This window comes from Diceros bicornis, chromosome 25 (assembly GCF_020826845.1).
Source record: "Diceros bicornis minor isolate mBicDic1 chromosome 25, mDicBic1.mat.cur, whole genome shotgun sequence".
NCBI classification, from domain to species: Eukaryota; Metazoa; Chordata; class Mammalia; order Perissodactyla; family Rhinocerotidae; genus Diceros; species Diceros bicornis.
The window spans coordinates 43,349,520-43,421,608 of record NC_080764.1 but is presented as its reverse complement, the minus strand read 5'-3'; the positions used below and the strand labels follow the sequence as shown (position 1 = coordinate 43,421,608).

At 38.8% G+C, this 72,089-nt stretch overlaps 2 protein-coding genes across 5 annotated transcripts; both read right to left on the bottom strand.

Annotated features, from left to right (window-relative positions):
• Positions 1 to 1,650: 1,650 nt before the first annotated feature.
• On the bottom strand, positions 1,651 to 4,120 carry PHLDA1 (pleckstrin homology like domain family A member 1). The gene is made up of 2 exons (XM_058568758.1): positions 2,607 to 4,120; positions 1,651 to 2,180 (listed from the first exon to the last, which is right to left on the bottom strand). Exon 1 carries the CDS (start codon positions 3,716 to 3,718, stop codon positions 2,633 to 2,635), a length of 1,086 nt encoding a protein of 361 aa, XP_058424741.1. The 5' UTR covers positions 3,719 to 4,120; the 3' UTR covers positions 1,651 to 2,180; positions 2,607 to 2,632.
• A 14,076-nt stretch (positions 4,121 to 18,196) lies between these two features.
• Positions 18,197 to 50,836, bottom strand: NAP1L1 (nucleosome assembly protein 1 like 1). 4 transcript variants are annotated; one of them, XM_058568754.1, is made up of 16 exons: positions 50,731 to 50,835; positions 40,888 to 40,924; positions 36,213 to 36,298; positions 34,612 to 34,714; positions 28,547 to 28,688; positions 28,213 to 28,293; positions 27,351 to 27,479; positions 26,288 to 26,359; positions 25,342 to 25,481; positions 24,702 to 24,847; positions 24,595 to 24,614; positions 22,593 to 22,715; positions 22,134 to 22,163; positions 21,579 to 21,629; positions 20,485 to 20,556; positions 18,197 to 19,797 (listed from the first exon to the last, which is right to left on the bottom strand). In XM_058568754.1, exons 2-15 carry the CDS (start codon positions 40,902 to 40,904, stop codon positions 20,521 to 20,523), a joined length of 1,176 nt encoding a protein of 391 aa, XP_058424737.1. In that variant the 5' UTR covers positions 40,905 to 40,924; positions 50,731 to 50,835; the 3' UTR covers positions 18,197 to 19,797; positions 20,485 to 20,520. The 4 variants fall into 4 exon arrangements, with proteins under 4 accessions (XP_058424737.1, XP_058424738.1, XP_058424740.1 ...); XM_058568755.1 differs by having other exon boundaries at positions 20,513 to 20,556; XM_058568757.1 differs by lacking the exons at positions 34,612 to 34,714; positions 36,213 to 36,298 and having other exon boundaries at positions 50,731 to 50,836.
• Positions 50,837 to 72,089: the final 21,253 nt, after the last annotated feature.

Sequence of the window (72,089 nt, the reverse complement as noted above, 5' to 3'; positions counted from 1 at the left end):
TATCACAGCAGACCGAGGACTACGGGCTGTGGAAAGAGAAGACACGGAAGCGTGATTCTGGTGGCCCCATTAAGAACCATAGCCATTGTGGGGAAAACCCAGCAGCCAGGAGGGAGCCTGAGCATAATGTTTTCAACCGCAATGCCTACCATATATGTAAGCTAACAACATACATATACCTTTTAAAAACCTACATGAATCTTAACTTTAAAAGTAATTGGTATGGATTTTACTTTTTTTATAGCACAAAAATGTGAAAGAAAGATCCTTCCATCTGGAAGAAAGCTGTGGTTGAATTGGGGTTATATGATCTGCATGTATTAAATCAACACAGTGAGGCATTATCTCAAAAGTACAGCAGTAGTTCCAAGGAAGCCGAACCAAACTTAACTGAAGAACTCTTTAGATCTGCTCTCAGAGCTGCCCATCATATATATACATATATATGGGTTTTTAAATTTTTGCAGCATATTTTCACAACTGCAACTTAGCCACTGGAAGTAGGAGTCCACTTAAGTTTTGCTTGCATTTGCTTGAGGTTTAGTTTTTCCCCACAACTTTTTGGATTAGAGTTATGATCTCAAAATTTCATCATTTAAATATTGCACCAAAAAGTAATTTGAGCTTGAAGACTTCTTTCTAGATGGAGGGAGAAAAAAGAAATTCTATTTTCATTTCTTGACTATATAACTTAGCAGTGGCCTAATAATGACCATTTCAATTTGATGCTGGAAAAATACTGATCAAGACTTTGTGGAAAAGAAAATAGAAAACAGAGACCCGTTAGTCAAACCATACAGATAGGAAGTGATTTTCAGCCCCAAGAGGCTTTGGTATCATCTATGGCTCTTCTTAAACTTCAGTAGCATCTGCCCATCCTTTTGATTTAACACAGAAGAGGGTTTGTTCCACCTTTAAAAGCACATCCTCTTCCCCTGCACCCCTGCTCCCCAGACTCTTGAACAAGTGGTTGCTAAAACAAGACTGGGGTTGTTTTCTTACTGAAAATCCAGTGTTTATCCAATCAGTTTAGCTAACCTAACAACAAAACACATAACCCTCAAATTTCTCACAGAGCAGTAAAAAGCAAAACAGTTGGTTTCTCTGACCAACATTATTTTCAGTATGAAAACAAACAGTTATGACTTCTAGTCCTTTGAAATATTTAGAAACTGTATTTTGAACTATGAGATTCTACAGTATACTTCTAGAACAAAGAAAAGGGGTCAGAAAATGTGGTTCCAGTGAAGTGTGCAAAGCTGTTGGAGAAGGATAACCTCTAGTGTGGATAAGAGCATACATGTTCTGTCAGTCAAGTTGAATGATTCTCTTTTCCCCTACTATGTTTTTTGAATTGAAACACCTAATGAATTCATACTCAGAAATCACAGAAATCTCATTAAACCCTTCACACAGATAATACAAGCAAGGTTTTTCCTACAGTAGACCCAGTCCAACCATACATTCAAAGACATGATCATCCTGCCATCAGCTGAGTTATGTTTTAAATATTTTGAATTAGATATCACTACTACTGATTTCCTTTTAGAAAAGCAATTAGATTTTCATAATTACACAATTCTGAACATTTAGCTTCTTTAAAGTTCTATTCTACACAAAAATATATGTCTAAGGAAAGAAATAAAAAAAAAAAGTAATATCAGAGTTTAATTTCAACCACCGGGCATAACAATGAATGTGTCAGACTTTCTGAAAATGCCCCAGGAATAATGAATGAATTCTTAATGTTTTCCCCTCCACTGCCCTTTTACTTTTTGCTTTTCCAAGATTAGAACTTACTAGGGAATGGTTTTTTGAAAATAAAGTTTCTTTTTGGAAAATGGCCTACATTCAGAAATGTCTTAGAACAAGCATTAAAAAAAAACTAATAAATAACCTTAAGTCAAAATACATTAAAATAAAATTACAGTACATCATTGCTCCTACAAGGTCCACCATACTGGAAGATCCTTTCAAAGGTTCATAAATAAAGCCTTCTGGACTAGAGATGGTTTCCTGCATTGCCATGAAGAGTATGCAGAAAACTAAGGAATCGAAAGTTATCAGTCTGGTGATGTCCAAACGGCTTGATCTGGTGAGGGGCGGGGAGACTGTCTTGTTTTGGATCCAAGTGAAGACACTAGAAAGGTGCTAGTCCCACTTCCTCGAGTCCTCAAAACCTGGAAAGAAATGACAAGGAATCAAGTGCGTGGCTCAGAATCTTCCAAAACCCAGTTCTGTTTGGGTCTGTCGGCGGACACAGCGTGCTCAGAGAGACACCGGGGTCGCTCCCTCCAGCGCCCAGACACAGGTAAGCGGCGCCTGTGACACGGAGAGAGCCAGCGGCGTCGCTGGGGCGCGCACCACTGACCACGCGCGGTCAGGGTGGGCAGGGAGGCGACCCGCGTCCCCCATCCTCCCTTCCCTGCCCGGCCTCTCCTGGCCCCAGCTTGCTTCCCTTTTTTACACCTCCCCAGAAACTTGGAATAATTTCTCATTTTTCCACCCAAGAGCCAAACCTGTGAACAGCTTCCTATACTTCTCCTAACACACCCGAAACCCACTCTTCGGAATGGCCCTCGGAGCCCGGGTTGCCGGGCCCTTACCTTATCTGGCCCGGGTGCTGCCCCCTTCAGGCAGAGTTGGAGGTGCTGCGGAGAAGCCGGTGGCCGTGCGGGTGCGAGAGCGGCTGTTGGTGCTGGTGCGGTAGTGGGTGCGGGTGCGGGTGCGGATATGGGTGGAGCTGCTGGGGCTGGGGCTGGGGCTTGGCTTGGGGCTGCGGCTGGGACTGGGACTGGAGCTGAGGCTGGGGCTGGGGCTGCGGCTGCGGGGTTTGCTGCTGAACCAGGTGCTGCTGCTTCTGCCGTGTGGACTTAACCGCCAGGATGGCCTGACGGTTCTTGTACTGCACCATCTGCAGCGTGATCTCGGCGTTCCAGCCTTGGTCCTGCGGGCACCGAAAGTCGATCTCCTTGCCCTCGGCCATCACCACAGTGAAGTACATATACTTGCCCTTGCGCTCCACACAGTCCACGGTCTTCATGTTGGAAAAGTGCAATTCCTTGAGCTTGACCGGCGGCTCGAGGCTGGCCACAGCGGGGCCTCCGGGTTGGGAGGGCTCAGCCGGCCCCTGCCCGGGCTGCTGCTGCTGCTGGTGTTGCAGCTGCTTGGGTGGGATAAGCAGCAGCCCCTCCTCAGTGAGGATGCAGCACTTTTTCTTCCAGAGCTGCAGCAGCCCGTCGCTGCGCTTCTCCAGCACACCCTCCTTCAGCGCCTTGCATCCGCTGCTCTCCAACATCCTCCCAGCATAGGGGGGCCCGCCGCTCGGCTCGGCCTCTCCACTTCCCGCCGCCCGGGCCGGGGGCAACAGCAGCAGCCGCGCGCCGTCCTCGCCCCAGCGGCTCCCGCGGCCGCCCGGCCGGAGCGCACAGAGGAGGCTGACGCGCAGGAGGCAGAGCGGCGGCCGTTCGGGGTCCGGGCAGGGGGGCAGCCGCGTCCTGATGCGCCACAAGGTCCCGCAGCGGCGAGCCGCCGGGCCGCTGCCGTCCTCTTGCGAGCGCTCACTGAAGGGCACTGGCCGGGCCCCCTCGCGGCGCTTTTGAATGGGCCATCCCCCCCACCCCCGAGTGACACCCAGCGGAAAAGGCGGCTCCCGGCGCCCGCACCGCGCGGAGAAGCCCAGCACCGAAAGGCGCTCCGCCGCCGACGCACGCCTCATTAACTTGGGGCCTTTCCAAAGCCGGCCGCGTCCACGCCCCCCGCGTCCCTGGCTCCGCCTCTCGCCGCCCACTCGCTTCCGCGCTCCTTCCCCGGGACGGCTGCAGGGACCCGAGCCCCGGAAACTCCTCTCCTCCACCCGGGGCCACAGCCGAGGGCGCCCCAGCCGCCCGGCGACGAATGCCTACGCCCAGAGGACGCTGAGAGGCCATCGCCACCGTCCCACCTCTCCCCGGCCGGTGGGGCTCTCTGCTAACAGCCTCAGAAAGGGCTGCGGAGGTGGCACAGCTTCCAGACAGTGCCTGGAACGCCAGGCTGGCTCTCTGCCCTTGGGAACCAGCCCTGGGATTCGCGCTGAGCTCCGAGATCCCGCAGAGCCGGTGTCCCGGCCTGGGCGAGCGAGGAGGCTCCGAGTCACCGAGTCCCGCGGAAGTGTGCCTCCTCCAGAGCCTACGTCAACACCTCAGTGCACAAAGGCCGAGAAGACACGGTGTCTTGACACTCACATTTGCTCACGGTCATTAACTAGCTCTTCTTGGAGCAGACAGGGCGATTGTTAAAGCAATAGCGCTACCCTCCGTCCCGTTTGGAAGGGGTAGAGAAAGGTGACCCCCTTCAGATTGTATCTCGCCTTGCCATTTTACACCCGGGACACAAGGACTCGAGCTTCCTCCTTGACCCATCCGTACAGCCTGCAACATCTCACAACAGTAACTTGAAGTACGAATCGGAGGATGTCCGGTGCTTAGAGATCCCTCACTTCAAGGCGCAGCTTAGCTCTCCAAACTGCAAGTTGGCCTCAGCAGGTCCTCCTCTTTGCAAACGCCTAACGGGCCAGATCTCTATTTTGTAATCTCACTTATCTGGACCTGGGGAACGTAATGCTGTACTCGCTCCTAGCTCCCTCCTACTCCCACATGTAAACAATTTCTATAGAAATTCTGGGAAACAAGGCAGAATAAAAAGCACAAACCGAAACTAAACCTCTTGGTGGAGAAGTTCATTCGTCAAGTAAACAGAGAACCCTCACTATACAGTGACCCTGAGAATAGAAGAATCACACGAAAAAGAAAGAAACTAGGGGTGGACAAGGCAGAGTTGGCCAAGGTCAAAGGAAAGGCTGCTGCTTCTGCCCAAGAAGGACGAAGGGCTAGCTTAGCTCATCTGCTGGTTTCCTATGGCTGGAACAAAGAATTCAACAGGGGAAGAAGTGCGAGATGAGCCTGGAGAGCCGAGGAGTCGTCAAATCCTTTGTGTGTCATGCAAGAAATTCGAACTTAATCCCAAAGTAATCGAGAACAAAGGATAAACTTTAAACACGGGCGGGTCCTGAATCTTAATCTAAGGAACAATGTTTTTAGCAAATGGGACAATTCCAGCACAATCCCGAGGCCCACTGAATTTCACAGTTCTCAGGGCCTTCACATTGTTAATGGATTAGCAGTCTTTCAAAGACAAAGGCAATTATTAAAATTTTGTAAAAATTTCTAGTAAGATTATGTTAAAAAAAAATGAACAAGTCTGTATACCAATGACAGACACTACACCTAACATCTCAGTCCTTTCCCTGCCTTTGCAGGACAAGTGACATTCCAGAGAATTTCTGCATGACCAGCTGTTCATCTTTTTAACAGAATGCCATTCTTCAGCTCATTTGGAAAGGATACTTCAAGTGTGTAATTCAGAGTCTCTGAGGGCAGGTATACTTGGGAAAGACATTTCATATGGAAAAATGATACAATATAAACTTGATTGGGTAAAAAATAAGATGTTTGGTGTTATCTAACCTTCAGCAGTTTATCAGAATGCAACAAAAGCATTCTATATAAATTACTTCAAAATGTCTGAACGACAGGCACGATTTTCAAAAGCACTTATAACTAGAGACTTTAAAACTCAGAATTTCCATTTGAGTATTTCACAACGACTTAGTGACTTTGAGAGCAGCTCAGAAGTCAGTCTACAATATACCCTTTCTGACCACAGTGCACTGATTATTGTAAATCTCAGTAATATACGAATCTTGTAAATTGGTGACAACTTTGCTCATAATTTATTTCAACAGTCACCACCAACTCACAAAAATGGCCATATCATGGCCATTATTTTTTTAAGACAATGACATAAATTCACAGAAAGTGTATTATAGGAAATAACTGTTCCTCCCCAAAAGCACCACTTCAGCTGTAGATATAAGGAAAACCTACCAGTCACTTAAAATTTACTCAAGTGTAGAAAGCTAGCTACAAAGTCATTCCTTTGGTACACAAATTTGAAATAGCTAACTCACAGTGCATATGACAGCTAGCTATGTCAAGTTATCAGCAGCATCTGACACAGCTGATCATTTCCTCCTCTTGGATTCAGTTCTTCACTTGGCTTTAAGGACATCACTCTTGGTTTCCCTTCTACCTCCCTGGATACTGTCTCCTCTATAGGGTCCTCCTCTCCACCCCAATCTTTTAATACTGGGGTGCCCCAGAGCTCAGTCCTTGGTCCTCTTCATCTACACTCACTCCCTTGTTGATCTCATCCAGTCTCATCATTTTCAATAACTCCCAAATTTATATCCCCAATTTATATCCAACTGTTTGTTGCCAAAGAATAAAACGACTACCAAAGTTTAAAAATAATAGTACTAACATGCCAGGCAAGGGAACACATACTGGTGAAGACATTCCTGAGTAGTTCACTAGAAGGAAAAGTCTGAGGGGATTTTAGGTGGTAGAAAGAAAGGTTCATAGAGCTTTTGCTAATAAAAAATTGAAAAATAGCACTCTGGATAGGATGGAGTCCATAGGTTCATACCTAATTGGTTAAAACAAATTCCTGGATGGAACTGGTTCACTAAGGGTCTGGAGTCACCTAAAGTTCATGTTTCTTTGCAGGCTAGAATGGCTGTAATGAAAAACAGCCTTCAGTTTTGATATATTCCACGCCAGCGTTACTGCAAATGGAAAACTTTCTTTTTACCCTCCTCTACAGTACTATTTGGATGTCTATAGAGAACTCAAATATATGTGCTCCCAAACTTAATCTTCTCTCCCTGATTGACTCTATATGGCAATTCCATCTGTACGGTTGCTCAGGCCAAAAACCTCAGAGCAGTATTACCCTTAAAACAAGCCGAGAGGCCCTTATCCGGAGCTCTGAACTTTAGAAGAGTCAAAATGACACGTCTATCTGGAGCTCATACTCACTCTAGACCACACTCCAGGTACTCAGAATTCCAAATACCCTTCCTAAAAGGCCTCGGCAGTTCCAAGGAATGCACTATCACCAGTGTGTGCACTGGTGTGTAAGAGGATGGACAGATTTTGAACACGCAAACCAGGATGTCCACACAAACACGCAGGAGGCCCCTTGCCACACAATTCAGAGGCAGGGATGGGAAAACAGGAAAGGTGGTACATGGGCTGAGGATCAGCTCTGCTTGCAACTAATGTTCTGGAACTGGACTTTAAGAATCTGAAATGCAAACCTGGCCTTCCAGGTACTTAACAAGGTCTATTTGTCAAGATAGGAGCATTGAACATATTTTATTTAACAAAACTTTTAAATATTTAACCACTGATGTCTCCACTATACTTTTGCCCCAGAACTGCAAATGTTTAAAAGCATGCCTACCTTGCAGTAATCCTTTACAGATTTCTCTCAATACCCAATCCACAAATTCAGTCAAGAAATCCCATCAGTTATGCCTTTAAACATCTACATTCTGTCCATTTCCTTCCTTACTACCCTGATCCAAATCACCATGTTTTTTGTTTTTTGCAGGGGACAATTTGCCCTAAGCTAATCTGTTGCCAATCTTCCTCCTTTTCTTTCTCCCCCAAAACCCCAGTACATAGTTGTGTAGTTTTCAGTCCTTCTGGTTCTTCTATGTGAGCTGCCACCACAGCATGGCTACTCACAGACAAGTGATGTGGTTCCACGCCTGGGAACCAAACCCGGGCTGCCAAAGCAGAGCGCGCCAAACTAGAACCGCTAGGCCATCAGGGCTGGCTCCATCATCTCTCTCTGGAATTACTGCAGTGGCCTCCTAATTTGTCTCCCTCATTCTACCCTTGCCTTATAATCTATTTTCCACACAGCTCAGGGTCATCCCAATCACTTTCCTGAAGTTTTTGCTCAAATGCCATCTCAATGAGGCCTATCAATCACTCTAAAATTGCAACCACCCAATTCCCCTTCATTTTTCCCATAGCATGTGTTACCTCCTAATATACCACTGAATAATTTATTACGCCTCTAGCTTATTTCTGTTCCCCTTCCTATAGAAATGTAAGCTCTCCAAGAAGGCAAGGATCATTGTTTTGACATGTCTCAATCACCTCGTACAATCCTTGCCACAAAGTAGGGGCCCAACATACGTAAAACTTTTAAATTGTATCAGAAGCCCAGATCAGTCATTAAAAAAAAAATGCTTCAAATGCTTTTGACACTTTTCATAATGCATCCTTCTTTAAATAATTTTCAAACCGTAACTTTATTAAAAAACTTCCAAAACTTGCCATATTATTTGATGTAATTTTTTAAAAATATATTAACTACTATACGTGCTAGGCCTCTGAATCTTAAATGCTATTACATTCTATAGATACTACCTAAAATAAATCCTACAAACCTTTCTTTTTCTGAGCAATATGCAATTTAATATTGAGAGGTATTAATATAAATTATAATCCTATTGGTTTCTAGTAAAAGTAATTAAAAGTATGAGAAACACAGTAATAGAACTGAATTGGTAGCAGTTTCTTTTACTTGGCAGTCAAATCGCCAAATACTTGTTTAAAAGTCCATTAATCAAAAACTGGCTTAAAGACATTTAACAGAACTTGGAAAGTTATTAAGTGTTTACTTTCACTTACAACTTGATTACAAAATTATAAAATCTTTAATCTATAAACTTCCTAATTTGCAATATACAGTACAAACTCATGACAATGATTATCATGAAAGACTTGGATAGAGCAAAGTTCAAATGTCTTTCAACAGTTAAAAGCTAAATAATCTACGAAAATATGTCAGGTCACTCTCATCAGTACCTAAAGGCGCACATTCAGACTGCCATTTAGACATCTTAGCTATTAGTTTCGTCATTTAAATACTGTTCAGTGGAAATACTTTATACAAATTCTAATCTCCAAAATGCCAAGTCAAAAAGGTTCAATTTTAACTCTTCAGTTGAATACACAACTATCCAGACTTCTTAGGTGCACCAGCCTTAGCTGCCTTCCTTTTCGCCTTACTAGTTCAACTGATGCCTCCTAGTGATCAATTCGTATAACACAGCTTAGAGCGAGTCGGAATAGTAAAGGGTGTTTGGTGCGCTATTCAGGTGTCCCTGAAACTGTTACTACAATCCTGTTTGTAGGTCAGTCAATCAGCTGTCTCTATCCTTCCTATTACACCAATAGCCTAATTAAGGTTCTCATTTCTCTCACCTATACTCTTGTAATAGCCCAACCACTTTAATCCATACCATCCTATATTGTTAACAGTTCTATTCCTAAAACATATAGAACACTATCAGTTGCCTCCCGCAAGTCCTAGTTGCCTTTACAAGACTCTCCTTCCACTCATCCCTAAATGAGCTCCACTTATCGACTTGTGCTGTCTTTGCTTTGCCTTCCCAAATCCTCTGTGACCTTTTGTTCTTCAAAACCCAATTCAAATCCCACCTCAAGTTTCTTCGGCTGAGTTAATTCCTTCCCAATCATATTCCACTACTTCCAATCTGACCAGTAGTTAACATTTTGGATAAGTGTTTTCATCACCATACCTAGCAGCACAGTGGATCATGATGGAGACTGATTAAATGCTGACTGACAGCACTTAAGCTGAAGAAAGACTAAATGTTAGTTCTGGCTGGAAATATATTGGTATTATTCAAAACAGGACAGCCAGGCTGAAGGCATTTTATTGAAGATGTTCAACAAGTAACTGAGTTCAGGATACTGGTGAGGCATTAGATTCATATTAGGGTAATATTAGCTTTGAAGTGACAAATGAAAATGAGTGGAAGAAATGGAGCAGGGGTTTAGTTCTCCTCTTTGCCCTAAATTCAGAACATAGGAAATACTACACTTGAGGAGAGGATAGCCCAGGAAGAAGGCTGAAAAGAACCACTACTACTACAGTGTCACAAAACTACTACTACTCAAATGTACTGATGCTTTGACTTCTGGGTCTTCAGGGGTGGCAGCAGAGGAGCATCAGGTATTCCAGTGACTGACAGTGGAAGCATTGGGGAACTTAGGTTTACTTTGAACATTGCCCTGGCTGAATGGCATCCAAGCCTCTGCCCTCCATTAAGAGGCCATGAGCATCTAATACGCTTTCCTAAGCCCACTTCTACTTAAACTAAGGTAAATGCTCCTGTTGTTTGCAACTCAAATATCTGATTGATAGCCACTTGGGCAAATCTCTCCATTTGAGGTACTAGATTCCAAGGATGACTCCCTCTTTTGCAGTCTTCTTCACAGCATAGCACACAGTCTGAGAGAACACAAACTATTCAATTTTATCATTGATATCTGTAAAAAAAAAAAAAATCAGTAAAAGCGCAAAGGCCTTTTTTAGGCATTACAAGAGGAAAAGTAGAAGCAGTGAGTATAGATAATTCTTTCCAAACTTTTGAGGATGAAGAAAAACAGATGGTATGACAAACTTGTCTGGGTGCTGTAAAGAGCAAGGTTACTTTAGAACTCAGGCTTGTAGGCCAATGATTGGACGGTGGAGGTTGTGTCACACATGACAGTATAACGGACAGAGGACTGAAGTGAAAGGGAAGAAATAAAAGAACCGTGGGGTAGCCAGGCCCAGAAAAGTGGGAAGACACCTTTACCAAAGACACAATCCAAAAAATCTTTATGGCAAGCTTCCACATTGCCACTAAATCTATCACAAAAAGCAAACCCCCATGTTAGAGGCAACAATGAAATTGCCACGATTCATAACTACAAACTACCTGATTTAAGTGAATCATTGAGTAATAATTACCATCCCTTAACAAGTCAGAAACTAGAACAGTTGGTAGTTTTTGATGCGATTCCCTTTACACTTTTGCTTAAGTCATCGTCTCAACGTGTATGCATGGCTGTGTATGCATGGTTTTAGGAAAGGTATCACGCAAGATAAAGTGAAAAGCCTTGGATGAAGGATAGGACTCCAGTCAGAACTAATCCTTTAAGATGTATTTCTAAATTACCTTTCTGGGGCCCATTTACTTATTTCTGAAATGTAGTTATTTGCCCCACATGTTCCAGGATAGCCTTCAAACAATCCTCGTCTAAACCTGAAGCTCTTCAGTATATGTGGCCCACGTGGCTATCCTCCCAACCTCAGTTCTCCCAGTTCCTAGCAAACTCAGCTTCGGCTCTAGATATCCAGGTTTACCATCTTTACCAGCCTCCGGTTGGTGCTGTAAGCAAATCATAGGCTCTTCTTTAAGGATGGTGAGATGCTAGGTGAGATGCTAGGAGTCTTTTGCCTCTCTCAGTCCTACCTGCTGCCTATAACCTAGACGTGATGGGTAAGAGCTGCAGGAGCCATTCCAGACAATAAAACAACTTGAAAGATGGAAGCGATATGCCAAGGACAACAAAGTAGAGGATGGAAGCCTGAGAACTATGAAGCTCCCATACGAGCCCCAGAACCTACGTTTACGCCTAAGAGTAAACTCTAAGCCACAGTGTATTTGGTTTGTTATTCAGCCAAGATATGTATGCAAACTCAGGGGGTGGGGGTGGAGTGAAAAGAATATCGGAAAACTGTTTATAAAACAAAATCCAGATAAACTCTGGTCTCTAAAATACGATATTGTAAAATCTCTAGCTTAAAAAAAGTGCCTAATTAACCACTAATTGCGTGCAAAAGAGTATCTGGAAGTCAGTGCAACTGTCTTCTCAGCTGGTACGAGCACAAGCAAAGGCCAAACAAGCTGACATCAAATATCGGCTCCAACACAGATCAACTGTGGGGCCTTGTTAAAGATACTTCTATCCTTACCTATAAAGAGGGAATAATTACCATCCTCAAACAAGTATGAAAATTAAAGCATTATTTAATTATTATTTGAAACTGTTAGTACACATTTGGGTCTTTCAAAAAAGCTGATTAAGATTTATAATGCTATAAAAGCAAAGTTTAAACACTAGTTTAAAAGACAAGCAGTATAGCAATGAAGTTTTCCTCACTGTATATCACACCCAACCTTTGAAAAAAAAATCTGTACTTAATGATCTTATACTTACCATTTAAGGTTTCTTTACTAATCAAGCTTGACATTTTTATGATTCAGAACGAGCTAATTATGTGTACATCTGGGAATCTCACTTGTCCGTATAAATTCAAATGATAAAAGATTCCAGTATGATAAAGTAAAACATTTTTTCTCCATAAACAGGTATAATTTAACCTTTCTTGATGTTTCTGATCATCTTGGAAAACTACTGTAGCTTTTGCTATATCAACAGTATTGCAGACAACTGTATTTTCCAAGAAACACAATTTGTGACCACTACGACATTCCAGTTCCTCTCACTTTCCCAAAATCTTATCACTCCTCTAGCAAGATGCAGAGTCCCCTCCCATTAAACGTAGGTGTGTTTGCAGCTGACTCTATATAATCAAGAGTACAGAAGTGATGAGTTCCCAGAATGGGTCGTAAAAAGGATGCAAGTTTTGCCTAACTCTTGGAACCCAGCCACGGTGCTGTAAGCAAATGTCTAGGTAGAGTTCTGGCCACATTCCAGCTGAGATCTTATCCAGCATCAATCACCCATGCATGAAGAGCCTTCAGGTGATTCCAGTCCCTCTTCTTCAACAGCTGCCCCTGCTGATGCTCAGTAAAGCAGAAATAAACTACCCAAGCACAGTCAGCAAAATCAATCTTGTCCATGTTGACAGTGGTTTTGCTATGCAGTACTAGGTAACTGCAACAACTACTGATACTTTCCCCACATTCTCATAGTCCCACTGAGTTTACAGAACAATATACATAGTCCAGCTTTGTTGTTTTATTGATTTTCTCAATATAGGTGACTCAGTATGTAGGAATCTGACAACTACAAAAGACCGTGGAGTATCTCGGTTGACTTGCGAGACTGAACTGATGAGAATCATTTACCTTGCTACATGGCCACGTACAGTATTACGTCAGGTACACTGGAAGGAGTCTCAATAAATCCCAATTGATCTACATATACAAAACTCTGCTGTACGCCATCTTCCAGGCCCAGTCCTAGAAGTTAGGAAATCCAATAGTGAGCAAGCATCCTTACAGTAAATCTTGAACTGGTAGAACCAGCTCAGAACTGAAAAACCAGAGAGCAGATGTTAATTTGATGAAAAGGAGACTCTATGTTCAACTAATAAGATATATGCATGAAAGGCCAGTGGCAGGAAGGAAATTAAAAAACAAGGCAGCCAAGCACAGCTGAAACAGAATGCAAATGAAGCTTAGATAGGCTGGGTTTTTGAAGTCCAAGTTGCTCTCTAGCTTCTAGGTCCACTCACCAACCCAGCTAACAGAAAAACAGATCCTGGGCCGGCCCCGTGGCTTAGCGGTTAAGCGTGCGCGCTCCACTGCTAGCGGCTCGGGTTCGGATCCCGGGCACATACCGCTTCTCCGGCCATGCTGAGGCCGCGTCCCACATACAGCAACTAGAAGGATGTGCAGCTATGACATACAACTATCTACTGGGGCTTTGGGGGGAAAATAAATACATAAATAAAATCTTTAAAAAAGGAAAAACAGATCCAGCCTCCACTTTTGAAACAAATCGACTGGCCTAATCCAAGTCTAAATTCACATCTGATCTCCAGACAGACACCCGTCTCACTGTCCACCCCTAGACTGTCCATCCCCTATGTCTAAGGCTACAGGTAAATGTTAGGGATGGAGACATGGACAACATGGGTGTTTTGGAGCATCAGATATCTAAATACAATCAGACTTCATTTAGTTTTACCCTAGATCACTCCTGGATTCAGCCAAAGACAAAAGAAAACAAATAAGTATAGGAAAACATGTTTTTGTTTTTTTTTAAAGTAATGAGATTTTTTAAAAACTAGCTGACTTTACTAAGGGCAGCAACTTACTCTTTTCTTCTATTTTTCTTACTTTACAACAAGCATCAAAGACCTTCAATATGGGGGCATAGATTTACATTTATTATCCAGTCTCGGTCTCTGCGTTTTTGTACACCAAGTAGCACACCTCTTAGCCAGGAGCCATTTTGCCTTTAGAGCCAACAAAAAAAACAGAACAAAAAATCTCCAACTAACTGGCAAAATCAATTTAAAAGATGATTCCTGGGGGGCTAGCCCGGTGCTGCAGCAGTTAAGTTCGCGCACTCTGCTTCGGCGGCCCAGGGTTCGCAGGTTCGGATCCTGGGCATGGACCAACACAGTGCTTGTCAAGCCATGCCGTGGTGGCGTCCCATATGAAGTAGAGGAAGATGGGCACAGATGTCAGCCTAGGGCTCTTTCTGCCCCGAAAAAGAGGACTGGCAATGGATGTTAACTTAGGGCTAATCTTCCTCTCACACACACACACACAAAATGATTCCCAACCACAAATTCTAGGTTTTCTTATATTTAGGAAACACGTTTACTAAATGCTCATTATGTATATATCAGGGTTTTGTTTTATAATTTTATTTTTCTTCCCCCAAAGCCCCAATAGATAGTTCTATGTCATAGCTGCACATCCTTCTAGTTGCTGTATGTGGGACGCAGCCTCAGCATGGCCAGAGAAGCGGTGCGTCGGTGGGTGCCCAGGATCCAAACCCAGGCCGCCAGCAGCGGAGCGCGCACACTTAACTGCTAGGCCACGGGTCTGGCCCGATGTCAGGTTCTAAATACTCTCCAAGTACTTGCTCCAAGCACCGCAATCTTCCACAAGACAAATCAAAACACTGAGACTGAATGAACAAATGGAAGATGGATTTCAAAAGCTATGTTTAACCATTCTACTACCCAACATATTAACTATTTTATTCCCATATTCATTAAAAACGGTTTAGAGTCATTTGTTTAGGGGCTTCAAGATTTTAGTCTAAAATTAGATCTTTTCCACTTACATTCATGAGTTCTTATTCCTATAGAGCAACCTCATCTACAATTCCCAGTTCTATCAGCTACTATCTTTACCTATTTAAAGGTAGTTACAAATACGGACTGGGGTAAGGCTAGGGAAAACTCTATTGTGCTGGATTAACTTTGAAGTATTCACTTTGAAGTATTCAGTTTGGAATATACTTCCTAAGTACATCACCTGAAAAGACCTAGAAACAAGGACATCCCAGAACAAGCACACCCTGCAGCTAGACATGGTTCCTAAGTACCAAATATATTCTCCATTAAAAGGGATCCCCGGAAAAATAGCCAATTTCAGGGCTGGGACAGAAAAAGTCGACAAGGAGCCCAGAAAATCTTTTTGAGCTATGAAGTAGAGAAGCGCTCAAATGATGCAGGACACGCTAAAAGCTCACAGGAACCAGCTTTAAAAGGATACCACTGATCAAATCTTGGGCAATTTAAGCATCAAAATGAATTGTGTTAGTTGCATAGTTAAGATTTCCTGATTTTGATTAACTGTACTGCAATTCTATGTCTTTGTATTGAGAAAATGCAGTATTTGGGGGGTAAAAGGGCATGTCTGCTCTTCGTCAACTATGTCAAATGGTTTAGAAAAAAGTGTGTATGTATGCATAAGAACATAGAGCTATGTAGCAAAATCAATAAATGGGGATTTGAGTAAATAAAGAGGAATTCTTTCAACTATTGTAATTTTCAGACAGACAAAAGTTGCAATATCGATCAAGCCTCCCCCACAAAAACCAATGGAACTTGACTTTAAGAAGATTCATTGCCCATAACTTTGAACCCATTATTTAAAAAAAACTGCACCCCTTACTTGGACAGGCTAGCCTACTTTAGACCTAGCCTCTAACTCAAATGTTCTTACCTTCAAATGGCTGACTCTTAATCTATCACGTCTTCGTGAAAAGGCCATCCTCACTTTAAACACTCTAAAAAGGTGGTTTTCAGTATTTTAAATCCTTTAAAAGGACTTCTATGGCTAAGCCTTCCATGGCTTGACCCTTGTATTTCCACCCATTCTTCAACGCCTTGAATGTGCCCTGGATTGTCAAGTAGGACATCCTCCAGTACCTTCCCCTGAACTTCTCTCTGCTTAGAGGCTCCATCCCTCACTACACAAATTCATACTCATCCTTGAAATTCCAGCTAAAAGCTCTAAGTTTTGAGTATTCTGGCAGAAACTAGTTTACCACTCCATGAAGTTTATCAGAGTCACAATTGCCCAACTTCATTATGAATGATCAAACTGCAAATATTAATACACCATTACCTCTTGATCAGAGATCTGTCAACTTCTGGCACTTGAATTTTTGATCACTTATCCCCAGTTCCTTTTTCTTGTTTTTAAGAAGTTTAAAATACATGAACTAAAAAATACTGCTTTCGGGCAGGCCCGGGGGCTTAGCGGTTAAGTGCGCGCGCTCCGCTGCTGGCGGCCCGGGTTCGGAACCCGGGCGCGCACCGACGCACCGCTTCTCCGGCCATGCTGAGGCCGCGTCCCACATACACAACTAGAAGGATGTGCAGCTGTGACATACAACTATCTACTGGAGCTTTGGGGGGAAAATAAATAAATAAATAAATAAAATCTTAAAAAAAAAAAAAAAAAAAGTACTGCTTTTATTTTAAGCAACATTTTATCCTGAGTTTCAAAATAATAAAACTCAAAACAAGAGATCTACCAAAGCTACAAACTCAATTTCCAATATGAAAATTAAGTACCTAGACTGACTTATTTCCTGCTGGCAATTTATTATTTCTAAATTGTTATGCTCCATTTCTCATTTATTTTATACTTAAGAAAATCAGGTAATACTTTAATTTTTTTAACTGAAAAACCTAAAAGTACAGTATAACATCAAATGGAATAAACACAAGATACAAAGTATACTGTAATATAATTAACTGAATACATCAATTAAAATTTCTCATGGATAAACACTTATCCTTAAGTAAAATAACTTCACACTCCAATAAAGATGTTTCCATTTCTCTGAAATCATGTAAGTGATCTTTAATTAGTCCAAGGACTTGGCTTTTAATCTAAGTTATATCTTAATACCTGGATTTTTAAACTAGTATACAAAATCACTATTATATATCTATGTTGATCTTAGTTAATTTCACTGTTATCATTTACATTTACTTTTCAGTTATTAGAGACTTAGTGCTTTAAGCAGCAAGTTATCTAAATTATGAACACATTCTCAAACAAAATCCAGTTCACAATTACCAAGTATATATACAATGCAGAAGATTGAAGAAAAAATGAATTAGCATATCATTTCTCTTTCCTAAGGTTCCTATGAAGAACGTGCTTCTTCTAAACTATCCATTCGTTCTGTACATTTAAAATACCATTTGGCTTGATTTAAATAGTCAAAAATATAAAGGGTAAAATTTTTATAAGACTAACCCATAAAAATGGACTCAAATTCTAAACCAAGCCCTGAAACCAAGCATTCAAAGGATATATTAATACTAAATAGTTTAATATTTTTGCATGGTACAATAAGGTTTTCACAAATAATTCAAAATTGTATTTTTAATAATGGGAATGTCCTACAACTCAAATAAACCCACAAATTCATACTGTCTTACAAACAGCAGTAATATAGACAGTTAATTCAGTTATCTTAGGGGCCTTATACCAATCAATATTCACAGAATCAACCTATTCACAGAATAATGAAAATATTTCTATCAAAGCTAATGTCTCCTTTTTGATTTGTTATTGAGCTAAAAAAGAAAGAGGTAGAATCCCATTTTTCTTAATTACTATTCCATAAACCAATTCCACACAATGAACATATTTTTATGTCACAGAAATACTAATACTGCTTCAGCAAACTAGATAAAAGAATTCTGAGAAATTACATAAACTTAACTTTCCGACATCCATGTTAAACTAAAAATGAGTCAATTTATGGAACTGTTGTTCTCTGCTTACTTACCATATTTGAATGACCATAAAATGACAGTCAGGAAAAAATTTTTTCAAAGTATTACTTTATAGGTGATCATATGGGATTTTACCATTTCTAGGGAGAAAAATTTAGAGAACTTCCTGGCAGGCAGCGCCTGGGCTAGAGAAACTATAAGCTGAAAATGTAAAGACAAAATTCTAAGTGTCTCAAAAATGTCTGTAGTTAACTCCAGAGTAAAATCTATAGAACTGTGGAATTCCTTTCTAGTCTTCCAATAACAAACTTCATTTAGTAGGGCTTGGGAGGGTGCTCGTAAAATTACACAAATTTACAGGCCATTGTGGCCTAAGCACAGAACAGCCTACTCTAAAACATCTCTACTCTCTGCTCTTCCAAAAAAGGTATATATATTTTTTAAAAACCACCCAAAATATCACCAGTACGTTTTACAAAATTAAATGCAAATTTTATTAAGGAATTCAAATTACATTATTTCAAATTTCTAGAATGGGATAGAACCATTTTGGACCTGGAGAGATGGCATAGATGAACACCGGTATCCCTTGAAACTCCAGCTTTATTAAGAAACCAATTCCTCTGCAAACCACATCCCCCTTATATAACAAGACAAAATAGTATCTACCCCTTTACTTTGGCAATAGCTATTTCCTAAAGAAATGAAAAAAAAAAAGTGGGCTTGCTACTTAAGTTCATTAAAAATGGGATTCTATCTTTAGATTAAAAATATTTTAATTCAGAAAAAGCTTGTGTTCAGATGAAATATGGGTAACAAAAAGAAAATCAGCACAGAATGTCTAATCAAAGCAACTTCATTTTGAAAATAAAGAGGAAAAACATAAGGTGTTTTCATGGCATTTTTTCCCTACAAACTATTGCAATTGGTTAAGGATTTCCAGTAGTAAATTAAAATCTCAGGAGAGGAATGCATAGTACTATACAAATAACAAAATGTGTTCACATTCCAAAACCTTAACACTAAATTTTCAGAAGGGAAGCTCTATCACCTCTAAAAACGAACCCAATGTAATCTTATTAAGAGCAAGAACTCTGGGCTATCTACTAATTACAATCCAATTAGTCCACCTTCACTGTCAAAGCTTTTAAGCTCATCACAAAAAATTAACAGTAATTAGCCTGAGGTATTTTAAATGTGGCTCTACAGTCTCAAATTTAATGGCAATTTTCCCCCTAAAAATGGTCTTATTTCTACTTTAGTCTCATGATCTCTGTAGTATTTACTACAATATGGTCATAACTAAAACACCCAAAAACAATCCTTGGACCTTTTGGAATAGCTGCTCATCCATCCACTTCTATTAAAACAGGAGCCACACCAAGATCTGCGAGAGTATTGCCTGACCAGATCCAGAACAGAGGTACTTACTTTGTTTTCCAGTTTAATTATCAAACCCTGGTACGAATAAAATGCTGAATATCATACTTGCAATACAAATAGGTCCAAATTTTTGAGCTTTTAATGAGACTGAGAAACATTTCATAAAATTTAACCAATATGCATTAACACATCTGTGAGGTAGTTAAGTAAACAGTTCTACCCATTTTAATACATAGTCAACAGAAGCATGGGTAAATGACACGCTCATACTTGCAGCAATAAGAACTGGAATTAAGCAGAGGCTTGGGGTCTTCTCTCTAGTTCTAACCAAAAGAAATGAAATTTAACTTTTTAATCTTTCTTTTTAAAAACATCACATCATTTAAGATTTACTTTCTTATACTTTCTTATTAGTAGATGTAGTACCTCTTCCAAAGTTGGCACCCTTTTTATCAATAATATGGTGAACTGGGTACAATGCTTAATTCAAGCTAGGCCTCTGCTTCTACCTAAATTAGTAGAAAATTAAGACATTATCTTGTGAGAACTAAAATTATATTTGACATTTTTATTTTAGGCTGCAAAAACAAAAACAAGCAAACAAACAAACAAACAACAAAAAACTTCAAATAGGCTTGTCAAATGATGTAAATTCATCCTTTCCAGGGAAGCAGAAGGTAGACCCTACCACAAAGAAAAGATGCTTTGTTAATGGAGGTTAAATTTAAAAGTACAGTTAAAATAATGAGGCTTAATTTCTGAAAATACTAGGTTTTATTCACCTCCCCGTGGTAACCAATAACCACACTATGAGTTAGGTTTCATTATAGTTAACTATGTCACCTAAAATACAAAAATCCAATAACAATCTAAGTTATTGGGTGTGGTCGTACTGGAAATTCTTAACCATACACTTGCCTTGACAAGTTTTGTTTTTTAAATGAAGAATTGTCTTAGTATAAGTCACTGCATTTCTATAACAAAGTAATGAAAGGCACAGCTAGTGCAAGCAAAAAAAAAAAACGCCTTCAACTACTAGCTGAAAAAATACTCTGGTGCTTCAGGGAAAAAAACAGCAAAACAAAAAATCTCTTTCATTTAACAGGTCTGCTCCTTTTCCTAACTGTAATCGAAGAGTTACATGATAAAAATACTCCAGAAGAACCAAACTATGTAGCAACGAATGAACATGCATGAGAGAACTGGGGCATTCAACATATCTGACAGAAAAACTACAGTTAAAATGCTAGGTAGAACAAATTGGGTCTTTAAAATATCAGTTCCTTTCCTTTAAAAAAAATTACTGAGTCTATCAAGAAAATACAAAAACATAAGGCTGTAAGTAAATAATAGTTGTGTTTAGGCTATTACAGTGCAGGTTATCCTCAAGGCCACATACATCCTGCTTCACTGCTGCTTGCACTCTGCTGGGTTTTGATCCTTCTGTTAAAGGAAAACAACAAGTCAATCTATCTTTTTCTACCTCTATCAGTTAATTTTTCAAGAGTAATTAATTATCTTAATTATATTATTTTACTGTTCTGTCAAAATTTTTGCCAAATTAAAGAAATGGTATAGCAATGACAGCAAATTCTTTATTCCAATATTGGCTAGTCACAATAATACTAAAATAAAGCCCAAATTTTACATTGTAGAATGAACTCCATAAAATGAAACACACTAAGCCATCATCTTAAAAAATGAAATAACCAGGCAACTTATGTTAGTCATATTACCAATTATTTTTGCCTTTTTATAGATCAGTTATTCAAAAATACTAATTCCACTCATATTTAGCTGTTAAGAGTAATTCATACCTGTTAGAAAATTTAATTTGATTTTTAACTACCCTCTTTTACCTGCTCACTATTCTTCTGGATATTTTACAGCATTTAACAAAATGAGTATGCATTAAAGAGAAACCAGAAGTTTCAAACGAATCCTGATAATGTACTATGTCTTCTGTGAGAGACAAAGGCCTTTACTACCCTGATACGACCAATTCCCAGGAATAACAGACTGGGACTCTCAGAGATGGGGAATAGAGGTGGTTGGGACAATCTAATAAACACTATTGCTCCCCTATTCCTGAGCACTCCTGCATTCAGATCATTTAAAAACTAATCTTTGTTTATAAGCTTTTCTTTGGAAGGAAAACCAGCTAACAACACAAGCAATACGTAATTTAAAATGCTTCTAAAAAGCTGTGTAAAAAAAAAAAAGCCCAAGATAACATGCCAATAAAATAGAATCCTAGGGTATACTAAGCCTGAAACTATGAAAAATACAAAGTCAAAACCAAAAATAAAAGTTTCTTAGGAAAGCTGCATTGAAATTACATGTACTGTTGAAATACCAGGGGGATTAAAATATATATTTAATGGACAAAAATAAACTTTACATTTAGAAACACCAATTCTTAATCTGACTTAAATTTAATAGAAAGTAGCACTAATTTTGCTCACCTTTGAGTCATAGTCTGGATCATTTTCCTCATCTCCTTCTTCTTCCCCTTCCTATATTAAAGTTCAAAATGCATCCATGAAGTAGGTACACAGTAGGAGGAAACGGCTCATAATGTAGGGAGAACTTAATACAAGTTACTCTATAGGTCAACAGATTTTCATTACAGAGTTTGGTGACCATGCAATTTAATTTGAAAGCTTCTAATAAGAAAAATTTCCCAACACAACTTGAGACATCCAGACAGCTTTTATTGAAAAGATTTACTGCAGCCAACGTTGAAAAAGTTTACTGCAGCTTTTGACTTCTTCAAAGAGCTGATAACCCTGCAGCAGAACAGAATTATTTGAAATAAAAAAAATGTTCTGAGTTTTGCAATTTATTTATTGAAACCTTATACATACATTGTTTGGCTGTAGAATTCTAAAATCATATTTTTTTCCAAAAACGTTTTTATCCCATATCACAGAAAAATGATTATAGCAAAGGAATACATAAGTCATTCAATTTGCTTCCCAACGTGTTAGAGAATTATTTGCTCATTTGGTAAACATTACCTCATCCGCTTCTTCACCTTCTTCATCATACTAAAAAGGGAAAAGAGGATGAAGTTTGAATGAAGCTAACAAATATCTGAGAACAGCATTAGTTACATCCATCATTGTTTCCACTAATATCTAAAAACAGGAAAAATACTTTCCCTGAGATGACTGTTTAACAATTAAGGACAACAGCTGCAGGAATCACTCACCTCAGTGCCGTTATCTAAATCTGACAATTTAAAAAATTAAAATAAAGAACAGTACAATCACGAATAAAGTGTCTTCCTATTAGCAGGAAAATAAAAACTACGATAAATGAACCCAAAGATCCTAAGAGGACCTATTTAAAATTAGCTTAATTTTGAATTATTCTATCTTGCTTTTTAAAAATTACATCTCTTGATTAAACCTCTCACCAAGTCTAACTATCATACCCTCACCAAATGATCTACAGCAGGACTCAGACTCACTCACATCGTCATCATCATCTTCAATAGCTTCTCCAGTAAAGTATAACACTGATCTTGGGATTATACGCTCTCGTAAGAAGTGACCAATTTCAAAGTCTGCAGCAAGAATAGCTTCAGCATCATCATCCTGTTTAAGAAAAACAAAATGACAAAATTTAATAGCTTTACTATTTAATACGGCATATACGAGACTCTTAGGTTTAAATCATATGAAAAGTAAACTCTCAACTTTGCTTTTAACTTTCTGTCATTTTTAAATTATCTTACATGTGTGATCAAATAGTCATCTACATATGCCCTAGGTTTACAGGTTTTTAATAAATAGAAAATAATTTAGCAGGCCAGGGTATATACTCAAAGAAACTTTGGGAAATAGAAGTGGTTATTGCTTACTTTTTTCTGGCTTAAAAGTAAGATAAAAAAGCAACTTAGTTATATGACTGCTATTTTCCCTTAAAATATTAATTATTGAAAACACCAAATGGAATAAATACTAAGAATCTCAGGCTTTCATAAATAATATCAAGTATATGGCACATAATAAAAGACCACAGAGGATCACTTCATAATTCCTAAAAGACAGTACCTAAGCAGCTGCAGAATGCGAAATGAGGAGATACAGCCTTACTTGAATAAAGACTAAGTCAATCAAGATTTCTATTTAATGGCAAAGCACAGCACAGAAATTGTGCTGACGCTATTCAAAATTAAAATGATCCCATTTAAGTCCTATGATACTAAACAATGAGTAAAACATTCTGTGAATTCCATGAGTGTGTATTTTGATTCATCAACATAACCCACTCTAATAAAACAACAACAAACACAAAAAGGGGGAGGGGCAGACTCTGAAGGAAAGAATTCTAATCAGAGGTGCAGGTATTCTTTTCCTAACTACCAAAGATTGTTTTTTTGTTACCATCAATATTTAGTAACAGTCTTAAGAAAAAAAAAAAAAAAAGAACACGAACTCCACCCCATTCGCTGACATGAAAACAGTGTGAAACTCTTATCTTAATGCTCCTAGTTTTTTTTTTTTCTGGTGAGGAAGATTGGCCGTGAGCTAACATCTTTGCCAATCTTCCTCTATTTTGTATGTGGGATGCTGCCACAGCATCGCCTAATGAGCAGTGTGTAGGTCCGCACCTGAGACCCGAACTTGCGACCCCAGGCTACCAAAGCAGAGCACGCAAACTTAACCACTATGCCACTGGGCCAGCGCCCTAAAGTAGTTCTTTTTACCTAAACTTCACATGTTGCTTTACATTCCCCATTTCTGTCCTATAAAAAACATTTTGAGCCAAGCCAGTTATTACTTTTTTCAGGCCAAAATACTACTTGCCTTCAGTAGATCTGGTCTAAGCCTCAGCCAAAACTATTCCAAGTCAAAAGTTTTCAAATACATATAACTTCTAATTCCATATGTGTGTAAAACTATTTAAACTACCTCAGTTAATTTAATTCAAAAACCTGGCCAAAAGAAAACCAAATTCAAAACATACCTAACTTACCCTGCCTGTATAGACTTTTTTCAGGTTGTTTCTCATTCCAGGCTGTACGCCAGGCACATTTCATAATTCTTGGCTATACAGCCACACACATGAAACCATATTTCCATTGGAATAATAAACACAGAAAGAGTTCTAACCAGAACGTGGTTAGAAGGAGTTGAGTAAATAGCATAAATTACTTAATACATTCCAGTTTCAACAAGGAAGAAAACTATATATATATGTTCACTATATATATATAGTCTTGAAACATTGAATTCCTCACAGCAATATTTGCAAGTCTTAAGAGAAAAGAAAATCTTTAGCCTTTCAGCATTTCTCAGCAGAAGCACTATAAGCATTTTGAATGGAACAGTTTTTCAAATGCATAAAGGTCTTTCCCATGCAGTGCAAGCCTCAAAACAAAATAGCCACTATCCCACTCCCTGCTTTTGAGAACCAGTCCTTTAATTTCATATACAGTAAACAATTCAACAAATAAACAATTCAGCTTACCAGATCTCCACTCTCAGGAACTGCAAAATTGAGAAGAGAAATTCAAATGAATAAAAAATTAAAGCTTATAATAAAACAATCAACACCCAAATTAAAACATTATTTACCTTCAGGAGGGGCAAAAAAATTAAAGAAAGAGTCATTGGAAACTGTTTTGGTCACAGTACGAACTGTCCCACGTCCCTTGTGTTTCTGCTTCTTCTTAATGGTTTTCAAAGTGACATTCTTTCCTTTTTTCCAATCTATCTGGCACCTTCCAAAACAAAGAAAAAAAATCGTCTATCCCAATTAACACATTACTTTCAATAGCTAGGAGAGCTAAGATTTTTCTAAGAAGATATTATATTTCTTAGATGTTATTATAGATGTTGTTATAGATGTTATATTTCAAATTTTAGAGGAAAATTTGGTTCAAATGCTTTCTGTAGCAGCATAAATAAGAAAAGTTCTATTTCAAAACAAACTTTTTTCAATAAATGTATTTACAATTAATTACCACAAACTCACAATATAATACATTTAAATGTGCACTCCTTTGGAGAAATATCTGTAATGGTCTATGGGCCAAGGAGAATTCTAGGAAAACGGATAAGCTCTTCTCAGAAAATATTTTACTGAAATGTTTGGAGATAAACGTTATGTACGTATGTATGAAGGACATACAGTAGGAAATACCAAATATCAAAAATCATTAAGCAAAAGAAAAACAGATATAACATTCTGTTAAAGTAGTAAAATTAAACTCACCCTGTACAACCCATAATTTCTGGTCCATCAAAAGAAAAGGGATCAGAATCATCTGGCTCTGACCTCATCCTATATGTCTTTGTCAGCACTTCATTTGTGAAATATTCATTGGGTTCAAAGTGAAATTCTAAGACAAAACTCTAAAAAAAAAGGGAATAAAAACTAATTAAGTTCCTACATAATAAATTTCAATGCTTTAGTAAATAAAGGTTAATCTGTGATTTTTATAAACATATAAAAAATTCTAAGTAATAATGTTTTTCCTACTCTGGGATGGAGTCTAAAAGCAAAATGAGGCACAAATTAAACTGAATAAAATTTAGTTTAGCTTATACTACTCTTTAGTAACATGTTAACAAAATAGGTTAGGTACACCTAAATCAACTGACCAAGTCCCCCTTCCTCCCTCCATCCTCACAAAGAGGACTTTAAATCTTAAGACTAGACCCTGAGCTTGATAGAGAAAAAGCCCAACCTTATTACATGCAATGTAAGAATCTACTGCCTACAGCTTTGTCCATACTTTAAGTAATATTGGTGGTTTTGGGGAGAAGCTGTTATCTGATCTTTCATAATGGTTAAGTGGGGGCCCTCTGAAGTCTTCTGTTTTATGTAATTCCCAGACACATGCCTTTTAATACAAAATAAGCCTTTTCTTATTCATGTTCCCTTGCTATTATTTTTTATCCATTTTTAATCCAGGATCAAAGAGTCACCACTATATTTTGAAACTAGTTTATGTTCAGAGGGAGGAAAAGTTATACTGCATCACAACTATCAACAGCCAAACATTTATTTCCTACCAACAATTAGGAGTACCAAGTATCAGTTTTAATTTCTTTTTACCCCCATCTCTAACCCTTGAATGTCACCTATTTTTAGAAAGTTCCACTTATCTGTAAACATCTAATGTTACAAAATTCAAAATATTTCAGAGTTCTTTTACCATAGGTTGGCCAGCATCTGAGAACTTCACTTTAATGTCTTTCAAGTGCTTCAGAATAGGTTCATCATGTTCCTTCAAATTAAAAAAAAAATTAAAATTAGTATCTAACATAGCATTTTAAGATTAGTGCTCTATTACTGGACAATAAACACTTAACTGACTGAGACATTTTACAGTGAAGTTTTATGTAACAATTATGAACCATAAGACTTACTTGTCAGGTTACGGCTTATGCTGAAGATAGTGTACTATCTACTTACTTCTATTGCCATCGGCAGGAAAAAAGTGACTAAATAGAAAACTACCCCATCATATAGACTGAATAGGCTGAAAAGTACAAAACCAAGTCTAAATAAGGTATGTCCGCTTTAAAAATGTTTTCCAAATATAATGCTGCCTTTTCCCAGCTGCTTCTTGTTCCTCTCCTTCTGACTGATCCTTTCCTACTTTGCTAAAACAGAAAGGCAATAAGCAGTCATCATTTTGAGATCATTTCTTTTTCTTGATGTTAACTTCCAATAATCACAATATAAGGCAACAAGTAATACAATGCAGATGGTAGTAGCTCAACCAACACTTCTGATTAGGAGAGGCAAAGTTTCCCAGGGAAGGTGACATCTCTGTTGTCTCCCAGAGAAAGTGACAATAGTAAGAGTTATAGATCTTTATATTATTCTTTTAACATGCAAATATCCCTTGGAACAGTTGTTTCAGACTAAAATGGTCTTTTGGGTAAGACAATTGAAACTATAAGTCTCTTCCCCCGCCCCACCTCCATACTAAGCCATCTGAAGACAGAAGGCACAGGGCTATGAGCAAGCATCAGACCAAGATGAGCAATTGTCAAACGGACAATTTCTTTATCTAATTTTTGAAAACGAAGCATAATTTATTTGATTACATTAATCAAAGCTGCAATTTGCCTTCTACAGATAACAACTGTTTCAAAAGAAAGCAATCGTTCTATAAAGGTCAACAGTGAAAAGACTAGTAGTCATCACAGCCATTTAAATTTCACAGGTTTACCCTTGAGGTAAACTGGTGTTTTTATGAATAAAATTACCTGAACCATATCACTGAGCAAGTCAACATTCTTAAAAACAGTCAACCAAAATTCAGGAATTCCCTTGGGGTCTTCTTTTTCTTCATCCTTTTTCTCATCTTCAATCTTGGCCTTCTCTTTCAGCTCCTCCTTGATAAATCACAGCATACATCATTGAATACCTAGATTAACCTCTTAATAACATCTTACATCCCCTTAACTTACAAGCAGAAATATAGAAATCAACCAACCCTCAATCACTAATTATAACTTTCAGCCAAAAAAGTTCTAGTCCAACTGTGTAAGCACTGCTGTTACACACCAAACCTACTTCTCTATAAACACTGCTACTACCATACCCTCCAAAAGATAACCACTAGGACCATGAGCTGCAGGTAAAACAGTTTTAGGGAAAAAAACTTCAAACTTCACGAAAAATAAAGACTTTTAAGGATAATAAACAGGAAAAGCAAAAGAAATTTAAACCTTGTCCAATGCTTCACCCCTTCATGTTCTCAATCAAAATATTACATTCCCTTAATCAACCAACAATAAAATGCTGGAGAAACAGGGTCATGTAACAGAGCACTGGATTTGTGTCACAACTCTGCCATTTATTAGTTGTGGGCAAGTCACTTAGAAGCCTCCATTTCTTCACTTGAAAAATCGTAACAATCCTTTGCACATCATCATGAAGTTCAAAGGAAAAGTTTATATGAATCTATAAACTTTAAGTACTATAAAAATGTAAGAAAAAAAGTGAATTTGGGTACAGATGGTGCTAGGTTGAAGAGTGGTGGCTCACCTGCACTCACTATCCATCTTACAATAAACAAAGTATCTCCAAGGAATAAAAACACAATAAATTAAAGTTGGTACCAACCGAAATTTCACCTTCCTCATCTGGTTTCCATTCACATTCTTCTTCCGTGGGTTCATAAATTGCATTAATAATCTCAAATCGCTAAAATGATTTAAAAAAAAAAAAGGTAGCATAAACACATTGGCATCCAAGCTAAAACCTAGCTGCTTCTCATTAAGGACTCATAGATTTAATTAATGCAAACCACAACTTGAATTGCTATTACTGATAGTTTTCCCAAATATCTCTAATAACCATTTTGCTCAGAAGTCTGAAGAAAGTTTGTTCAAATTTCCAGAGCTTTATTATGTTCTCAAATTTTACATAAATAAAACAAAGTACGAGAAATCATTACCTTATCAAATAGAGGCTGATAGAGAACAGCATACTTTCTTTCAAGATCATGAACTTCCTCATAGAATTTGGCTTCTATCTGTGCACATTTAACTTGAAGGTTTTTGAGAGCATTCACTCGTCTTTTAACTACCCTAGGCAAGCTGAAAGATTAGAAAGCACCAGTTACATAGCGTCAGTGAAATGTGATGTTTCTTACACATCACACTTCTTTAATCATACTGAAACAGAAGCATAAAAGTTAGTGAATGATAGCTTTTCTATTTGAAGCAAAAGGTATACTCATTCAAAGTAATTAAAATTGAACAGATAGAAATACATGGACCTCTTAACTATAAAACATTTCAAAAGTGGAAATTTAACCAGGTATGGTAAATCAATAAGAAAATGTAAATTGTATCAACAACCCTAAATCTTTCATTGTAATCAAGTTTAGCATTAAACTTGTCAGTCAGTGTTGGCATCTCAGCTGTAAAATGTAGCTTTTAACATTTAAGATCAAGTTAAAAAGTCATGGAATGACCATCCTAACTCTAACAATGATAACCTGAAATTTTTAAAAATACGTATATTCCCCCTGTACCAGTTATTGTTAGGGGAAAAGAGGGGAGCAGATATCTACATTGGGAAAAAGAACGGTATCCTACACCATTGTTTTCCATTTTAGTCTCTGCATTTAATTTGAATTTGAAATTATACTAAATAAGAATGTAATATTTTATGGAGAGGGAACATGGATTTTTTCTTTAATAACAGCTTTATTGAGATATAATTCACATACTATACAACTCACTACAGGGCATAGGTTTTTTTTAAAAGGTTATATGTACACACCTAGTTTTTGGGCTCCTGGAAGAATGATTCAATTTACGAACCCCTCTACCACCCAAAAAATGTTCACACTCAAAATTTACCTAACTTCAGGGAATCTGTGCAACAGATCCAGAATCCAGGTTAGAATTTCCTGCCATAGACAGACAGTTGTAAATCAAATAATTCTCTTACTTAACCATTAATTCAGTTAAGATAATCAAAAGTAAAAAACAAATACCTAAAGATATCAACTTTTTATTTCTTACAATTAAAAGCAAAAAGTTGAACGTTCTGTCAAGGCAGTGAACTAACATGGGCTGCTGGCGACCCCCAACTACTCCACATCTCAAACAAAAGAAAAAATCAACCCTAGAAACTTTAAGAAGGAAACAACTATTTCAGGCACTCATAAACACACATACACACACACACACCATGAGCAACTTCTGAGTAAGACCGAAGGCTGTCTTTAACTCGTACAGGGTGAGCTGCAACCTGGAGCTGGAAGGGGATGGTCAGAGTGGGTAGCAATGAGGACAGGTTGGAAAAAAACTTTTTTGCAAGAAAGCTTTTTAAGTTCTGTGCTTGCCTTGCCACACTCACTGCCTGTCCCCTTCCCCCTTCACAGAGCCCAATTAACACGAAGAGCTGATGAAAGCTGGACTGGCTCAGAGCACACAAGCACTCACGCCTCCATCCCCTCCAATCCAGGTACAATGGATCACAACCAAGAGAAACTGCCTCCTCCCAAAGCAGCAAAGAAAAACTGCCTGGAATTTTCAGTAAACTTTGAGTCTGAGGTCTCCTTAGGCTCCCCTTCTCCTTAAACTCCACGGAACTGGCAAAAAACCAGTCTGATCTTCATTCCTCCCTCAATACTCATCATCCTCCCTCAATACTCATTATCAGAGTAACTGATATCACCCAGTGTGCCTGAGCTCTAAGGCCAAAACAACCAGACACTTGAGAAGCACCATTTCTATGAAAGAATGAAATATTTATAATCTGAAGCAGTATTACTAGACAGACTAAGAATTTGAACAAATATGTATATATATTTAAAGAGATGAGGGAAGATACTAACAATATGAAACAAGCCCAAGAAATCTAAAACAAGGTGGGAATATTAAGTATGAAATACAGTAACTAAAATAACAAATAGGATAAACAACATAAGTTCAACTGAAGAAAAAGTCCATGAGCTCGAAAAGCTCTCCAGAAAGGCACCAGAAAAGTCAGACAGAAAAGCTATGAGATATGGATGACAAATGTAGCAACAGCTGAAAAACAGAGAAGGAAGTGGCCCTCTGAAGAAATGAAAATAAATTTCTCAGCATTAAAGCGATATCAAAATCCTTACTCTAACCCATAGACATGTTAATGAGACTTATGAATGTCAAAGTCAAAAGAAAATTCTAAAGGTGCTCAATGAAAAAAAGCAAATAACCTACAAAGGGAGGAAAAGGACTCAGACTGACATTAGGCTTCAAAAGAAAACACTGTACACAAGAAATGATGTGAATTTTTTAAGATATTTAAGAACTTTGAACTGACAATTTTATGTCAAACTATTATTCAGACATGAAAGCAAAATAAAAATTGTATGAGGTATACCAGGCTTCAGTAAGTATGCCACAGATACTCATTATATTCATTAAAAATAATTTTTGAGGAAGTAAAAAAAAAAAAAAACAAATCCAGTAGATGCTATATATAAGGTATGGGTGGGTCAAATATCTTGGTAAATTTTACTGATGCCTTGAAGGAAAAAACAGAGGACTAGAGGAATTATTGGTAAATTTAAGAAATCAACAGGGATAAATAAACTTATGTATTAGGTTATGAACCACTTTACCATAATAACAAAAAAGAGACTGTATTAACTTTAAAACCAGCAGAAGAAAACTTGATCTATCCAATGGAAAGCAGGAAAGGAGAAAAAGAATAAAGTACAATAAATTAAAAAATAAGAAAAGATGGCAGCAATTAAGTCCAAAAAAACCGCACCACTTTCAAGAAATGTAGAGTTTGAAATTACTAATAAGGAAGCAAACATTCACACTGGAGTAAGACACAAGGGTGGAAAAAGACATGCCAGGTAAATAACCAAAAGAAAGCTGGGGTTACCTTACCATCAGACAAAACAATTTATGACACAATCCAAAACTGACAATTACAGGGAGAAACAGATAAATCAAGTGGAGATTTTTAACACAACCTTTCCAGAAACTGTTACATTAAGCAGACAACCAATCAATAAGCAGAAATCAAGAGATGCTGAACAATACAATTAATAAGTTTGAGCTATTAATTTCAGCATATAGATCTTCACTGAGCCACAAAACATTACAAAAACAGAATATTAAGGCCATAAAAGATACAGATTAATTTTTTTTTAAATCAAATGAACTAAAGCATTCAATTAAAGAAAGAAGACTAGAGCAAACACAAATAAGAAGGAAATAACATTAAAGCCAGAAGAGCAGCAATAATAAAAAACAATATGGAAATGAAAAATCAAAAAGCTGGTTCTAAAAGACATTAATAAGATTGAGACAACTGGTAAAACTAATTAAGATGCAAAATACAGACCAAAAGGGAAAATAATCACACATTTTTAAAACATGAATTACACACTAAACAATTTGAAACCCAGATAAAACTCACATATTTTAAAAGAATATAGAACTCCAAAATTGGCACAAGAGAACCTGAAGAAGTCAATTAGTATGCTAAAAAAAGAAAAAAGAAAAATTCCCCAAAACCTCTAGTTGCCAAATACCAAAGGCCCAAGTCAATTTTTAGAACAGTTCTACCAACTGTTCAAGGAACAGTTAATTCCTATCTTATACAAGCTATTCCCGAAAACAGGGAAAAAAGTAAAAGCAGCACTGTTCATTTCATTAGGCAGCTGAAATCTTGACTCTAAAACCAGGGGATAGAATTACCATCCCCTGAAGGTTTCTTTATTATATATGCACACACAAGCTCATTTCACTAATGAATAGGGACTTAACTTATTAACTACCCAACTCAACAGTCTAACAATAATACAACGTGATTAAGTTTATTCCAGGAATGCAAGGCTAGTTTGATATCCAAATATATACTTCCAAGGATATATATGTACTTAACAGATTCAAAGAAAAAGTCAAAAGACCATCTGAATTGATACAGAAAAAAGGTCATAAAAAATCAGACACCAAATTTAATGGAGAGATCTTATATCCATTCCTGGTTAAGACTGGAAGTAAGAAAAAGATGCCCATTCTTAATGCTAATATTTAACATAGCACTGAAAGTCCTGACCAATGTTCTAAAGAAAGAAAAATAAACATGCAGTGTGGTGTAATGTAGAAGACTAGAGCTAAAACTGTCATTTGCAGATAAGATCTTGCTTATGGTAGAAAAAAATAGAACAAATTACCGCAAGTATAGCAAGATTTCTGGATATAAGATCAACTCAAAAAAAAATCAATAGCACTCCTCTCTACAACAACAGCAGCCAACGAAGATACAATAAAAAATAAGATACTGTTCAGAACAGCAACACAACTAAAGTATACAGGAATTAACCAAGAATATACTTTGACTAAAACTTCATAATAAAGGACACAGAATATGATCTGAATAAACAGAAGGATATGGATGAGACAACTTATTATTAAAAAGTTGTAATTCTCCACCATGTTTACATATTCAATGTAATTCCTATCAAAATTTCAGGTTTTTTGTTTGTTTTTGAGAGAACTCGGATAAACTTACTGTCAACCGTACATGGGATAAAGGTCTACAGATGGTTAGGACAACCTTAACAGTGTGTTCTGTAGGGGGTGAGGGGTGGTTGAAGAAAGCAACTCACCTTGGCAAATATTAAGACATACTATAAATCCACAGCAAATAAGTGTGACAAAGGCAAAAGAATAGACAAAAAGACCAATGAAACAGAAGAGCGCTGCTCAGAGACAAACACAGGTGTTTATAAGAAACTGATACGCAATAAAGGTGGGGTAGGATAAATGGGGGAAGAATGAACTGTTTAGTGAAGTGTTATAAAAACTAGCTCACTAAAAAATAAACAGAAAAAAAGGAACTAGATGCCTATTTATACCAACTAAAAGGTGGACTCTGGAGGAGTTAAAGACCTAAAGATGAAAGGTAAAACTAGTCAATAGGAAATGGAGAAAGAACTAGGAAGAACTTCTTAACTTCAAAACAAACAATAAGGCAAAAATATAACGAACATAAAAATTAAGGATTTATGTTTAATGGAGGCTGCTATGGATAAAGTTAACAGAAATGACACAGATTATTTACAAAGCCTAAAATTGATAAGGGATTAACACCTAGAATAAATAACTCCTGCAAAACAAGAAAAAGACAGTCAATTCCCATAGAAAAATGGGCAAAGGGTATAAATGAGCAACCTAAAAGGCTCACAATCATTATGAAGAGAAGCTCAAAACCCATTAGAAATCAGAAAATACAAATAAAACAAAATGAGCCTCTATCTCTTACATTGTTAAAAATAAAACAACTATAAAGCTGAATGATTCCAACTGTTGGCAAGGATACAAGAATAAAGCAACCTTCATTCACTGGATACAGTCATTCTAGAAAGCAAGCTAGAAGTACTTAAGGCTTGCATACCCCATAACTAGCAATTCCATTGCTAAGTACATATCCCCCCAAAATTCTTACACAGTTCCTTAAAAGGATATGCACAAGGATGATGACTCCAATGGAATCTGATGAAGCTTGGAGGAAATCTAAGTGTCCATCAAAGAAAAAGGGTATAATAAAACATGGTGGACACACATCATGGAGAACTAGGCAACATTAAAAAGCTACTGACTAGAGAGATACATATAGATAGCAACATGGATGATCCTAAAATCATAAAGCTATGTAAATTTGGGCTATTATTAATGATTTCTATCACCAATGAAATTTTTAAAATCTTTATTTCTTCTAATTCTGTGCATTTCTAACAAACCTCTAAACAGATCTCAGAAATAGTTAAGATCAGTATACTTTCTGTGGAGATTAACCAAAATCAACTTTAAAAGACCAACTCTAAATTGGTGGTACATAGCAAAATTTTAAACTCCCAATAACCCTTTACTAGATACTGACAGACACTAGCTTTCCCCTATTACTTAAATTAAGTCCCAGATGGTCTTAAAAATAGATACACCTGCAATGTTGATCATAGAAAGATAAATAAGGACTACGAAAAAGAAGAACTTGTACCTTTCAATGTATCCTGTTGGTGTTTCTACCAGACCATCAAGTCTTTCTTGAAGGGCTGCAAGAATCTGAGGATTTTGCATCATCTGAACAGTCAGCTGACGCGCTTTAAGAAAAAAAGGGGGGGCATCGAAAGAAGGATTTTATGAAAATGTATTATGTCAATTTAATAAGGACAATCCAATCATGAAGTTTTCCTAATCAGCCCTTAAATCACTGGTATGAGAAGAGGTGAGCAGCAAGCTAAGGAAAATTCACTCTAGGAAAAGCCAATGTGCAGGGAAAGTTCAGATTCCTAATGATCTCTAATGCACACCACTTCTCAAGGCCACTGCCACAACTACTATGAACAATATCCTTTCTCTTCTACTGTCTTGTGTTTTACCCACCTGCCATTTTGGGAAGCTCAAGGCTTCATCCAGATGCCTATCTATTACTCTTGATAATCCTTTGAAGGCAGACAACACATATCAGAAAACTGCAAATATAGTGACAGTTTCAAGCCTGGGAGAAAGATGGCAGAGTGGGTGACCTGAATATTTGTTTGATGCATGTATAATGTGCTTGTGTGTATGTGAATAGAGAAAGTTAATAGTTGAAATAGTCAAAGGCTGTAACTAACACCAAACAAAATTTAGTTATTAATGGCATCTAAAAATTACACAATCCAAAAATCCAAAAATAAGCTACATTTATGCAAAACAAATTATTTTGCTCTTATCTTCTTTATCAATAGACATCACACAAAATTGCCATTAACTTTCCCAATTATGTTTTTAAAGGTCAATTTACTTCTAATATTAATTTGATTATTGGATGATGTACAGTTGTGATAACCCACATGCTTTTAGAAATATCAATATCGGCCACTAAGGATACAGTCCTGTACCTTTTAAGAAAATGTTGCAAGACGAAAGCTGAGGCTAGAAATTCAGTAGTCTTTTCATAATTAACCTTATGCCGGCTTAAAAACGAAAAGTTGATTCATCTAGTACCTTAATATTCTTGGCCCATATCTACAGGGCATAACCAAAAGCAGTATAATCCCCTACCACCATCACTATCTTTTACAATTATTTGCTAAAGAAAATTTTGAGTGATTTTGTCTACATTTAATAAATGTCTCTTTTGGTCTTTGGTTGGAATAGATTTAAAAAGCAGACATTTCTACATATTAAATACTCAACATTTTCAAATAAGTCTAAGCTAATGTTATTTGTTTAGAAGCACCACCAAAAACAACTCCCACCACCATCTGTAACATTTCTAAATTCAGACAAAACTCATGGAGAGCTGTTTGACACAGCTACACCATGTCACTCCAGCAATAGAGGGTATACACAGTGACTTCTGATGGGTCACTATATCCATACCTTCCTCCCTTACTACCACTCCAACTCCATCTTCCCCTCCTTTCCTCCCTCCCTCCACCCCTGCACACACACACACACACACACACACACACACACAAACTGTTATTAAACTGGAGGTATGGGCCAGTGGGTCAAGTGGACAAGGATCCAAAAAAAGAACGGTATTTATTACTATCCTCCAGAAGACATGTGCCAGTAATCACCGGTTCCTGAAGTAATTTAAAATAATACCTTTGATTTTTGTTTCTTCACCAGTTTCTTCTTCTTCTACTTCTTCAACATCATCCAAATCTTGATCAAGTTCAGACTGTTCTTTGCTACAATATCACAGTATCACACCAAGGTTCAAATGTACCAATTACAAAAAAAAAAAAAAAAAAAAAAAAAAATTATAGTAGAAAAACTTCAATCCATTTTCTAGGTTAATATGCCTCTTTCAAAAATATGAAATAGGAAATCCAAAACGTAATTCAGTTTGCTTTCTAACTTCATTTGTAAACAAGTACAAATAGGAAGTACTTAAAATTTCATTTAAAAGCATATGGTCAAATATAAATTTTATACTTCAAGCTTTTAAAATGTGATTTGATAGGTTTTGGTTCAGAGGATGTGATGTCAGGAAGTACGTGCTTTCTACCCAGTATCTGTTGATTTCACTCTTCTTAGTAACAGCACTCTTGATTTTATACGGCAATACACCAAACTAAAAAGTCTCCATTTCCCAGCCTACCTTTTAGCTAAATGTAGCTATGTGACTATGTTTTGGCAGTGAGATTAAAGCAGTAGTGTGAAACTTTGACGAAGCTTCCTTTATAGGATGGTAAACAGCTGGGAGGCCTTTTTGATCATGCTCGCTTCCTATAATAGGAATGTGATGGCTAGAACTCCAGCAGGAATGTTGGACCATAACAATCCCAGAAAATGGAAGTCACTAGCTAAGGAAGAAGGAGTTTGAAAAAAGAGAAGGATTCTGGATCCCTGATGGCTGTCGAGTGACCACATCAGCCTGTACTCACTATCTTTGGACTTTCTTCCTTTTTCTTTACTTCATAATGGAGATATGAAAGAAAAGTAAAAGTTAAGGAGAAGACTTGAGTCTACTTCATGCTTAGAGAAAAGCCAGAAGAATGGCACCAATGAAAGAGAAGATAAAAACTAATAAGTTAATATTCTTCCCATTTCATCTTAAAAATCTAGTTTTTGAACATGAGATTACAATCAGCATTAAAAGGGGAATAAGGATACCTAAGTCAATACACAGGTCACCATACAATTCCTTGTGTGATTTTACATTTTAATATTTGGTCTAAACAAAGCAAATTTTATTTTCATACAGGGATAAACACTATCTAATTTTCATATAGGAACAAGTACAAAAAAGGTCAACTGTATTCTGCTGGCAAAATTTATGTTCCTGTCAACTAAGAAAAAAAAAAAAAGCCTTCCCAGCAGAAACGATACAGATTATTTCTGGAGTATCTTTGACTTAATATTCACTTAAGCATACTTAGAGTTAAGGGGAGCCAACTAAAAACATGGAACAGCTCTTCCTCCAGTGTCATTTCATTCAATCATTTACTGAACATCTAAATCTTAATGCTTTACAACAAGGGTCCACAAACTAGGTCACATGGTCAAATTCAGCTCACTAGTATTTTTGTAAATAAAGTTTTATTGGAACACAGCCCCATTAAGTCCTTTACGTATTGTCTATGGCTGCTTTTGCACTAAAACAGTAGAGCTGAGTAGCTGCAAGAGACCATATGGCCCAAGATGCCTAAAATATTTAGGATCAGGTCCTTTACAGAGAAAGTTTGCTGCTCCTGCTTTAAAGAATGAGAATACCCTCTTTGCTCTCACCCTCCCATGGCTCACAGGCATCCAAAATTTGAAAATGGAGGGGAGTGGGGGGGGGAGGGTCAAGCTATCACAGCCAACTAATTCTTTTTTCAAAGTTTAAAATAAAACAAGCATTTCAAGGTTAGGATGGTAGACAGCACATACTCATCCAATCTTAATCCTTCCAAAATCCCCCCCTAGAATTATGATACAGGGGTTTTTAAACAGACAAACACTGAAGGACAAGGAGATAAAAAGCAGCAACTTTACTGAGAACTGAAATCTAAGTTGGCAGTGGGGAAAGCTGAGAACCAGTCCAAACACAGAATCTTAAAAAGGACACTTCCAGAACCAAGGCTAGGGGATGAAGGTGGATAAAACAGGGAGTACTAAACAAAAACTGACAAGCAGTTAAATCCTCAGATCTTCTCCTTCATTCTGAACTATGACAGTTCCTTCTCTGGAAAGGGTTAAACTGAGAGCTCGGACTAGAGGACCACAGTTAGACAGGACAACATACACACTAGAACGCTGAATGTAGAGACCCCTTCCTAGCTGCCTTCTGCTCATCTGGCTCCTGGAATACTGGAAGCCGATCTTTACCCAAACACTCTTCCCTGAGGTATCTGATCAGCTCAGACAAAAATACCATTTTGACACTACAGATTCTCACAACAAATGCCCATCCTGATGATTACATTAAGATTCTAAATTGACAAGTCTCCCTCTCCTCAACACTAAAATTTTCCAATCAAGTTTTTAAAAACATTCTTCAACTGTGCATTTCCCCCCACCCCAATCTTAATGAGCAAACAACCGTGTATTGCCTCCTATTTGAGGAAAGCTCTTACATTGAGACCAAAACAAGGGAGGAAAAATAATTTAAGCACAAACAGACTATACAGGGGAAAGAAACATCCAGAGGAAAGATATTACAACCAATGAAATAAGAACAAGATGCTATAAAAACAGGAACAGAGAGCAAAGGAGCTCTTGAAAACTAAAACAATAGAAATTTAGAAACTCAATACAAGAGTTAAAAGATCAAGTTTCTTCAGCTTTGCCAGAAAGAAGAGCAAAGAGATAAAGACGGAAAATAGGACAAAAGGTAAATAGAAGAACCAGTCCAACATATAACATAACAGGAGCTCCAGAAAGAGAAAATGGAAACAAGACAATCAACAAAATAAGTCAAGAATTCCCCCCAGAAGTGAAAGCCATCGAGCTGCCAGACTGAAAAGGTCCACTACCAAACATCTAACACTAGGATAAAAAAAAAAAAACAGATCTAAGAATGTGAAAATTTCTGAACTCCGAAGCCAGAGCAGCTTCCAGAAATAGCTATCTATATATGTATATGTTTAAAAAAAGTGCCACATCCAAATGATCAAGAATTATAATGACTTTGGACTTCAACACAGCAACACTGCAAGGGGGATGACAATGGAGCAATGCCTTCAAAATTCTCAAGAAAAACGATTCCCAAATTAGAATTCTATACCCTATCTATCAAGCACAAGGGTAGAATAGTCATTTTCAGTCATGCCATATCTCAAAATAATTTACTTCCCTCATACTCTTCAAAGAAGGTCCTAAAGAACCAAAAAAAAAAAAAAACAACATGGGATATAGCAAACAGCAAACCCAAGAGAGGAGAAACAAAAGGAAACCCCAGGAAGACAGTAAAATCAGATCCACAATGACAACAGTTTAACCAAGGTTAAGCAATTTAGATGGGAGCAGTGTGATTCAGGAGACAATCACTTTGAGAGCCATTATCACTAAAATGCCTGCTGCCATACTGAAGACAGCAGGCATAGGAGGATTGGCCAGTTTCTTATACGTAATGTCATGCTTAACGACAGGGATAGGTTCTGAGAAAAGCGTCATTAGGTGATTTCATCATTGTGTGAACATCAGAGTGTACTTACAAGAACCTGGATGGTATAGCCTACTACATGCCTAGGATTATACTAAGGTTAGTATCTTATGGGACCACTGTCATAAATGCAGTCTGTCGTTGACTGAAATGTCATTATGCGGCATGTGACTGTACTTGAACATGGTGCCCTGTGCTCGTTTCCTGCCCTCCCACCTCCATGCTCTGCTGCCTACTACAGCTGTGGATAGTCACATCATAGCCCCCCATCCCCATATTTAACATACTGTTTAAACCTACTCCTGAGTTGGCAGGCTACTGAGAAATTACAATAGACAGCACGGCTCATCCCACTCTCCCTGACCATATTTCTGCAAGACATCCATCCACACTAGAACCCTGCCAGATGCCAACTTCATTAAACCTACATTTCCAGGATGCATGACCTTGTCCACTGACTTCTCCAAAATAAGCCCTTCTAAAAGTCTCAGGAAAGCTGAAGCCAGACTATGACCCAAATAGTCTCTTGTGCTTTTTATTTTCCTTCCTTGGAACCCTCAACTAATAGTGGTAATATTCCTTTATTCTTTACACAGCTAAGTTTGTGACTGCTATTCAAATTTTCAAAATTAAACACTGATTAAGAGTCTGTAAGTGGTAAAACTCTAAATAAAAACAAAGAAATGAATTAGACAAAAGCCAAGATGGTGCTTTCACCTCTGGAGAGGTAAGGTGCAGGATGCAATTGAGAAGGGGCACACAGGGCTTCTAATGGTAATGCTTTATTTTTTAAACTTGTGCACAAGCGCCCTACTATTCTTTAAACTCTACATATACATCTTATACACTTTTTATCTTGTATGTATGATATATTACAATGTAAGCAGTAAAATCTTTGGGAAATACATATATGGTAAAAATGAATTCTGCAAGTATTTATGATTCATTATTGGGCTCAGCACTTTCCTAAGAATAAACACTGACAAATGGTTTACTATATTTATGACAGTGATTATATATACTATATTTTGTCTTGGATACACTGTACCCAACTTTTATAATAGTAGGTACGAAGCATTACTTATTACCATACATTTTCATAATACATAATTAGTACTGCTGTTAACTATATCACAGTACAAAGTGATGCCAAATTGCTGAAAAAAGAACCAACTCTCTGCCACTTACTTGTCAATGTCTGCCATGTTGTAAGAACTCCAAATATCTATGGAGAGAAAGTCAATGTTAAAAAAAAAAAGCATATGATTTATTTAAAATCAATAAAGATATTTGAAGCCAAAATCCTTTAAATCAATACCACGTTGAAAACTATCCCAAGAAGAAATGTATACTCCCATTAAAAAAGCATCAGTGTTAAGAAAACTCACGGAACATACCGACTTTCACAGTAGTCACCAAAGTAACTTTCAGAGGATACTGCTTTAAAAAAGTAAGTTACTACTAGGCATTTAGAATCTATCGTGTTAAGGACTTTATTTATAGTACTGTTGGTAAAGAATCCGATGTACATTAGAATCACAGAAAAGGAACAGTACAAAGGGTCTTTGTTCAAATCCCTTTAACAACCGCGAATAGTCAATTTTTGCCTAAATTTTTAGGCTACTTAGTACCTCACAGAATAAACCCACTTCATTTTTAACAGTATTAATTTTTATCAAATTCATGTTAAAAAAGCCAAAATCTGCCACCTACTGTACTCATTATGCAGCCCCCCCGAGATCTTCTTAAAAAAAGTTTAATAATCTTTGTATCAAATGTCAGCCTTTAAACTATTTAATAACAGTTATAAAGCTCTGGATCCCAACTATGTCAAGTAAATCTTCCCCATCTCTTCAAATATACCTCATGTCACATCTCTGATAACCACCACTCACCCAGTCTACCCTGGATATGCTGGCACACTGTCAACAATCAGACAGACCTCAATACCATTAGAACTCAACCGAGTGTATCCTAAGTTCTTTCTCACTATAAGATTAGTATTACCTTAGAGAAAGTTTTAGAAAGCCAAAAGTTAAGATAAAATGTGTTACATTCAGGCAGGAAAACGGCTGAACGCCATAGGTAATGCACAAATTACTAAAAAAACACAAAATTTAAATCAAGTTTAGAATCACACATTAAAATCAAGTTTTTATCTTTTAAAAATTAAAATATTACTCTCTAACTCACAAAATGTTACATGATTCCCATACTAACATGCTTAATATGCTTATTACTTAAAGAGTTAAGAGGTACTGAGTCAAGGGCTAATATTTCGAACAGTATTGCTACTGATGCAATATCCATCCTTGAGACAAATTATAGAGGAAGTATTTCTTCCTAATGTATCCTACTCTATTTTTAAATATCTTCTATTTGCCTTAAATAATTTCTAATTGCACTGATAAATTTCTCTAGTGCTGCTGGGCAATTAGCCAGCATTAACAAAATAACATAGCAAAAAATATGAAGAAATACGAATTCAAAAATAAGAAAAATACTGAATCTTATTAACCAAAGAAATGCAAGTGGGATTCTAGTTTGTCTATCAAATCAGCAAGGATCTTCTTTTAATGCAGGGAAAATTGTAGTGAATATGCATGCTTAAGTATGGCTAGTGTTCCTATAAACTACCACCCTTCTGGAGAGCAATTTGGCCACAGGAATAGCAAAAGCCTTAAATATCTCCATCTCCAGTCTTAGTTATTCACTTATGAGAATCTATGATGAAAAAAATTATATGAAGAATCTAAGGGCCCATGCTTTTCATGTTCGCCTAAAATGTTCCTCCAAAAGCCTAGTTTTAACAAGTCCTATACACCCTTTGGCTCTCAGCTCAAAAGTTTTACTTCTTCAGAGATGCCTCCTCCAACCTGTACATTCTGGTTAAACAAAATTTCTTGGTTGTACACTCCTATAAAGCTCTATTTCTTTCTATCATAAGATGTCTCAAGTTTGTAGTTGTAAATTACTGTGATTATTTGACTAAGGTCTGTCTCCCCCAACTGATCAGATGACAAGATTCACGATTACAGGGATTACACCTCCTTTTGCCAATCACTACCACTGCATCCTTCAGGGTAGTACACAAAGTGTGTGCGTGTGTATCTATATATACACATATATAGATACACATACACATATGTCAGCTACAACTAATTACTCATCTCATCAAAAATAAACTTAGTATATACAGCAAGGAATGTGCATACAATGGAATGCTTTGCAGTCAAAAATGAAGCAGATCTCTGAGTTGACATGGAAAGAGCACCAAAGCAGGAGTCAAGGATGTATGATAAAATCCAATCTGGATATGAAATATATATATATGAATATGCATGCTCATATACCCACAAACTTTCTTATGAACAAAACATTTCTGGAAAGATACACCTGAAACCTAAGTTTTTACCTAAGTTTTACCAGTAGTTACCTACAAGAAAGAGAAGACTGGGAGTAAATGAGAACTTATGCTTTATTCTGTATTATTTGGTTTTCCCATACACAGACACATACTTAATAATATTTTGGAATTTGCTGAGTTGAACATATAGTGTCTAGTAAACCCAGCAACTATCAAAAATACAAAACAAAAAATCTCCCGAAACTTCTAAATTCAAATTTTTATAACATTTTAACATGTTCACAGAAGAACGGGTACACTGCTACTCTCAGTGTCCACTTCGTGGCATTACATTTAGAATTCAGACTCTTACAATGCAATTCTTTTGATTCTTTACTAAAGAGGATTCTAGCAGAACAGGATAGCATTTACTTCTTCAGAGATGCCCTCTCCAATCTGCCCATCCCGGCTAAATCAGATTTCTTGGTTGTACACACTTTCGTTGTTTAAAGTAGGCCTAATTTCGTAGTCAGATCACTTGGTTTGACACCAGCTTTGTAGCAATCTAGCTCAGGCAAACAACTTCTGGCCTTATTTCATCATCTACAAAAAGTAGGGAAAAATTGTTCCCTCACTGGATTGTTCTTATTAAGAAAGAAATTCATGTAAAAGACTTAACTTGTGTTGACACCTATTAAATACTCAATAAACAAAAGCTATTTTTTCATTCTGTCCATTTTGCTAACATAGGGTCAGTGTTTCTGCAAAATAATCAGCTGAGTTGCTAATGTTAAGATGTCAGCATTAGAGGAAACGGGTAAGGGGCACATGGGAACTCTCCAAACTACCTCTATGCCTTTCCTGTAAATCTAAAATTACAAGTAAGTTTACTTAAAAAAAAAGAGAGTCCCATAACCAGACACTGAACCAACAGGCTTGAGGAAGTGGACCCAAAAATCTGCATACTAAACAAGAAACCTTGTTTCTGAGGCAAGCAGTCTCACAAAATCAGATCTTACTGAGAAACAGGTTTAGGTTAACATCTACATTTATTTTTTTTACTGTAGTCAACAACATTAAATAAAATCAATGAGAACTTTATTTATCAGACATGAAATTGCTTTCTACGAGATCTGAAGAATTTCCATTCCTGGTAGTGACAAGCTAGATTATGCAGACCAACTCTACCAATAAAAAATAATTGAAAGTACAGAATAAAATATTTGTTAAAATCTTCAAAGTATGGAAAATGCTAACAACATAGTAAGGAATTACTGACCCAAAAACGAAGGCAAAACAAGAAGCAAAAGACTAAGCAGAAGGAAGCCACTTTTGCCTTGAGGGCAACTGCCAATATCAAATGTGACCTCCTGGGGGGTGAAATCAAAAGCCCCGGGCCTATCCAGGGTGAGGAATCTCTATAGCAACCCTCCCAAATTAGGCAGGAATCCCAAAGTGCTATATTCTCAGGGATAATAAACCAGTATTACTGGAGAAAACCCCAAATTCACCTCATCAGTGTTGCCCCCAAAACCCCAAGCTATGACTTAGAGTGGTCTGTCCGCTAGTATTCCTAGGCACCTGCATATCCAAATGTAAGCGAAAGGCACCTTCATCCTAGACCTCAAATAATTCCATACAAGTAATTTTCAAGACCAAGAGGAGCAAGAGAAAAGAATACAACAGAAACCAGCCCTACAAAGACTTAAATATTGTCAAAAAGACTACAGACAAACTTATAACTACAAACATAGACAAAAACAACCATGCTTGCTACGTTTGAAAACAGTGTCTGCAGCAGTATCTGCAAGGAACAGTCATCTATTAAAGGCAATACAGCAAATGTGGCAAAGAACTAAATAAAACTTCTAGAAATAAAAATAATGGAAATCAAACTAAACACACAAGTTTAACAGTAGACTAAACACAGCTAGAGAGAGAATTAGGTGAGCTGGAAGCAAGCTTAGAAGAAATCTTCCAAAATATGCAGACACTAAAGGATGGAAAATACTTCTAACAAAGTTAGAAGACATTTTAGGACTCAATAAAGTGTAACAATGATTTAATACAAGTTTTAGGAGTAGAGAAGAGAATAGGCAGAATATTTAAAGAAATTGACAGCTAAAAATTTTCTAGAACTAATGTAAGATAGCTCTACAAATCTCAATTAGGATAAATAAAAAAGAAATCCACTTAGACACAGCAGTGAAAAGGGAAGACACCGAAGACAGAAGTTATCACAAAAGCAGAGAAAAGACTTAGATTAACTTCAAGGGCACAAAAGACTGACAGCTGTTTTCTCTTCAGTAATAGACACCAAGAGACAACAGAATATGCTGTAGTGCTTAATATGTTGAAAATAACAAGGATCTTACAATACTATACCCAACCAAAACATCCTTTTAGAACGAAGGTGAAACAGACACTTTCAGGCAAAAATATCTCCAGCACTCTCACTAGAAAACTCTGTAAGCATATTCTTCTCCAAGAAGGCAAGTGATCCCAGATGGAAGGTCTAAGATACAAGAACAAATGAGGTGCAAAAAGGATATATCTAAATAAACATTTTAAAAGAAATATCACCACTGTGTAGTGTGTTAGAAAATGTAAACTACCACAACATTAAGTCAGTGGAGAGGATAAGAGGGGACAACATGGATTAAAATATTCTAAAGTTCTTAAGTATACATGTTCTAATTTCCAAAAGATTGGAAACAGAACATATAACTTCCAAAGTTGAAGAAAAACCATTAAAATATTTTTTTCATCAACCTAAAAGAAAAATAGGTTGGACAAATGGAAAGCACAAAAAAATCAGACTTAAACCATAGTAATTACATTAAATGTAAATCTACTAAAGGCTCCCATTAAAAACTGTCAGACTAGCTTTAAGAAAATCCAACTACATCCCATTTATGAGAAACACATCTATAACATAATGTTATATAGTTTCAAAGTAAAATAAAATCCTAACCAAAAGGAAGCTGGTATCACTGTACTAACATCAGGAAAAATAGACTTTAAGGAAAAGCATTACTAGAGATAAAAAGGTCACTATATAATGAAAGGTTCAACTCACTACCCAATATATACAATATCTCAATGGAAAGACATGCTTCCTAACATGACCCAAGACAAATCTTAACCTGAGAGCTTGAACACAAAGAAAATCTTCCCTCAGAGAAAGAGTAGGAAAACAAGTGATTCCATCAGACCATAAACTGATCATTTTGTGGTCTCATAATTGCTAGATGTCCAGATACGTGCTATCAAATAACTTACCATTCCAGGAAACCTGATTCTGAATAAGTTCTCCCTACTTTCAATGAGAAGTAAAGAAAGCTAACATTTATGGAGCCTACCCTGTAAGGGGCTCTTATAGGCTTTCCTCTTATTTGCAGATAAAATATTAAGCAACTTGCTCAGTTAACACACAAGAGGCAAGTGAAGACACTAGCAATTAAAATCTGACTTCCAAAACCCATGCCCACTATTCCAAAAAGCAAGGTGCTTTCTCTCAGCTTACTGCTACACAGATTATACAGAAAACAACCCAGTTATTATTCCTTTACAGAAAATGACTACTTCATGGTGAAACAGCCAATCATTAAAAACTGCAAATGTTTTAAAGCAAAAGAGTTCAAAGGGACCAGCAATATCCCAAGGATGATAAGATTTCCCTCTACCTCAGACCCCGTCTCATTCCAAATGCACTTTAAATGATGTGCACTTCAGACACTGCTGTTCTATTAACATTTTAAGTGATCCAGGGGCTCAATACTTTATTTGGCTCCAATACAACCTCACAGTCAGAATATCTTATTTTTTGTGCTCACTTTTTCACTTCAGAGATATCAAGAGTCAACTTAGAACTGACTTTTGTATTAGAGTCCCAAGCAAAATGGACTCCTATTTGAGAACACTACCTTCTGTCCAAGGGATCTCAGAGTATTATCTGATGCAATAGCAGAGAAACGTTACTGGGTTGGACTGCTATGTGGTAAAAATTCACCCAACATTAACAAACAAAAACAATTTATTCACGTGGAATATCTAGCTCTCTATCTATCAGACATATGTTGGCCTAATAAGTGCTGTAGGCTTTTCCTTGGAGCACAGTGGAACCCAAGCAAAAGTGCTTTTGAATGCCAAGTTGACGTACAGCTTAACAGTTTAAGTCAAGGGCACTCCCCTTAAAACCAATACAAAATCCTCATCATAAATCATCATTGCTCAGTTATGTCACCTTGGATAAGTTCTTTAACTGCTCTGTACCTCAGTTTCCTCATTAAAATGTTGATATTACCCACCTCTAGAATTAAATGAGTTAATAATACATGTAAAATGGGCCGGCCCCATGGCTTAGCGGTTAAGTGCGTGCGCTCCGCTGCGGGCGGCCCGGGTTCAGATCCCGGGCGCGCACGGACGCACCGCTTCTCCAGCCATGCTGAGGCCACGTCCCACATACAGCAACTAGAAGGCTGTGCAACTATGACATACAACTATCTACTGGGGCTTTGGGGGAAAAAGATAAATAAAAAATTAAAAAAAAAAAATACATGTAAAATAATTCAAAACATTGCCTGAACAATCATCTATTAAGTGCTGTTAATATTATTTACCCTGGTTGTGCTCTTCTGTATCCTCTTTACCTTACAAAACAATTCAAAATTACAGGCCCCTTTCTCAATAAAAAATCAAAATGCATAAAACTTCTGAAAAAGTAAAAATGTATCAAATCATGTAGCAGTAAAAGGCAGAGTTGGTAAGCAGAAGTATAGAGTGCACCTTCATTTTTTTTTTAGGTTTTTTTTTTAATTTTATTTATTTATTTTTCCCCCCAAAGCCCCAGTAGATAGTTGTATGTCATAGTTGCACATCCTTCTGGTTGCTGTATGTGGGACGCAGCCTCAGCGTGGCCAGAGAAGCGGTGCGTCGGTGCGTGCCCGGGATCCGAACCCGGGCCACCAGTAGCAGAGCGCACGCACTTCACCGCTAAGCCACGGGGCCGGCCCTAGAGTGCACCTTCTGCGGGAAGCCCACTAATATGATCTAGTGGTCTGCTGTCAATGTACTAAATAAACAACTTACAAGGATGAGTGAACAAACAGCACTCACCTTCTAAACCCTACTCTGCCCAACAAGGAGAGAACTTCTTATTCAGATGAAATTAGTATGAAATGGGACTTAATATCACCATTATAACAGGATCCTTCATGGAACAAATGTTATAAATACTACTCTATCCCTCACTTGCCCCACTTTCTTTTTCTTCTTAGCACTCATCACAATTTGACATTTTATATTCAGACAACCAATTTGCCTGTTTGGCTCAAGATATAAGGTACAAGTCCAAATAGGTGCTAACATATTTACTCAAAGAATCAACTGGGAACACAAGTAATTAATTACAGGTTTAATTAGACTTAAGGATCTGAATAGATGGATCATTAGTTTTCAAAACTGATCAAGATTCATTTCCTCTAATCTTATCTTTCATTAATATTTCAAAATTACAACAAAGCAAAAAAATGAACAAAGTAATTTTTTGACATCATCTTCATACATTGAAGTCAAACAGATTTTGCCTCTTTTAGCACCTTTTCCTACAAAAGGACTCTATTGAATATATTTTGGGAGTTTAGAATCAAATCAGTCACCCACAGACTATGGGAAAGTTGAATAATAAAATGAGCAATAGCGTTTTGAATTAAATTAGTTCTGGTACAAGTGTTGAGTTTTTTTGTCTTCTCTAATCTCTACAGGATGAGAACAGTCATGGGCCACATTTAGTAACTTATTAGCTTAATAATTTTCTGTCAATAGGCCCAATATCAAAAATAGGTACTTTGCAACAGATGAAATTTACAAAGATTTTCAAACTGGTATGGTGAATTTTTTTTTAAATTCTATTTATCAAATTAACATACCACTAACCCGAAAAAACAATATATGAAGTCAAGGTTTTTATAATGATAGATGTCCAAGTCGACCAACCAAATATTTAGTTCCATCTATCCTCCAAAGGACCAGTCTTAAGAAGTAAATCACACATTTTAGATTTGGGCCCTTAATTTGAACTCCGGCAACTGTGAACAAGCATGAGACTTAATAGTCCCAGAAGATCACTGTAAACCTCATTTACCTCCCATCAGTTTTAAATAAGTTATTCTACATATAAAGTTTTTCCCTTATCCAATCAAAGGTCTATCACTTCCTAAGTAAGTACATAAGTAGTATTAATTAAAGCTGACAAAAATAGAACCTAAATACTAATTTGAAATATTTTAATGCTATTTTCAAAAATGGCAAATTTCATTTTACAGCTCAGCTCTCCTGAAACCAGACAGGCCGTGTTAAGTTGTGAGATTTTAAAGCGCAGTCCTTACAGAACTAACCGGACAGTGATAGTCTACAATAAGGGCTCCTTGAGGACATCCTGTGCCCGATTCATTCTTTCTGTACTCCGCAAGTCCAGCCCTCCCAGACAGGGCCTCCTCATTCCCCGCCTCCCTTCACTGCCTCCTTTTTTGAGGGAGAAGTGAGGGCACTGACAAGGCAGCAGGCTACAAACTTACATTAAGGCCTCATTCCACCCCATACTTCCTCCATACCCCTACTCAGCTTAAAAACAAAACAGCCAGGTAAGTATCTTATTCTGGCAACTTCAATAAGAGAAGTAATTTGTAAGAAAGCAATAGAAGTCTTAGAAAAATTAAAGACATTTCAGGCCTAATCCTTTATTTCTTAGAACCGTTTAGAGGATTAGATTGATTAGGATCAATTCTCCCCAAATAAAAAACTCTGGTCAAAATAACCATCCAAATTCTAACCGTACTTGAAGTACACAAGAAAATCTTTTGTTAATAATGGCTCACATAAGCGCTTTACACGCGGTAGTTCTTTCAAATCGCGGCAGTGGAGGCCCTGCTTCATCACCCATCACCTAACATGCACACTTTCCTCCGTTACCCATAAAAAGATCAGGACCCAAGAAAAGCAAGGGGGAGTCGGAAACCCAAGGGCTGGACTTACGCGCTCACTATTCATTTCCACATCCCACCATCGCTACAACTTTGAGGGAAGTAAGGACAGCCCGGCCGGGGGTCTCCCGTCCGGCCCGGCGGCCACGTGTCGAGGACCGCCGGGGGTTCCCCTCCCGGCGCGGTCGCCGCCCCCGGTGGGCGGGAGCCCGGCCGCCTCACCGCCCCTCCCGCCGCGGGGCCTGGCCCTTCACCGCCCCTCCCTCCCGTCGGAATTCGCAGCCTCCGCCGTTCTTTCCATCCCCCCGCGGCCTCCCTCGGGGTAGTAGTTTGAGAGCGGGGGCGTCGGCCGGCGGTGGGCTGCGCCTCGAGCCGGCCCCCGCCCCGGCGCCTCCCGGTCCCCAGCGGCGCGGCCGCCGCCTCGCTGCCGTCCGCGCGGAGAAACGGTGGGCTCCGGCAGCGCGGCGAGGCCAGCCGGCCCCGGCCCTCCAGGCCGCACCGACCCCGCGTCTCCTCAGCGGGACCCGAAGGGAGCGCCGGCCGGCCGGGGGCCTCTCAGGCTGCGGGGCCGAAACCCCACGGCCGGCTCCGGCTCAGCCTCCAGGAGGCCCGGGCGGCCGGCCGCCCCGCTCTCGGCCCCCGTTCCCCCTCCCCTCCCCGGCCGCCTCTCCGTGCCCCTTCCCCTCAGGCCCCATCCGTTACCAGCGTCTAGCGCGGGGAGCCAGGCGGCCGGAGCTGCGCAGGCAGTGACTCAGGGCGGCGGCGGGAGGAGCGGGAGGCGGCGCCGCGAGCAGATGGCGCTAAAAAAGACCCGAGAGCCCGCCGCTTGCGCTCATATACAATTAGCGTCAGCACGTAGGGCCGACTCCGCGCCCTCCCCCGGCCTCGCCGTCTCCCAGCAACGCGAGCAGGAGGCGGGGCCAGGACGGGTTGCCTAGCAACAGAACCGTCCTTCTTCCCTGGCGACTTCCACAACGTCTGTGCGGCGCTTGGGTTCCTCGGGTTCCCGCCTCCGCCCCGTACGACGCGCCCCGCCGTCTCTTTTCTCCCCGCTGCGCTGGAAGGGAAATTTCAACCCCTTCCGTTCCCGGGAAGGGCCCTGACCTGCGCGCCTCGCCCCCGGCCCACTTCACCCCCTCGGCGCGGTGCTGGGAGGACTGAGGGCGGGGGACCCTGCCCAGTCCCGGCCTGCCGCATCCTGACGACCAGCGCTCTTTCGTGCCTGTCCCTCTCCCGGCCTCGTTCCTGCAACTCCCTGGTCCCCGGTAACCATTTTCTCTCCCCGCCCATTTTTCCCCCTAAGAACAACAGTTCTTTCCTCCTGACCACCTCGGCGGCGTCTTCTGCCGGGTTTGCTTCTTCTAACTCTAGGTCTCTGGGGCTTCGGGGGATGCTCTTCAAACCTACTCCTCCGTCCTTTTATTTGAGGTACGATCCCTCATTTCTGCTTTAGTTCTTTTGATGGGTGAAAATGGCATTTCGGTGTATTCTCTGGATGGTTTATAATGGAGACACTCTATTGTTTCATCTTTCTGAAAATGTAAATCCTTAGGCCTGTGAAACCTCGCGGTTGTCTTTTAATTGATGCTGGATTGACTAATATTGACTCTTAAAACAGTGGTTCTCAAAGTGTGATCCGAGGGTCCCCAGACCCTTTTAAGGGAGAAGTCAAAAGTATTTCCATAATAATACTAAAACGTTATTTGCCTTTTGCACTCTCATTCTCTCACAAGTGTACAGTGGAGTTTTCCAGAGGCTACCTGACATGTGATATGGAAACATTGAAAACAAGCAAATATTGGAATCCAGTCATCTGCTGGATGTCACCAGACATTGAAGAGATTTGCAAAATGGCAAAACAATGCCAGTCTACTCAGTTTTTTTTGTTTGTTTTGGAAACTAGTTTTCATATAAAAGATACTCATGTTAACATTTAATTGGTTTATTGTTTTTAAATGAAACAGTAACTACTCTTAAAATATCTTAATTTTAATTTCTAATCTGATAAATATTAGTTTCTATAATGCCCATAAAAGTTCTTTGGGGACCTCAATTTTAAGAGTGTAAAGAGGTCCTGAGACCAAAAAGTTTGAGAACCTCTTCTCTGAATGTCGCATTCCTTGGAACTTCAAACTGCCTAGAATCCTCTGTTGTAACTCTCACGTTTAGCAACTTTCTATTCCATTTTACAGAGAGGATTTTTTTCCTTGGCACTCTCCAACCCCATTGAAATTAGTTGCCTTTCCCACTCTGCTTCAGATGCCTCAGTTTGGTTTTGGTTCCTCATATATGACTCTTGTTTTTCTCAACCTTCTTTCTTTATATACATCCTACTCGACAATGATGTAAGGCTAACAAGGATGGACATCAGTGATGACTCCTTATGAAGAATCCACAATACATAAACTAGGTAGACCAGTGCTGAATATGTACATAAACTTGGCACTAATTTCAGTGGAACCCTCAAGAGCATTGCATTGTAATCAAAGCTATGCAGAATGCAATGTAATTAGCATATTAAAAATGAACTACATAACTTTCACCTTCATAAATCTTTGTGGTGGCAGAACTTCAGAGACCAAATTGAGAAGTTAGCCTTCATGATAGTTTTTATCCCACTCCAGAGAGCCCCACCAATTTCAGGCATTGATGCTTCAACCCCACTCCCATGTTTAAAGGCTTATCATTACCAGTTTATATTCTCTCTTTCTCCTTTTCTCTAGCCTCCTCTTCCTTCCTCCAGCTTCCTCCTCCCCTTCTTTCAGTGCATCTAGCCAATCTAAGAAACAAAACACTAATAAATTGCTAATAATGCAGGCCTTTTAATGTGATCTTTTGAACCACAGTTTGTAAATCTAAACCTCTACCATTCAAGTTCAGGGAAGGCCAATCATTCAACAAATATCTATATGTCAGGAACAACTTGAGACACCGGAAATACAGCATTGAACAAGGAACGTAAGGTTTTTGATTTTATTGAACTTATGTTCTGGTTAGGTGAGGCAAGTGATAGACAAGTAGTGAAATAATTTTAGATATTAGTGAGTGAAAGAGCTATGAAGAGGGGCCAGCCCGGTGGCATAGTGGTTAAGTGCGCGAGCTCCGCTGCAGCAGCCCGGGGTTCACAGGTTCAGACGCACTGCTTGTCAAGCCATGCTGTGGTGGCGTCCCATATAAAGTAGACAAAGGTGGGCACGGATGTTAGCCCAGGGCCAATCTTCCTCAGCAAAAAGAGGAGGATTCGAGACGGGTGTTAGCTCAGGGCTGAACTTCCTCACACACACACAAAAAAGACCTATGAAGAAAATAAAATGAGACAAAGTGGTAGAAGGTGACTGACCTGAAGATGCCGTTGAGCTTCTCACAATTGACCTCTCTTAGATCCCAAATCACATGATGTATTAACTCATCTAATTTAATTACAATAAGTAGTGGCTCTGATCACTGATCTTGGACCATGCTAAACTTTCAGTTAAAGTTCCTTTTTCCTTCATCCCCCATTATTTGCATTGGTAGATTTTTTTTTTTTTTTTTTTTTTTTTGTGAGGGAGATCAGCCCTGAGCTAACATCCGTGCTAATCCTCCTCTTTTTGCTGAGGAGGACCGGCTCTGAGCTAACATCTGTTGCCAATCCTCCTTTTTTTTTCCCCCAAAGCCCTAGTAGATAGTTGTATGTCATAGTTGCACATCATTCTAGTTGCTGTATGTGGGATGCGGCCTCAGCATGGCCAGAGAAACGGTGTGTGGGTTCGCGCCTGGGATCCGAACCCGGGCCGCCAGTAGCAGAGTGAGTGCACTTAACCGCTAAGCCACGGGGCCGACCCACGTTGGTAGATTTTTACAGCGCTGTATCCTAGTGGTTCAGAAGTGTGGCTCTGGAGTCAAACAGCCCAAGTTCTGTCCCTATTTTGTTGTGAAATTTTAAATAACATGTAAGTTGCCTAACATGATACCTGACATATAGTAAATACTCAATAAAAGTTAAACGATATAAATCTCTTAATGAGGTTTTGTTTTATTTAAAGGTTGAGAGAATTCCCCTGAAGTTTTCTAATAGTATCTGACACTACTATTTTGAAATATTTTATCAGAAGCTATCTTATCATAAATTTTAAAACGTGTTTTCCTGAGCTGAAGTAATCCACACTGATTACCACAAAAGGACTATATTCCACATTTCTAAATGTTGGATGCAGACATTGTAGAGATCAGCCAGACAAGTCAATGATGGATACAATACCTTAAGTGTGCTTGTGTCTGTATTTCAGCCCCTAAGTAGGAAAGTGCATGGGCTTGAAAGTCAGGCGTGGGTTCATCCCAACACTGTGACCTCACAAAAGTACTTACACACTCTGACCTTTAGGCTTCCCCATCTGTGAAGCACATTAATGATTCTAATAAAATCTGCCGCTTCATTAGCGTGAAATAGAGAAATATATGTAAGCCAAGCCTCCAGAGCAATGACTTGTACATTAAGTACTCAATAAATGTTCATTTTCTTCCCTCCCAATTACTCAGTATGTAAAATATCTAATGGCACCAATAATAATCATCTAAAAACTGCACAAATTACATTTAAATAACTGTTATCTTAGTTTTTAATCTGGTTGGTTTTATTTTTTTCCATTTTTTCCCAATTATTATATAAATGCAACATAAAATTAATCAAAATTCCAGTAAGGAATTGTGGACAAGTTGCCTTAAATTTCTTCCTGTACATCCCAAAATGGATTAATAGATTTTTTCGTTTGAAAATTATTTTGGTATCACTTTTAATTGAAGTTTTTATTGAAATGATTGTAGATTCGCACGCAGTTGTACAAAATAACACAGATCCGTGTAAACTTTACCTAGTCTACTATGATGGTAACAACAGTCCACAGTCTTATTCAGATTTCCCCAGTTTCGCTTGGATCCACTTATATGTGTTTGTGTGTTTAGTTCTATACAGTGTTATCACATGTGTAAGTTTATATCTATCACTATAGGGGAGATACAAAACAGTTCCCTCACCTCAAGGATCCCTTCTGTTGCCTTTTTATGACTTTTTTTTCTAATTTACATGCCAAATATGGTTCTACCTTCCCAGATTTTACTTTTTTTTCCTTGTTTCTCACAAATAGACCACTTAGGCAGAAAATAGACCATTCCTTTATGTGGGTCTTCAACATTTCTTACCTGAACTATTTGCAGTAGCCTTGCAATTGGTCTCCCTTATGCCAGTCTCTTACTCCTTCTGATCTACATTGCCAAAGCCGAGGTCTAAAACACAAGTCTACTCAAGTCTGCTATGTCATAAAACCGTCAATGGCTTTTTGATGTCTGCATGACAAAATAAGGCCTACAAAGCCCATCCCAATCCAAATCCATCCTGTTTTTCTAGCCTTACCTCCCACTACCCACTGTCATGAACCCCATACTGTCTGATTTTGAACTACTCACCAGATCCTCAACATGCCAAGTGTTTTTATACCCTTCGCTTTCCCCTTCTACTTCTCCTTCCATATCTAGTTTGAACTTTTATCTTCTCTGCGGAACCTCCCCTAACTCACCAAGGCAGATTTGGCTGCACACTCTCGTCTGCTTTCAGACATCTCTTTTCTGTACGTATGTGTGTGCGTTCTCATGTTTCTTTCTCCCCCAGCACACGCTACACTAGATTGTTAGTTGCTGCAGGGCAGTGTCCTTATTTTTGTATACTCCTGGCTTGGTCACTGACTAGCAGGGGAAAGGCCGTCAATAAATATGTGTTTGAGAGAATGAGATGAAAGGAAGAAAGCAGAGGAGGGAGGGAAAGGAAAGAAGTCATGGAAACAAACTGGAAGTCATATCACTTGACTAAATAATCCTTTGAAGACATTTACACCAATTCCACATTTATCATAGAATGTCTGTAAGAAAATTTGACAATCTAGTCTTTGCAAGAAGAATTTTGGATGTAGTTTGGATTGTTTGGATGTTATTTTTCCTCATCCATGAAACAACCTGCTTGTAAAAATTAAGAAACATTGAAATCTTTGAGATCATAATAAATAAAGAAAATAAAATCCATGGTATTATTTGGAGTGTCCATTATTGGGAGAATTGATAGTCAAATGTGCTGGATGCACATCATAGAGTTATTATGCAGCAGAACATCGAATGTAATATGGCAACAGGGATGAACCTGCAAAATGCAGTGCTTGCAAAAGAAAACCGCAATTAGATATCATTACACACCTGAGCTGCTCAAATTAAAAACAAACAAACAAAGAAAAAATCCCAAACACCTGATGGTACAAATTTCTGGTAAAGATGTGGAACAGGAACTCTCATTCATTGCTGGTATGAATACAAAATGGTACAGTCATTTTGGAAGACAGTTTGGCGTTTCTTGTAAAGTTAAATATACACTTACCATATGACCCAGCAATCTCACTCCTGGGTATTTACCCAAGTGAATTGAAAACATATTCACACACACGCACACACACGAAAAGCCTGGAGGTGAATATTTATAGCAACTCTATTCCTAATTGCCAAAAACTGGAAGCAAAGAAGATGTCTCTCCACAGGTGAGTGGTTAAGCAGTGGCACAATGGAATACTACTCAGAAATAAAAAGGTCAAGCTACTAATTCACTCAACAACATGGATGAATCTCAAAAGCATTTTTGCTAAGTGAAAGAAGCCAGATTCGAAAAGCTGTATATTATATAATTGCATTCATATGACATACAGAAAAGGCAAAATTATAGGGATGGAATACATATCAGTGGTTGCCAGGAGTTCAGGAGGAATTAAGAGTTGACTCCAAAGGCACTGCAGAGGGAGGGGATTTTTTAGGGTAATGGAACTGTTCTGTATCCTATAGGTAGTGGATACCTATAGACTTTATACATGTAAACATACTTTATGTCTATAGACTTTATACATTTGTCAAAATCCATTTGTGGTATTCAAGTTTTAAAAAATCAACTAGGATGTTGAGGGATCCTAGGATGCAATATAGACTGTGACAAAGTAACTATTACATATGTATAATGTAAATTTAAACTGTAAATGTAATGTAAACTATTACATATGTAAATGTATAACATAACCTCATTGAAGGGGTAGGTAAAAAAGGAACTGACTGTAGAAAACCGTGTTTTGACTAGATACTATAAGGCTAAATGCAAAAAGAGCTATACGTAAACATTGTACTCTATGGGGTAAATTTGTTTCTCACAGGGTAAGTACTAGGAATACCAAAACTAATTTACTTGTATACTAGGAAATCTGTATTAGTTTGCTAGGGCTGCCATAACAAAGTACCAAACTGAGTGGCTTAAGCAACAGAAATTTGTTGTCTCATAGCTCTGGGTACTAGAAGCCTAAAATCAAGCTGTTGGCAGAGTTGGTCCCTTCTGAGGCCTTTGGCTTGTAGATGTGCATCTTCTCCTTGTGCCTTCCCTCTGCGCATGTGTCTGTGTCCAAACTTCCCCTTCTTATAAGGACTCCAGTCATATTGGATAGGACCCACCCTAAAAGACCTCATTTTAACTTGCTTACCTCTTACCTCTGAAAAGACTATCTCCAAATAAAGTCACATTATGAGATACTGGGGGCTAGGACTTCAACATATGAACTTTGGGAGGACACAATTCAACCCATAATATTAGGGTCAAGCAAATAAATAAAGTAATTGTAGATAACAGAAGTCAGGTCTCTTATCATCAGAGAAAAAGTCACAAATAAGCAAGGAGAGAAGGCTAAAATGAGCCCTGTGGTGCTGGATTAGGGCCAGAGATAGCAGTCTAAATTCATGCGTATAGACAGATAGATGATAGCTAGATAGCCAGATAAACATGTGCAGACATAGGTTGATATGTATGCATATATTTCCTAGCTCTGTCCATTGAGAGGCCCTAGAATAGTCACAATAAGCATGCCCAGCACCCAGATTTTGGGTTCTAAATACCATTTTCCAAGAAAAGGAAAAATAGCTGATTCTAGGACTGGGGAGGGAAAATACAAGATGCATCTGGAACATCTTATAGTGCCAGAAAGGAAGGAAGTTTGAAAAAAATAAAATAAAATGATGGGGGCATGTCAAAAGGACACAAGAACCAACCTGAAAGAGATCCCAATGGCCAAAGCTGGAACAATTTCAGCAACAAAATAATGATAGTAGTGGATTATAACCCAAAGAATTTATACCAAAGAATAAATAGAATGAAAAGAACAAACATCCAGGAGTCCATAATGACATAAAAAATATTGAATAGGGGCTGGCCCTGTGGCGTAGTCATTACATTCAGCACGCTCTGCTTCAGCGGCCCAGGTTCATGGGTTTAGACCCCAGGTGTGGACCTACCACTCATCAGCCATGCTATGGCGGCGTCCCACATAGAAAATAGAGGAAGACTGGCGACAGATGTTAGCTCAGGGCCAATCTTCCTCAGCAAAATAAATAAATAATAAAAAATATTGAATAAATTGTGGAAAAGAGACAAATATTCCTTATAGAAGAATTTCAAAGAATATGTGTAGATACTCCTCCCTCCAGGAGGTGAAGATTAATTTCCTCCCCCTTAGTTGTGGACTGGACTTAATGACTCACTTCCAAAGAAGTGTATGGAAAGGGAAAACTATTAACTTTATAGTGGAGAAACCTGGCAAACACCACCTTAACTAAAACGATCAAGGTTAACATCATTGGTTGTAAGTCATGTTAATATCAAGTATTCCTTAATGTGATGGTGTGGGAATTAGTACACTCATTTAATTACAATGTACTAATGAAATGTACTATGTATATTTTTACTAAATGTACAATGTACTAATTAAATACAAACATGTATTAAACACATTATAATGGGGGTAGAAGTGAACGAGAGTGAAGTACAGAAATAAAGAGATTACATTTATTGACCCAGAAGCGTCTTATCTATGAATGGGGAGGAGTTACAGGATAAGTTACAAAAAAAAGCAGCAGTAGACTGTATCTACGCACCTTTTGCCAATACTAGACATTCAATATCTTTCATTTCTCAATATTCTATCTCTGCAGGATCAAATTGTGATTCACATTTTGAAAGGTTAGTTCTTAAAGCTGGGGGAAAGGAAGAGCAGTAAAATTAGATTTGTCATCAGTTATAGCAGAGTAAATTTGAGCGACTGGAGGAAACTAGAGATAAAATATGGAAATAAATTAAAGAAAAATCCTGTCAACAGCAACAACAATAATAATCACTAACATTTATTAAATGTCTTCTATGTGTCAGACACTGTTCTATGGAGTTTTACAAATATAGCTCATTTAATCCTCACAACAACCCTATGAGATATTGTTATTATCTCTATGTTGTAGATGAGGAAACTGAGGTTCAGAGAGATTCAGAACCTGTATCTATGTCTATAAGTGGCAGAGCCAGGATTTGAATCCAGGCAGCGTGGCCCCAGAGCCTGAGCCTGTTATTACATCCTGTCTAGTTAAATGCATAAGATGTTCCAGAATTCAAGGAATTCACTCTGAGAGAAAGACATGTAAACAAGCAGTTACAACTCAATGTACATGCCAATAATAGGGAAGAGGGTATCAGAAAAGACATCACAGAAGTGACACCAAAAACAAATCTTGAAGGGGAAGTAAGAACTTGCTGTGTGACAAGAGCAGGACAGCACTCCTGGCAAGAGAACAGGCATATGGAAGAAGTTTTGTTCTAGTTGTGCAAGGTCATGCAGGAAATACAGTGTGGAGTACAAAACTGCTCAAACGACAGCTTCCATCTTTGGCTGGGCATCGATTTCATATTCAGAAAAACTCTAGTCACAAAATGTGTTGGTATCAAGTATTTGTCAAATCCATTTGGGCCCATCATTCTCACCACTTTGAGTTATCAAACTGAACCTCTGTTTAACTCCAGAAATGTCACTTCTTAGTAATGAAAAAATGCATTTACATAATTTCACATAACCAAGGTTGTATTCTTTTTGTTGTTGTTGTTGTTGAGGAAGACTGTCCCTGAGCTAACATCTGTGCCAATCTTCCTCTATTTTGTATGTGAGTTGCCACCACAGCATGGCTGCCAACGAGTGGTGTAGGTCTGCGCCCAGGAACCGAGCCTGCAAGCCCAGGCAGCTGAAGCAGAGTGTGCCAAACTTAACCACTACGCCACAGGGCTGGCCTCCACGGTCGTATTCTTTACAGGTCATGAACCAGATTACATCTATTTTCCAAAATCTTATGAAACAATCTCTTTTAGAAACAGTTTTGAAAAATATGTTACAAAAATCCAGAAGAGCATGACAAACAGTAGGGGCTGAGGCAGCAATCACTATGGCTTATGTGTTGGGCATTGTTCTAAGTTGCCTACATGTTTTAGCTCATTTAACTCTCACAACAACCCTGTAAGGTAGCTATTACTGTTATCACTATTTTATAGAGGAGGTGTAGAGAGGGTAAGTAACTTATGCAAGGTTGCAATTAGTTTAGTAACTGGCAGAGCCAGGATTCAGTAAAATCAGGTAATTCCAGCCTGTATAGATAAGGGTGATGCTATTTTAATTTATTTCTTAATTCAACGGAGGGTCCAGTATGGCCTAGATCAGTGGTCACAAAGTTGAGTATCTCCAGTGGACAGGCCAGCAACATGCTGTGTGAAGTCAGGCAGGTGTGGGACAGTAGGGAGCGGTAGGGATTGTGAACAATGGGAGACCACAGGCCTCACCTAAAGGTGGCAGCTGCTCCTCGGCTCCAGCCAGTCGTTGTCACATGGGTTCAATATTATCAGATTTTCCAGTTTTTCAAGAGAAGCTGCCTTTTGTATGAAATCTTCCAGTTTGAGAGAAGAAGTGCACAAAATGAGTTCGGTTCTGCACATGCTGCGTTTAAGATAGCTGTGATGCCTCCAGTTAGAAATTTGAATGTGAGGTTCAGCAGAATGATTTGAGAGGTAAGTATGGATTTAGAAATCTTCAGTGCAAGAAGTGTAGCTGAGGAGGCCTGTGGAAAAGGTAAGAAAAGGTAAGAGGACCAGGACCTCCAGCATTTAGAGTTGGTAGAAGATGAAGAGTCAGCAAGGAAGGCCTAGAGTAGAAGGAAGGGCAGAGGAGAGCAGTATCTGGGACACCAGAGGAGGAGGGTGAATTGGGCAGAATCTATCAATCTAACCCTTCTGAGAGCTGGTGTACTGATTCCCTGATGGAAAGAGTTCCCAGACCTCAGTAAGAAGGGGTACTACAAATTCAAGAATAATTTTTTATAACCCAGGTGGGCTATGACTTTCTTGTATCAGAAATTCAGCACTAGGGGCTGGCCTGATGGCATAGTGTTTGGGTTCGCAGATTCAAATCCCTGCTCGGACCTATGCACCACTCATCAGGCCATGCTGTGGTGGCATCCCAGATACAAAATAGAGGAAAATGGGCACAGATGTTAGCTCAGGGCCAATCTTCCTCAGCAAAAAGAGGACAATTGGCCACAGATGTTAGCTCAGGCCAATCTTCCTCACCAAAAAAAAAAAAATTCAGCACTGGAGGAGGATGCCAGCACTTTTCTACTGCTAATCACTTTGATGGCTCTAATTTAAAAGGTAGAAGTATTGTACTTCCATTTTTCCAATTTTAGTGCTATTTTATTAGCTTAATAATTATTATTCCATTTTTTTTTTGTATCTGCTTTTCTCTTATGACATTTTGAAACTTCTGAAATACTTAACAAATTTCACCAGAACCACCAACAACAAAACCTGTGATTTTTGTGGGATAGCAATGCCCATTCAGATTAATAATTGCGTAAAATCATTTTTCACACCTACAAGTTAACTCTTGGTTCCCATATCAAAAGTTATTTATCACTTTGTTCAGACACAATTTTACAACGAATTTGGGACATCTTCTTCTATGAGCAAGGAAGGTAAAGGAAGCTATCTACTTGTCGGGTTCTAGGGAGCCAGTGAATAAGACCCATTCTCCCTGCCTGAGTTTGGAACCAGTTGAAAGAGAGATGCAGGAGGCACACAAATAGAGATCAAAACAGTGCCGTGCTTACGGGTAAGGCAGTTTGGAGAACACAGCTTTGTCTCTGCAGTGGACTGGGTTTGCTCATACTTCACCTCTAACTAACACAGGACACTACAACAAGGCAGAATGCAGACTGAGACAGACCAGTTCTAGAGAGAAGGGAACCCAAGAAAGGACTGGGCTTTGCTTGCCCAGTTCTTTCTCCCAAACTCCCCAGTCAGATACATCACTCCTTCTGCCCTGGGGACAAATAATCCAGAAGGAAAGAGTAAAGCAGATTTTTCTGGTGGAGGTCCTTCCCCACGAAGCCTGAGGCCAGAGAAATGGAGGCCCCTCTGTAACTCCCTACTGCCTATCTCCTTTCATGCTCATCCCACAAGGCAGCTCCTATTATCCCCACATAGCCAGTAAATGACTACATCTGGACTCAGACCCAGGTCACGTGACTTCAGAAGTGACCTTCATACCACCCTGGGAGGCTGTGTCCCAGAGGTCTGTGGTTAGATGGAATAATCTTATTTAAATTCATTGGATGGGCAGTGAGGGAAGAGGCAATCATGAAATAGCCAAAAAAGACCCTGTGCTGGGATTCAGGAGACCTAGAACACAGTGTTACCAGCTGGTCACTCGGCTGTGGTCAGGTCACTAAATTCTCTGTAACTTAGTTTCCTTATCTGTAAAACCAGTTTAGCCAGTCCTGACTTTCTACTACCAAGAGGATCAGATGAGATAGTCACAAAAGCACTTTGAACCAGCATCATGCTATAGTAAAAAGTATGGTTATTATTTGGGATGAAACTATTATTTCAGTAATCTTAAATAAAATGGGAAATCGGACTTTTTCTAAATGTTTACATTCAAAAAGCATATGCTTTAGAGGCTGGCAGAGGTGGATTTAAATATCAGAGTCCTCCATTCACTACCTGAGTAAACCTAGGACAAGCAATTTAATCTTTCTGAACATTGAAGGGGATCAGAATATGGTCCCTCAAAATATGCCACTTTGGCATAAGGATTATTTTGAGCAGAAGGCAATTGAAAATCAACAGATGTAGGAAGAGTTCTCTGCCTTCATCTCATTGCCTAAAAACAGGACATAAATTTCCCTTTGAAGAAGATCCTCTCCCACTCCCCACCAGGGAGAGAAGAGCAACTCCTTTCCTCAAAGATGGAGAGTTGACACCAAGAGAGTCTGCATAAACAGACCTTACTAAAAAGCCCTTGTCATCCATTAGTTCCCCAATACATTTCCTAGTCACTTCCCCACAATTTATCATCCCTTGAAGCCCAAATTATCTTTCGTTAGTTAAGAAAGGTATAAAAGCTCCTGAGTATAACTGCTTCTTTGAGCTTCACTTATTTTCTGTGAACTCTCGTGCACATAAATAGTAACAAAAAATTGTGTGCTTTTTCACTTGTTAATCTGTCTTTTGTTAGTTTAATTTACAGGCCACCATGCACTGAACCTAAGAGGGTAGAGGAAAAGTTGTTCCTCCCCAACAACCTCCTTCTGAATATGTGAATAATGTTATAATCTTTGCCTAACAGAGTTTTATGGGGTTTATATAGAGGGCGTCTCACACAATATACTCAGTAAATGTTAGTTTTCTTCCTTTTTCTTGTTCTAATCTAAGGACCAACCCTATCCACAGAAGGTGTTGCCTTCTCTTCAAGCAGTTTTTATGTGTATAAATCATTTGAACCATTAAAAAGTTAGCTTTTCTGACTAGTTTGATGGTTTTTAATAAAAAGTTTGATTGGAAGATGAAATAAAGACAATTACATGACTCTGCATTGTAGAAAAAATTAACAGCCGTCTTTGTTACCCCTTTACAGCTGTCTTGAGTACCTGAATTTTAAAACGTTAGTTCTTTTCAAAACAATTCACCTATGTAGCAATAAGTCTGCCTCTGTTTCTAGCATCAGCACATAAATAAGTTCATCATTAATTCAGTTTTTTAATTAGCAAAGTTTTATTAAGCAATTGCTATGTTTAGATGTTGAATTTTGTAATGTTGGGGACACGATTTTATGATCTAGTTGATGACATATCCCAAATAAACATGATAAAAGGAAGAACGTACTATAAAAAGAAACAATATTGTGTGAAAGTTATATAACCTAATGCCTCAACGTCCTCATGTGTAAGATGAAAATAACAATTTTGACCCCATAGGACTTTTAAAATCATTACATAAGATAATGAAGCTGAGATTGGAAGAGCGATCCCCACACCCGCAGCTCAGTCAGCCTGGGAAGGAGAAGGCCCCTTGGTGGAGACTATTATTTCCCCAGTAAAATTCATTCTCCTTTCCTTCCTGGGTACACGGCCACCCTCCTAGACTAAATTCTCAGCCTTCCACACGTGGAGGTGTGACTGTGTTACTAAGTTCTTGCCAATAGAGCATGAGCAGAAATGACGTGTGCTGCTTCTAGGCGTGGGCTTTGAGACACTTGATATGCCTTCTCCATGTTCTCATTGACTTTCCAGCGATAGAGCCCAGCGTGGTGGCTAAGGTTTTCAACAACGCAGGTGACGACATGCCCCGGGGGTGATGTAGCAACCTAATGGAAGGGGTTTCTAAATAACCCCACTGAGCACAGGGATCTCGCTGACCTCGACCACCATCTTCATAATGATTACACAACAGAGAAATAAACTCTGTACTCTTTACAATGCTGTGGTGTTGGGTTTCTGTTACAGCACTCTGGCCTCATCCAAACCAATACAGCCCCGGTCTAAGAATTCAGCGGGGCACTGACAAGCTTTCACGTGTCTTTGTGTAACTAAGAGTACCGCCATAAGAAGTAAGTGGCTCAGTGATGGGTCTGCTTCTTATTTCTGGCAGTCCTAAGCAGATAAAATTGGAAACTGGGAGGTAAAAAGATGAAGGAAAGGAACTAATACTACTCTTTAAGCTATTGTGAGGCATTGATTCCAAAGTAAGGGAGGCAGCATTGCAAATTATGGGAAAATTAGGAAAAAAATGTTTCTCTTCCTCCTTACAAATTTACTAGATGGTGCAGTCTTTGAGAACTAATATTTTCTCTTTGTGTGTGTATGAGAGAGAGAGAGACAGAGATAGAAATGCAGAGCCCCAGAGATGCAGAGAGAGCAAGACAGAGAGAGAGAGAGAGAGAGAGAGAGAGAGGGAGAAGAGACAGTCCAGATCTGATAATTACTCTCAAAAGGTCCCAGATTTGGAGTATACACACATATTCTGGCTGCCCTTCAGAACTCGGATTGCTGGGTGGTTCTCCTGGGACACCACTACAGACTGTGTGCCCCCCAAATTCATATGTTGAAACCTAACCCCCAATGTGATGATATTTGGAGGTGGGGCCTTTGAGAGGTGATTAGGTCATGAGGGTGGAGCCCTCATGAAAGAGACCCTAGAGAACTCCCTTGCTCCTGCCATGTGAGGACATACAAAGGAAAGAACAGTCTATGAATTAAGAAGCCAGCTCTCACTAGACACCGAATCTGCCAGCACCTTGATCTTGGACTTCTCAGTCTCCAGAACTGTAAGAAATAGATGTCTGTTGTTTAAGCTATACAGTGTGTGGTATTTTTGTTATAGCAGCCTGAACAGACTGAGACAGACACCCCACCCCACCTCACAGACACATACACTGTTCTGTGGGACTTGGAGTGACTAGGGTCATCATTGGCAGCCTGGACACAGTCGCTGAATGCTATTCTGTACCTAATAACTCAAACTCAGGGGAAGGAATAAGGATCCTGGGACAGGCTCTGTGGGTAGAGAGTGAGTATGCAGATGGGTAGACCTCAGAAGAGGGGAACCAGACGAGGAACTAGAGATAACTGCAGAATCTAGAGCTGTCCCGTCCAATGCATGTGGCTATCGAGCACTTGAAGTGTGGCTAGTCTGAATCAAGATCTGCTGAAAGTGTAAAATGCACATCAGATTCCAAAGACAGCACACAGAAAGAATTTAAGATATTTAGTTAATAATTCTTAATGTTAATTACATATTGAAACGATAATATTTTGGATGTATTTGGTTAAATAAAATATATTATTAAAATTAATTGCACCTGTTTCTTTTTTACCTTTTTTTTTCTTTTTTGCTGAGGAAGATTTGCCCTGGGCTAACATCTGTGCCAATCTTCCTCTATTTTGTTTGTGGGTTGCCACCACAGCCTGGCCGCCGATGACTGGTGTAAGTCCGCACCTGGGAACCAAACCTCAGCTGCCAAAGCTGAGTGCACCAAAATTAATCACTAGGCCATGGGGCCAGCCCTCTTTTTTACTTTTTTAATGTGGCTACTAAAAATTTTAAAATCACATTTGTAGCTTGCATTACATATCTATCAGACAGCGCTGCTCTAGACCAGGGGTCAGCAAACTACAGCCCACAGCCCAAACCCAGTCCATTGCCTATTTTTGTAGATAAGGTTTTATTGGAACACAGCCAAGTCCATTTGTTGTTACATATCGTCTATGACTCTTTTCCCTACAACGGCAGAGCTGAATTGTTGTGAAGGAGACAAACTATTCGAAGCCTAAACTCTTTGCTATCTGGCCGTTTACAGACAAGTTTGCCAGCCTCTGGGTCTAGACTATGGGAAAAGTTATATTTATTATACAGCTTAAAATTATTTTCCCTGAATTCTATAATTTCTTTTAGTAACCCCAGCTTTAGGTAAAGCCTGAAACAACTATGTAGGCTTCAATGGGGTGTAGGGGAAAGTAAAGTCAAGATAATAGAAGATGTGAGTCCTGCCCCCTCGCCTTTCCTGACATATCGGTAAGTTGGTTGAAGCCAGCCTTGTCTACCTTTTGGGGTGGAGATGAGGGGAGGCCTAGTCATTCGATCTTCTGTTATCTTGAAAAACAGATACCATGTAAAAAGTGTTTTCCAGACCAGGTTATAAATAATTAGCAATTGAAACTACCAGAAGCTCTTTTCTCAATCTCCTTTTAAAACACTGAATTAGGTGATAACAGCAAACATTTATTGAGCTCTGATCATGTGTCAGGCACTGTTCCAGATGTCTCACATCTGCTCCCCTAATTCTCACAACAACCTGTTGAAGTAGATACTATTGTTGTCATTCCCATTTAGATGAGGAAACTGAGACACAAAGAGGTTAAATTGTTTGCTCAAAGTCACGCAAGGACTACGGGTGAGAGTTTGGCTCCCAATTCTACAGTGGCTCCTATACAGGAGGCACTAGTATGATGTTCTCTAATTGAGAGGCTCTGGAGGGTGGTGAACAGTGCATGGGGCTTTGGAATTAGACAGAATCGGATTTAACTTCCCATTACTCCCTTACCAGCCAAGTGACTTGGGACAAGTAAATCCATCAGTCGGAGCTTTACTTTCCTTATCTGCATTTTGAAGACAATGATACCTCCCTCACGGAACTGTCGTGTCGATTTAATGAGAAAACCTGTGCTTAGTACAATCGCTGGTGACATAACATTATTTTTGGAATGAGATATTGTTCTCAGCTGTCAGGACAGAATTATTTGTGGCATGACATTTACATGAGGAATTACCAAAGTACAAATTTCCACTGATAGTTGGAGAAAGTACTTCCCTCAACTCTATCACCTTAGAATGATCTTGGTATTTTGTAGTTGCCAGGAACCATCCCAATTGGTAGCCAGTCATTTTAATCATTCTAGAACAGTACTGTCCAATAAAACTTTCTGCAATGATTGAAATGTTCTGTATCTGCACTGTTCAATGTGGTAGCCGTTAGCCACACAGTGGCTCTAGAGCACTTGAAATGTAGCTAGTGGATCGAGGAACTGACATTTTAATTTTATTTAGTTTTAATTAATTTTAATTTAGATAGCCACATGTGGCTGGTGGCTACTGAACTAGACAGCATAGCTCTAGATGATCTAATTGATTACTTACATCTGAAGAAAAAACCCTAGAAAAAATTCTAGGCAATAGAGTTTTTGATTTCCTGACCTAAACACGGGATAAGAAATAAAATTGCTTAACCATCTACTCTAATGAACCATATAGCCCAGATGGAATCAAGGAGTGATCTGTTCTTACCCCTAAATTGTAGATCAATCAGTGTTTTGAATTATGCCAGCTTTCTTCCATAATCTGTTTGCAAGTTTCAGAAACATTTATTCCTTTATCATCACTGTAATGCTTTATTCCACCATACTGAGAATACAGCTGGGAATAAAAACTATTCATAGACCCATTTGATTTTAATGATTAATAAGTGATTAGAATAAATGCTTTCCCGCTATAGAGAACAGATGGATGAGCACTCCTCTATGCTGTTGACATTACTCTGTTTCTCATAGCAAAAGTCGTCCTAAGAAATGATCAGACATATTGATTAATTGTTGTCAAAGGTCTTGATGGCCTTTATCCCTGAACTCAAACAGTTGTACCTGTAGGCAGCTGCAACATTTTAACAGAATCCTTGGGAAGACCCCAAAGGGACCTCAGTTCACTCAGCAGCTTGGGAGCTGCAGTTTGTCCCTGACTCATCACAGTGCCGGATGATAGAGTGTCCTGCTGCCCTTTTTTCATGTTGTACAGAACTTGGGAACCTCAATCAAGCACTTAATTAAGTTTTTGATAAAAGAGTTTGATTATATCCACAAGCACTCCCTTTAACTATCAACATAAAATTTCTTCATTTCGCACAATTACTAGAAAAATTCAGTCAAGAATTGATTGAGGTATGTCACTTTATGATGCTTACTTAAGTCACTTGAGATTGGGGGAAACTGTTTTATGGTTATGGTCACTATTGATTCTTCTAGATTCCCCTAGTTTCGCTTCAATACTGTTAGCTAATAATACTTGCTCTCATTTATTGAGCATATACTCTTTGTCAGAAGGACTACATAAATTATGTCATAATTCACACAACAAATTTATGAATAGGGATTAGTGTCATATTTAACAGATATGGAAACTGAGGCTCAGAGGGAGTGAGTCAATTGCCTGGATCACACAGCTTGTATAGGTACAGACAGCATGCCAACCTAGATCCTCCTGACTCCAAAGTTTGAACAATTGAACACTAAATACTAAATTAGATTCTGTCTTGGTTAACTGATATCAATGTACCTGGGCCATGTAATCTGTTATCTACAAAAACATTCTCGGCAGTTAAATGTAAGGTAAACTTTTAGAGAGCATCCACGAAATAATTCGAATACCATTTGGTTGTCCTGCAAAACCACAGATGTGGTCATTTCTGTTACTAGGTGTCTTTGAGTTCAGTTCAAGGAAAATTGTCTCTTTATGTGCATGCTATTTTTTTCTTTTTTTTTTTTTTTGGTGAGGAAGATTAGCCCTGAGCTAACACCTGTTGCCAATCTTCCTCTTTTTGCTGAGGAAGATTGGCCCTGAGCTAACATCTGTGCCCATGTTCCTCTATTTTATATGGGACACCTGCCACAGCATGGCTTGATAAGCAGTGTGTAGGTCCAAGCGGGGGATCCGAACCCGAGAACTCTGGGCCGCCAAAGTGGAGCACCTGATCTTAACTACTACACCACCGGGCAGCCCTGTATGCTATTTTTAGTTAGAAAAAAAGTCCAATATGTTTTCACTTGGGCCTTAATTGCCAAAAAACTTTGCCAAATTCGTTGCTCAGCTATGACAACGAACTTGCCTCAGGTGCCTAGTGAAATCATGTGTTTACTCAACATATGCTTGTTGTATTTATGAGGCCTGTTGTGTGCCGGGGCTGTAATCATACTGGGGATGCAAAACATGGTGGTGAAGTCACAGACAGTTCCTTGGGCAGCTCACAGGCACACAGGGAAGAAAGAGGTTAACCAAATAACAACACAAATAAGTAACTATAATTGTGACGAGAGTCTCCAGAGGTAAACAAAGGGTGGCCCAACCTGGATTAACGGGCTGGTCAATAAGAGGAACCTCAGAAAGTGAACTTTGTGGTCATTAGTCAGTAATTCTATCATGCACTGATATCTTATTGTATATGATTTGAAATCAATTCATTATAAAAAAACAAAAATAAATAAAAGGCATAAATATCCCTTTTACTTATCACGAAGTACCTAACAATTATTCTTGCATTTATTTTTCTTTTAGTAGAACTCCAATTTTAAAAATTCCTCTGGAAATGATCCAGCTATCCCACTACTGGGTATTTATCCCAAGAACCTGAAATCAACATTCCAAAGAGGCTTATGCACCCCTATGTTCATTGCAGCATTATTCACAACAGCCAAGAAGTGGAAGCAACCCAAGTGTCCTTCAACTGATGATTGGATAAAGAAGATGTGGTGTATATATATGTATATATATATATACATATATATACATACACACACACACAATGGAATACTACTCAGCCATAAAAAAAGACAAAATCGTCCCATTTGTGACAACATGGATGGACCTGCAGGATATTATGTTAGGCGAAATAAGCCAGAAAGAGAAAGACAAACACCTTATGATTTCACTCATATATGGAAGATTAACACACAGACAGAGAGAACAGTTTGGTGGTTACCAGGGGGAAGGGGTTGGGGGGTGGGCACAAGGGGTGAAGGGGCGCATTTATATGGTGACTGACAAATAATAACGTACAACTGAAATTTCACAATGTTAATAAACTATTATGACATCAATAGAAAAAACATAAAGAGGAGGGAAGAATCCAAGGGACAAAAAAATTCCTTTGGAAAGTATATGAAACAGTTTTACTATCGGGGCTGGCCCCGTGGCACAGCGGTTAAGTGCGCATGCTTCGCTGCAGTGGCCCTGGGTTCACAGGTTCCGATCCTGGGCACGCACCGACGCACTGCTTGGCAAGCCATGCTGTGGCGGCGTCCCATAGAAAGTGCAGGAAGATGGGCATGGATATTAGCCCAGGGCCAGTCTTCCTCAGCAAAAAAAGAGGAGGATTGGCAGATGTTAGCACAGGGCTGAACTTCTCACACACACAAAAAAACAGTTTTACTATAATAAAAATGGAAATTAGTTGAAACGATGTCTTTGCTCTTGACTGCATTATTAATTTGGAGAAGACAAAGACTAATAGGATCTTAGCGTTCTGTTTAGGAGTTAAGAATGACAAGCAGGGGCCGGCCCGTGGCGTAGTGGTTAAGTGTGTCGGGGAAGAGGGGGAATCTCCCTCTGCCCTTTTCCTTAAGGTTCTTATGGCTGGCCAAATAATTAACAAGACAGGTTAACAGGAGAAAATAATACCAAGTTTAATAACAGGTATACATGGGAGAAAGCGGGCACACTGCATTTCTCAACACAATAGTGGAAATTCTCGTCTTAAATACCATGTTCAACCAAAGACAAGGAGGATGTTGGGGGTGGGGGTGTCAGTTACAGGAGATTATCACTAAAGCACTGTAAATAAGAGTAAGGTTTATTATGCAGTTTTAAGGCCTCACCTTCCACATTGATAAGTTTCTAGAAATGAGGCCATCCTCCCTCTTCCCAATACAGAGAGGGAGATACCTTTACAAAAGGAGACTTCCCTTGTAAATGTAAATGATTGTCTGGCAACTCCTCGCAGGGCCATCCAGAGAATGTGGCCAGAGAGACAGAACTTCCCATAAGATGGGCTTGTTGGTGCCTTTTCTATTGTAACCTCTATCCTACATTATCTTTATAGCCGTCATGATAATAACTCCTTCCTGAAACAGATCTTTTGTTTTAAATTCTTTAGGCAGTTTTGGAGGGGAAACTCAAATATTCTTCCTGAGTTCTCTGAGTCCTTATTGTCTTCAGCTGGAAATAATCGGCTTACCAGAGTGGTGCTTCCTGGGGTAGCTTGCCCTGAGCACCATCAAGTGCTTGAGCTCCACTGCTGGCGGCCCAGGTTCGAATCCCGGGCGTGCACCAATGCACCACTTGTCAGGCCATGCTGTGGCAGCATCCCATTTAAAGTAGAGGAAGATGGGCATGGATGTTAGCCCAGGGCCAGTCTTCCTTAGCAAAAAGAGGAGGATTGGCATGGATGTTAGCTCAGGGCCGATCTTCCTCACACACACGCACAAAAAAGAATGACAAGCAAAGATCATGCCTTTGTGAAATAATTAATACCTACTTCACAAAATTATACCCA

Bases quoted from the DNA above. Each gene is read 5' to 3' on its own strand.
- PHLDA1 (XM_058568758.1), bottom strand. From the start codon at position 3,718: ATGAGGCGTGCGTCGGCGGCGGAGCGCCTTTCGGTGCTGGGCTTCTCC.
- NAP1L1 (XM_058568754.1), bottom strand. The intron at 24,848-25,341 runs GTGAGTTTAATT...TTGTTTTGGAAG, and splicing joins GAAATTATGGGTTGTACAGG to GTGCCAGATAGATTGGAAAA. The intron at 24,615-24,701 runs GTAAATAATGTT...TCAATTTTGCAG, and splicing joins TTTTTTTGCCCCTCCTGAAG to TTCCTGAGAGTGGAGATCTG.